The following is a 72,089-nucleotide window of genomic DNA, read 5'->3' on the forward strand; positions in this document are numbered from 1 at the left end:
CTAAATGAGTCACTAACTTTCACATAACAATAGGCTCATTCTGCCTTACAGATGTTTTTATTTTTGGCAAATTAGTATGTGCGAAGTATGTAAGTCTGTTCCTCTGTAATGCTTTCTGTGTTTGTCACATTAAAAAATAGTTTTCTTGAAGTTGAACATTATTATTCAGGAGAGTGCATGTGTTGGGCACTGATTATTGCGTCACTACAAGAATGTATTAAGAGGATAATCGAAGTAAGTTATGGTAAATGGACTGATTCTTATATGGTATAGATTCTTTTCTACTCTCAAAGCGCTCTATACAACATGCCTCATTCACCCTCAGTCTCACAAGCACTTCTAAACACAAGTGCAAACTAATCAACATTCACACTCCGATGAATGCTCCCCAAGTTAGAATATAATATGGAGTTTGTGGTTTGGAGTGCTGGGCCATTGCATTTTCCAATTCTCCATATTTTTGTCAGTTCGAAACACACCAGCATTTAGTTTGTGGTTATTTGACTTCTGCTGGCACACTCAATATCTTTTTTTGTTGAGGCCACCTGACACAACAGTGGTCTGTGCAGCAGTGCCTGTTAATGTCACTTGAACAGTGTTACAGAGTCTTGGACTCTTGGGACTTGAGCTAAGGCAATATTTAGCAAACCCACAGTTACTGTGTTACTAATATTGAAACTGCTTCTGTGTATCACATCTGTGCTATGGAAGGAGAGGAAACTGACCTTTTTCTAAATTGGGGAAGGACAAATTTAAATTTGCAAAGATCTTAAGATCTGCAAAGGCAAAGTCTGTTCGTTTTTGGAGCATTTTAGTCAAAGAATCAATGGGCATGGGAAATTAGTGGTGCACTGGGAATTATTATATCAAATTCTTAGCACAATAAAAGCATTGCTGTATGGATTACAGTGTGAGTGATTGTGTGATGGCGTCAGCCACACATAGATAAAACAAGTCCATTCAGTCACTTTATTAGTTTGATTTGCAGTTGCTTCACTAATATAATTCATTAATGTTTTTACTTAAACCTGACACTAATTTAATGAAGCGTGCACATAATAGCATTGTGTGGTTTTTCTAAAGATGTTTTTTGTTATATTAATTATGTTTTTCTTTCTTTGAGTTACCTGGTTTGTGGCGGTGGCTGTTTCCTGTCTGGGCAAAAGGCGTGGCCGAGGGCTGAGGACTTTGAATGCCGACCACTATAAAATCTACCCTCCTGTGTCTTTGCGATTAGGCCAGTTTGTGAGTTAAATTGTGTCAACTTTGTTTCAGTTTCTGGAAGTTGTGTTTTGATTAGAGTTATATTTAATTGACCTCTTTTATGGGCCCACTAATTATATTTTTGAATTCTGTCTTTTTGAACTTTTTTGAGGGTTAAAATAAAGAAAACCCATTTTAAAGACATTATTTCTGTGTCTTCTATAATATAAAACTTGCACAACCAAGATATGGAGTTGTCTTTTATTATAAGACAGTTACTTTAATACACAGAGAACACAGTGACTTCAGAGCCAACATTTAGTTTCACACCATGGTCTTTCCTTTACCTTAACCTAGGTGCTTTTATTGTCTAACCACAGGCTGGAGTCTGGATGTGAAACTTGGAGTGTGGTGTGGCAACACATGACATGGTTTTCTTGCTGGCAGTTTGGCATGTGACAACAGGAAACGCACAGGTGATACTGAAAATGTTAGAATACATGAGATCATTGCAGAATCCCTTATAATACAGACTGTCATGGTTTGGTGGGATGCAATCATGAATGTCTGCTGTATGGTTTGTAAGTTTATTAACAATCCCACCCACTCGCTGGTCCCCAGTGCAGTTCATAAATATGGTGATTACTACCACCACCATTTAGTAATATATATAGAAAAGGAAAAAATACAGAAAATAGTTTTGTGTATAAGATAGTTGTGAAATAATAGATAAAAGATGGTTACTGTATGATATCTGTTAATATTTTGGGTACGTAGAGAGATCTTCACCGTAAACCAGCTAACTATATAACATCTGTGTTGTTTCTAAATGGGAATTTCAAACATAGTCTTCCGCCAACACTGGATCTTGAGACTCAGATACCAGTCATATCCATGTCATATCCACATGTTAGAAATTTCCAGTCATTTCTGAATCACTTCTGTTCTGAATGTCTACTTGCCCCTTCCTGAAGGACTGGAAGGTATCTCGAAAGTTTTGCGAACCGAAGTAGTACAACAGTGGATCCAGGCAGCTGTTTACTCCCGCAAAAATCCAGGTTGCGTAATATGCTGTCTCAAACTGAAGGAGAAGATGGCATTGTTGCGGGTAGTATTTTTTTAATATGACTCCTACAGTCCGTACCACATTCAGAGGCAGGAAGCACAAAGCGAATATAACCAGACACACACCTATCATCCTCTGAGATTTCACCTTCACTTTCAGACCTTTAGCTGTGCTAATGTTTAAGCGAGTTAAGGTGTTTGCTAGACGGCTATAGCATGCAGCAGACACAAAGAAAGGGAGTAAAAACCCAAAGATAAACAGGATAAAGTTAATGACAAAGTAGGATTCTGTCAGTTTGGTCTGATGAATGGAGAGACATTGTTTGTTTTTCCCTTCTGTGGTGGTAGGAAGAGTAAAAGCAAAGATCAGAGCCTGGATCAGTAGCAGAGACCAAACTCCAGCGCAGAGCTTCCTGACAAACTCCTTCCGTTTTATACAAGAGCTCCTGTTGAAGTGAACAACAGCCACATACCGATGAATGCTGATGAGAGTGAGGAAAATGGTGCTGCCATAGAAATGTGAACTCAGCAGGGCAATCTTGAGTTGACACAGGAACTGACCGAATGGCCAGTTGTTACCCATAGCAAAGTAAACTGCCATCATGGGAGTGACTGGTGTGGCGATGGCATCGCTGAGGGCCAGGTGGAACTGCAGCGTGGTTCCAGACGTCCAGCAGGGCAACCGGCAGCAGAACACCCACAGGCTGAAGGTGTTCAGGAGGAAGCCAATAAAGAAGACCAGGCAGAGCAGGATGGTGATGGACACATGCTGACTCTCCGCCAGGCAAAGGTCAGAAGCATTGCTGTTATTCCCAAGCTGAGAGAGAACTTCACCAGGCATCTTTGAGTTCCTTACACCTGTGAGAAAACAAAGCAATCATCACAACACCGCTTGAGGCTGGCTCCAAAGAGAGTAATGGGCAGTTATGCTCACTGCGTTGCCTGTGTCGTGGGTGTCACACCATGTGTATCTTTTTGTAACCTGTTCAGCTGTGGCGACCAAGGCAAGACGCAAGTGTATGGTTGTGTCGGTTTAATGTTCCCGCACAGAGGCGCAGAGACATACAGACATACAGAGGGAGATGTTGGAACAGTGAAACAAACATATGACAAATTCTTGGCTTCGGGTTTTGACTTCTTCCTCTTTTACATCAGCGTTTGTGTGACAATATTGTCTGAGTGTCGACACCTGTTGTTCAGGATAATACTGCAGCGGCTCCTGTACCTCAATGGCGGTTTTAAATACAAGTGACTGTGACACAAGGTTGCAGCAGTGAATATAAATGGGCCCTTTGTACTCGCTGTTCTTGCCCCAAAATGACACACATACTGGTGCAAGTCACATTTTGGTATGGTTTTGGCCAGTTGTGCACATCTCAGTTTTTGTAACCTTGTGTGTTTGCTTGGGGTTTATTGGGGCTTACATAACCACCACAGTTCTCTAGGTGATTTTTGTTTGCTTGTTTTTTTAAAAGCTTATTAGTTGAGATTTTGTTGAGGATTTGGCTGATTTTGATTTGAATGTAAATGAACCGGTGCCTCTTTTCTACTCTAACCCAGCACTCAGAGCACTTTACACAACTTGCCTCATTCACCCTTTCACGCAAGAAACCCTAACCCTCCTTGGGATTGATCAAGAGATTGCTGAAAATAAATGAGGCCTTAAATTACACGGGGTAACATTTTACTGGCAATTTTTACCATCTGTTTAATAGAATGGGTTGAGATAAACTGGGTAATCAAATGCCATTGAAGTGTTGTGTGCTGTTAGGAATCCTTAACTGACCAATCAGCATGCAAATATATTAGTATTATTGTCCTGCTTCTGGATTATTATTTTAACCATTTAATGCCATCTGCTCCTGTTTATTGAGGACTGTGAGTGACAGTCACTTCAGGCTCCCAAAGCCTTTGTTTGAACTCTGAATTGGCAGTATGTTTAGCCAATTCCTCCCAAAAAGAGAAAGCTCGTGGAGAGAAATCCTTTCATTTTGTTGATGCTGTTCTGCAACTGAGAAGTGTGTGTTTGTTTTTCCTTTATAAACACACCTACACATCCGTGTCCATCATACTGCTTCCCCAAAACAAGGCTTCCTGACATTTTACTGTGGTAAAACTGCACAGCAGCATGGTTCACCTTGAAACCATTCAAACAATCCACTTCAGTAAAGTAAGAGTAAAGTACTCAACAGATTCAGTTTCAGTGCCTCATGTTAATCTCACTTTATTCATTCTTTTGTCCTTTGATCCGTTTATTCTTACTGAATCTTTTCTATATTATTGCCCTTGCACTCTTTTTCATTATTTATTCATAATGCTGAATGAATAATGAACAACTTTTAAGAAATCCGGCCACATTCTCTTCAATCTGCTTCAATCTCAGCACAGTTTGAGATTGAAGCAGTTTCCCTTGTTGCCCATGCTGATATGACTTCAGGCTCAGCTTTGAAACTGCCTGTCTGAGTACATCAGTCTGCGTTTTTTCTTATTTGTTATTCACGAATAAATAAATGTCTCCTGTATGCATCAGGCTTAAATAGGCTTATTAACTGCTTGGTACTTTCTTACTGTCAGCCTTTCTATGATCCTGTCTGAACATTTTGAATTGCACTATCCTATGTGCTGTAGTAATGAGTGAAGAGCTGCATGGATTCCAGATTCTGGTGACTCAGACATCATCCCAGCGCGATGTGGCAGCTTTCCTAACAGCGTCAGTGTTCAGTGGAGCTAAGGTCAGGTGACATGCAGTTATGTTTGCTGTTGGTCTTCTTCTGTCTTCAGACTTTAACCTCCCTGGTAGAGGTAATGTAAAAATCATGTCTGTTAGTAGAATTCATGATGCCTGTGATTTCAGAGATTTTAGAGATCTGGATCCAATAATTTTTGGAAGAATTCTATTAACCTACATGCAGTTTTGAATCTTGAGCTGCTGCTTCTTCTTGTAAAATGTTTGGATGTCTGCATGAGCCATTTGTCCTGCTTTATCTTTCTGAACAGTGTTTTGAAGACTTTCCTCATCCTCTAAGAACACCACCTGTTGATAGGACCTGTGCTTTTTTGTGGAATCAAATCCTGTATCTGTATCTTTTCTATCTCTCACTGAACTGATCTTCCAATAGTGAGCTCACCTTTGGTCTGCCTGTTCCTGCATTTGATGCAACTGATTCAGTTTCCACAAAGAGTTTTACAGCTTCACGTGCTTAACTCTTACCAACCTTGTGTCTAAGATCAAACTAACAGCTCTTCTGACACTTTTAGATGCCATACTGTCCACGATAACTGTTTACATTTAAGAGTGTTTTTTGGAACAATGAGTTGATAAAATCAGTTTCATCTCCTTAACTCAAGGAAATTTGACCTTTGGTTCGGAGGGGCACTAAAGTACATCGGTTTTCTTGCTCATTAGTCCACAGTCTGAAATATTAATGTTCTTTTACTTTTGCAGTTAGAATTGTACTTGTGTAATTTCTCACAGTTTCTTGTTATTTCTAAGCTTACATGAAAATGTGAAAGATTTCATTGGCTACAATCATACATATGTGACGCATATATATGAATGAACCACATGCTTTACAGCAAAAGCAAAGTAAAATATGTAAGTCTTGTACTTTCTTGTAATTGCAATTGTTTTAAAGATCTTACCAGAGCTGAAGTTATCCTCAGTAATTTGTATCCAGTAACACAATGACTGCTTCTCTTGAGGAGTGTCAGCATGTAGAGTTGTTAGGGGCGGAGCTCTACAGTGACAACTACTGACAGCAGCTTTTTTTTCTGCCAGCTATGTCAGGACTCAAAGTAACAATTTCCTTAAATGTGCCTCGTGTAGATGACGTGAAACGTGAAACAAAGTGATCAGCTGTTTTGTATCACAACACAGATTCTGGTTACTGCTCGAGGGCATAACCATCAATATCCTCGCATCTTTTCATGATTTCATGTTTTTCCGTCTGACCAGATGCAGCTTTCTGCACCATCTTCTCACCATCCTTATACTGATCACCACAATAGGTTTAAGTGCTAAAAGAGACATCATTTCCTTCCTTGTTAGTCATGAAACAACAACTCTAATCTCCACTTCTTTTTTTTTGTTTTTCACACTTTTTTTGTAACACAGTTTCAGTTTATTCTCAAAATGACCAATAAGAACTTTGTTTCTCTAATATGGCCGTCATACTTCACTGTGGTTAAAGGTAAACATTCTTTTTAACATTGCACCAGCGCTGTTAAGAGTCTCCTTCTGTGACTTCTCTTAGAGAAAGACTGATTGGCTACAGCTGCCTGTTGGGATGCCCGTCACTCAAAGCAGCCTTTTTTTTCTGTTTCAGTTCTCTTTAGATTTTTCAGTGAATGGATCTATACAACGATAAGACTGCTGCCATATAACTGATAATTAATCAAATCTTCCTTCTGTTTACGTTCTAATAGAGTTCTTCATTAAAATTGTGAACTCTTACTTTTTTGCAATCTGCAGTTTCATCAGACCACATGAGCCCGAGACCTCCGTTTCCACCCACAGAGGATGAATTTCTTATTGTTGATTTTATGAGGGGTGCTTCATATACAAAGTATATTTATTGTCTTGTGTTTCTGTCTGTTTTGTGACTCTTAAAAAAAGGATTTTGAGAATTTAACCAAGACAAACTGCCTCCGCTGTTCTCTACAAAAGCCTTGTGTTGATTGTGTAGATTGTCGTCTCGGATCTGTCTTGTGATACAACATAAATCCACTTTACTGCACGAGGATGTAACCATTTATATACTCCTACACTCATCACCACAATATGTTTACACGCTTTCTTGTTGCTAAAACTGATTCTGAAGAATGATTTCAACAGCTCAGAAAGTGTAGCAACCGTGAAGTGTCATGAAACAACAACTCTAATCTCCACTTCTTTTTTTTGTTTTTCACACTTTTTTTGTAACACAGTTTCAGTTTATTCTCAAAATGACCAATAAGAACTTTGTTTCTCTAATATGGCCGTCATACTTCACTGTGGTTAAAGGTAAACATTCTTTTTAACATTGCACCAGCGCTGTTAAGAGTCTCCTTCTGTGACTTCTCTTAGAGAAAGACTGATTGGCTACAGCTGCCTGTTGGGATGCCCGTCAGTCAAAGGAGTCTTTTTTTCTGTTTCAGTTCTCTTTAGATTTTTCAGTGAATGGATCTATACAACGATAAGACTGCTGCCATATAACTGATAAATAATTAATCAAATCTTCCTTCTGTTTACGTTCTAATAGAGTTCTTCATTAAAACACATTTAGAAACTCGACCAAAGAAAAAGTGTCAGGAGTGCACGCTAACGTTTGTGCCTCTGCAGTATGCAGCTTTTCACATGCAATGAAAAAGCAGTTGCAACAGAAACTAATGTGAATTGTGAACTCTTACTTTTTTGTAATCTGCAGTTTCATCAGACCACATGAGCCCGAGACCTCCGTTTCCACCCACAGAGGATGAATTTCTTATTGTTGATTTTATGAGGGGTGCTTCATATACAAAGTATATTTATTGTCTAGTGTTTCTGTCTGTTTTGTGACTCTTATGTGTAGATTGTCGTCTCGGATCTGTCTTGTGATACAACATAAATCCACTTTACTGCACGAGGATGTAACCATTTATATACTCCTACACTCATCACCACAATATGTTTACACGCTTTCTTGTTGCTAAAACTGATTCTGAAGAATGATTTCAACAGCTCAGAAAGTGTAGCAACCGTGAAGTGTCATGAAACAACAACTCTAATCTCCACTTTTTTTTACACATTTTTCATTTTTTACATTTTACTTTTTTTTTTCTCAAAATAGATTTTCAACTTTAATATCAAAATTTTGACTCTTTTTTTTCTCTTCTGGTAGAGAAAGTGAGGCCTAGTACACACTGATTTGCTGCCTGTTGGGATGCTGTCAGTCAAGCAGCCAGATGTGGACGTGGATGTGTGGATGAATGTTAAAATATACTTTCATCCACCATATAGTAGCAAGGAAGGGGAAAACTATCTCTAGGGTTTGGATCTATTTTCTGCACCAAGCTGTACACACACCATTTAATGCAGTAAAGTTACTATGTAAGATTCTATTGACATTAACATTATTTTGGAATTAGCTTCAAGTGTTCGTTAGAGGAACTGCAACTCCTGATGGCTTCATTTTTTAGCCTTACTACTTGCTTCTTCCATGTACATTTGACGCTGTTGCCAAGTGACTGAAGACTGCTAAATAAAATACAGGCATATGTCTTGTAAGCTCTGAAAAGCAACAGAATGCAGTGCCTTGTTGGTGCTTTTCAAAGCACAGCACATAACACAAAGCAACATAAAAAAGTTTTTGCAAGTGACCTAAACACACTTTCCTACATTTTTTTGGTGCAGATTCTACATGTGCCTTTATTATTTTCCAGTCATGTCGAGAAAGGCATGGAGCATGATTTTATTTTGTACAATATTAGATCTGGATTGTCACAGTAAAGCATTCAGCATAGTTTCATCCCAGAAACCCCGGTAGCAACCCTCTGTTAGCTGAATATCATGTTGGAAACGTTCTCCTTTGTTACTCACCATGCACAGACTTTTCAAATGTGAATGTAGGAAATGGGTTTTCAGTGACATGCAGCAGCCCATTTTCTGTTTACTTCCCAGTATGCAGGTGATTAAGTTTTCACAGAGCCACTTGAATGCTTTTCAAGCTTAAAGCTTGGTTGCTTACAGACATAGTCGAAGACCATCGTCCTTACATATCCATGCAAACAGCAGACCGCTTTTACCAATAAGTCTTCATTTCCTTTTGTGCTGTACGCTTTGACTTCTGGTCCAAAAATAGTGGTCAACAAACACAAAATGTATAAAAAAGTTCATCAGAAGAACTAGATGTCCTGGAGAAAAACTAAGTACAGGTTTGAAATCATTGTGAAAATAACTAACAGAGAAGTACCTGTGATGATTATTACCTGCTGACCTGTGTAATGGATGAATGCTGGAAAGTTGCATTGAGCATGGAGCTGAACATTTTTACTGCCACCACACTGATATGCAGAGAATGAAACCAAGAAATACTGCAGACACATATGGTGCTAAATTTTCAGCCATAACACAGGGCCACCCGACAGTATGTCATCTTAGCCCTCCTTCTGATTCTAAAAGGACCAGAATTTACTAAATTAATTTCATGGTGTTTTACGTAACATGCAACAACCTTAGATTTATCAGAAAAGTGCACTAAGGTCTCAGGCAACACTGTAACCAAAGAAGCCACCATGTTTGGCGTCACGTTTCAGACCTGAAAGCTAGATTTTTTTATATACATGCTATGTTTAGTGAGCAGGTGCTTCAATGGTGACTTAATGAAACCCGTGTGTCCCATGTGGCCTGAAAAACATTTGCTCTTTCACTATGAAAGGAGAGACATGTCCTTTTGCAGATGACAAACTACACAAAGAAGCAGATGCAGTGTGTGTGTATTAGCAGATATTACTTGTGAATTCAAAGAGTTCCTGTTTTGTCCTGTTATGCCACTATTTGGTCCAGTACTCAAGACATAATCCAGCATAGCTAGTAACATTTTAAAATGCTGTGAGGGGCCAAAATCATCTTTCTGTCCGATGGATTCATTTATATTAAAATAATGTTGGAGAGAAGTAGTCTACTACTGAACTGCGTCAGCTGTAAACACATGGAGAAACCTGTTCCAATTTCTAGTCTTAGTGTGAAAAAGTATGCTTTGCATCTTCTGTTGACAACGGACCTGCTTTTATTAGTAACACATGTCAGGGACACATGATAGTGTGTAGAGGATGTGAGAGTCAGTAGGGAATTGCCAGGTAACCTAATGGAAAAACAATGAGGGGAACAAAAACGGTGCATATTTCCAGCTGGGGAAATGTTGTCAACATCGTGGTAAAATGTAGAATCCTGGATAGTACAGACAGAATAACACTGTGTGCTCTGTCTGAGGGCAGACAGACATGAACACTGCTTTATACAGAATGTGTTCTGCAGTCTTTTCTTAAACTGATGCATTTATTTGCAGCTTTCAGACGTCTGAGATTTGTTTGGACTGCTTCATATTATTCTGTGTTATTTGTGTTATAATGTTATAATATAAGAATATGTAAAGCGCTTTGGGGTCCTTAGGGACTAAGTAAAGCGCTGTACAAATACAAGCCATTTACAATTTACCATGTTATACATTACAGTGACAAAAGGATTTGTCCCCTTTGTATACTTTTCACACTTAAATATTGTAGATAATGGAAAAAAGTAATATTACAGAAAGCTAACCCACATAAATGAAAATGCAGTTTTGAAATGATGATCTATTTTTTAAACATAAATTATTTTATTTTGGTCACACTGGAGCACGAACAAACAGTTTGAATGATGTCAATAGCAATTTAGTCTGGCCTTTTAGGACTAGGCTACTCTAAACCCTTCTTCTTCGTCCTTTCTGAGTGATTCAGGAGTGCACTTGCTGGTGTGTTTTGAATCACCGCCCTGCTGAATAACTCGAGTGCGCCCTGAGTTTAAGGACGTGAACTGATAGCTGGATATTTTCCTTCAGGATTTTCAGATTGAGAGTAAATTTCATGGTTCCATAAATGATGGCAAGTCATCCTGAAACAGTGAAGCAGCTCCAGACTATGACAGTGCCACCATGAACTGCTGCCTGTTCTTTTTATAACAGGGCTCAAATCCTCCAAAATGTTCAACTTTTGCCTCATCAGTCTACATGATATTTTCCCCAAATCTTGGAGATCAGCAAGATATTTTTGGCAAATGTAAGATGAGCCTTGTTGTTCTTTTTGGTGAGCAGTGGTTTTCCCTTGGAGCTCTCTGTGGCTCTATGGATGCCATTTTTGTCAAGTCTCTTTCTTCTTGTTGATTCATGAACACCTTCAATGCGACCCTTTCCAGAATGATAGAAGTCAGTTATTTTGTTTCAGATTTGTTTCTTTAGATCATGATGTGATTGCAATTGAAATCTTTTAGCCTACTTCACTTTGTCAGACAGATTATGTTATGTGATTTATTGGCTGGTGAAACTCAGCTTTACAAACAGTGCGCTTAATTACAGTTAACAAGGAAGGCAATTACTTTTTCACACCAGGTAGGTTTGGACAGCTTTTATAATTTAAAACCTGCATTTTGTCTGCATTTTACTTGTGTTGTCTTTATCTGATATTAAAATGTTCTCAATGATGACGATGATGAAGAAATATACAGAAAACTAAGAAAAATCGAAGGGAGTCTGTTTACTGTCCACATGGGTCACACTTATTGCTTATCTGGGTATTGCATAGGAGCTGAGAGATCAGAGTCACAGTATCTGTAAATACACATTATACTACAAGTGTTTCCAGGATTGTTTTTAAGGGCTTGTACATCACAAACATCAGACATGAGGGCACAGGAAATAAGAATATTTGTTTAAATACACTGAGGACAGTTTTGAGGCATGAAGAAGGTTCGGCCCTGTGCTCTCATATCGATGTATGTCATTAAAATAAGCTGCACAAGAGTTTAAACATTGTTTAGTATTGAATAACCATTTTGCAAAGAGAAAACATTTAAGCATCAAAATACACTTTAGGAGTGAAAGTACTCATCATTGATGGAGATTATTTTAATTATTTGTATGCTGCTTGGTACTTTTATCTACAAGTACAAAATGCAACATTTGCAAACAGCATGAAATAGCCAAATAAAGTATACTGCAAGTGCAGAGTACATTCAAATATCAAAGTATATGTACGAAGTTACATTGCTACCCATGCTGTCAGTGGCACTTGGCACTGTGAGATTACAGTACTGCAGTGCAGGGGCACTGGGAGAGACCGATCAATGCATTACAGTCAAAGCACAAAACAAATACCCTACAAAAGTCAGTGAAGTGTTTATTTTTTAAATACGCTGCAGTAGGATTACAATGCCTACTAAAGTATTTGGACGATCTTAAAATAGGATTGAGTCAGAAATAACATTACTTCTAAAGAAACAGCAAAAACTGTTTTACAAAATAAGTTCAGATTGATGAGGGAAAAAAAGTACTTGTACTCTTATTTTCTTTAGAATAAAGTTACTTTTTAAAATATGGTTTGGCACCATTTTGCTCACAGCACTAATTAGGACCTCAAGCAGTTTATGTAACAGCTGTGTTGAAACCTCTGGGTACAACACAAAAAAGCACAAAAGCTTAGTAAGGCTTCATTAAACTTGCAAGTAATGAGGCAAAACATTTGCCATTAATATTACCTTTGCTGAGTCAACATATCCATGTCAAAACGTGACAATCGGAGCGCAATGAGTCTTTTGTCTGACATTAAGTTACTTTTACATCTTTTGCGTGAAAAGTCATCTCATTTACGTTTTAACTATGTTAATGAGATTTACTGAAGCCCAGGCAACAATTCCCAAACTTCAGATGTTGTTCTTGTTGCGTGTACAACTGAAAAGAAATACTTCATCAAAACTGCCATTTGGATAAAAACAAATTCCTTTTTTTCAGCTGGTCTGTGTGCAGAGGGATACCTGAGAGCGAGAACATCACTGTGTATGCATGTGTGTGTGGTGAGGATAATTTATCATATTTGAGTAAAAAAGACCCACTGATGAAGAAAACAAGACTCGTGCAATAATGTCAGAGGCATCACTGATCATTTTTGTTTCACTGTGTGTGTGTGTGTGTGTCCCACTCACTCATGCAGCTTCCAGTGGTCTCGGAGCAGATCCGTACTTGGTAATTCTCACTGTAATCCCTGTTTTTCTGCTTTGTTTTCTCAAAGTGTAATAAACGCGCAGGGACATCTAACTGACATGTTCATGCTTGTGTGAGAGCTTACCAGAGTCAAACAAGTCTTCAGCATGTCGAACTCTATGTTTGGCTGTTGGTAAGTTAACCAATGGGGTTTACACACATCAGTCTCTTATTTCCTGTTGCAGTCGAGTGTGTCTCATCGAGTGATTGTGTTAGTATCCAGGTGGTGCATTTTGCCTGGCTCATAGTAAATCAAACTATATTTGCAAACAGTTCTTTATTTACAGGGTTCTTGCACTACTGACACACTTCATAAACACACACAGCCCAGATACACATGAAAATATTGTATATCTGAACAATAATGCAAAAAAACCAGGAGTACACTGTCAGAGCTGGAAGACACGTCTACAGAAACTAAACATTGATGAAAAAGAAAAAAAATCCCACAACTGTAAAATTTCCAGCCTTTCATGAATCAGCTGCAGCCTGCATGTAAAGTCTATCAGTGATTAAGATCTTCAGAGAGGTGTGGTTGGTGTGGAGGCCGTAGTGGGAACGGTCACTGGGTGCAGCCCCAAGTCCAGGGATGGAGTTTCATCTGTTGGAGGCGGGCTCTTTTTCTGCGCCTCCATTTTCTCTGTCAGCTGGGTGTAGAGCTCCTTCAGTGGCTCACTGCACTGTGAACACACAGCACACGTGTCAGCACATACAGCATACTGACATTCAACTCGCGTTCACACGTGTGTGTGTGTGTGTGCGCGTGTAAGACTACAATGATCACTGTCCGCATTTTAAAAATGAGTTAAAGTGTATCATCCTGTCCACGCTGTATGCCCTTAATTTCATTCTGAATATGACAGCAAAGAATCTTGAATCTCATCTGTCAGCCTCTCTGATCCCCTGATGCAGCTCTGCTCCTCAGGCCTGACATCTGATTAGACTGCTCTGCTCCAGACGCCAATCTTTATGTACTCAGATTAGTTCTCCAGACTCTGAACCTTCTTCTCAGTTTATCTGGCTGCTCTGCACAGACAGCACCGACTCGCCCAGTTCACCTCTGCCTGTAATCTGCTCAGTCAGGGCTCAATATCCCATCCATGATCCTTTCAGCCTGGAATGATTATTTATCTTCTATCCAACCACAGGCTGCTAGATGCTACATTAAAGACAGCAGATGCCAATGTGGTGGATAACTGCTAAGAGTTAAACATCTAATGTCAGTTTGTGTGCCGGCCAGGTTAACATTTATAACCTAATAACTGTTCAACACTACAGTGCTGTTGAAAATGAAACTTTTTTCGACCTCTGAAATCCCTCCAAGTGTTGTTTAGGGTTATGAATGTTAATTAATTCTGTTCTTAGTGAGTAGAGGAGCTGTGTGTCTGTGTGCAGCGGCACAGTGCGAAGTGCAAATTTCAAAAACAGAAAGACTATTACGAGAAATGACAGCGAGGGGGAGGAAGTACACGCCACTGTGGTCGAGGAAGTTCTACAATGTTCTAAATGCTTAATCACTGTCAGCTACCAGCAATTATTGATAAGTCACATTTTTGGATTAGATATAACTGTCATCTAAATATTCAAGTTCATCCTTACACACAGGTATTCGGGCCAGTTAAGATGCATATTTTGAAGGCGGAGTAAAAAATGAATGATGTGATCAACCATCATTGAACAGAGGGAGTGGCTCCAACACCAGCTGCCTGCCACCTGCAATGTAGCAAATGTACTCTTGAGAGTCCATCCCAGGCCCTTCAACCCCCACTCACACCTTTTGTCAGGTGACTTTAAGTGTTCGCATGACAGGGTGGGGTAATGTCTCACAATAGTTCTTCCCTGAAACCTCTGGTGATAATGACCAGTGTTGTGCAAGTTACTTTGAAAGGGTAATTAATTATAGTTACTAATTACTTATTCAAAAAAGTACCCGAGTTAGTGACGGAGTTAAAATTAATTACTAGGAAAAGTAACTATTGCATTACTTTAGAAAAATATTTAACCCTCTGGGGTCCAGAGGCTGTTTTTGACCACTTTTGATGTTTCCTCCACATTTCACCTTTAAAAACTGTTTATTTGCCTTGTTTGGTGTCATCCTCACACAACCTCACGTGTCTGAATTTACAGTTATGTTTTCATTTTGATATACTGTATTAACACAACTGATCTGAAATCAGACAAAAAACAAACTCTGAGTAGAAAAAAGTTTGATTTTTTACTGTAACAACCACAAACATGTTTAATGATCATATTTCAGAACTTTAAATGCAAATAAAATTGCAAATTTTAAAATCCTACGCACAAGTTTTGCAAACAACAAAGTTATTTGCAGCCATTTACCTTTTAAATAAACATTTCAACCTATTTACAGAACAATCAGCTGTTCTGCATTAAATAAGATGCCACACAAATTATTTGTGCCACTCCAAAAAATAATTTCTGTCCACTTTAAGAGAACATCACAGCCTGATACCTGCAGGTCTGACATAAGGTCATAAGCAGAGAGGTCTCGCTGCGCTGTCCTTAGACAGTAAACGTGACGAAACTATTCTGCGTATATCTTGTTTATCATGACTCTGGTTTTACGTGGACTATCAGCACAATTTAAAAACTGGTATATATCACCTTGTTGCTTTGTCATCGTGAAGTGGTCATGTGATTGTTTTGCCACGACTACTTTATTCTTCCAAACAGCAGCACTCATGCGATCGTTTTGCTCCCTTGTGCCAAAAAGTGGTTCAACACGAGGGTCTAAATGGAGCTCTCCACCTGAAACCTACCTGTTTTGGAGGGTCCAGCGTTTTCATTAAAGTTTCCATACATGATGGTAACACTTTGTGGTGTAGATGCAGTAACATCCTCAGGGTGTGTCTGTGGACATTTTCTTTACTGTAACGAATTCAGACAGTCGAGACAAACGACAGACATGTTTACTGTACACGATCACACCAAAGGTGTTTTTATCCTCATCTTTTAGAAAGAAGCTATTCTATCTCACAGTTAATAAAAAATGCAAAAGACACAAAGAAGTAAATAGATAAATACTTTGACGTCTTGGTTAAAACAACAACAACAACAAATCATGTGATGAGAGAAGGGTGTTTGCTCTTTGGGCAAAGACGTGTCAATCATGAGTCTTTAGCCAATGACAATCCTCTATTCTCTAACACTGAATGACCAACTGGAGAGCTGTTCACTGTGCTGTGACCTACGTAAAAGGGACTGTAGGGGGTGAGACCTATGCAGCACAGTTTATGCCACACTTGAAGGTGACTTGTGTGATTGCCTTGTTAGCTTCCTGTATTATGCTAACAGGAACCCACGTTTACATGCAGTCTTATGTTCCACAGTTAAATTATGTCCTGATACACACAGAATAAACGATCTTTCCATGTTTTCATGCTTAAGGACATGGACTGGCAGTTTTGGGATGGCCCCTTTCGGCACCTGCTTACATCTTTAAAATCACTTTCGAACTTCTGTAAAACGTGTTTATAAGATGCTACAGAAATTAAATCTTTATTGTTATTATTGTCACCCATTCACCTTCCTAACTGCTCAGCGAATTTAGGCTGGTGGCGTTGAAAGGGGACGGTCAGCAGTTGGGGATCTGAAACTACTGAACCACTAGGCTTTCTGCTATTGTCAGAAGCTGGGTGGTAATAAGAGCTTTGTGTATTTTTAGTCAACTTTGGTGGTGTGGGATGAGAATGGTGATGTAGTCTTATACTGTAACACTGAGTCAACCTACCTGGAGAAAGATGTAAGGAGGAATCCATCAAAGACAACTGAACAAAACTCTTCTGATCCAAACTCATCAGAGAGAAGTGTGAGGTGTCCAGTCAGCAGGTGAAGGAAGATATCACCAAAAGCCATATCATTGTAGGTCTCCACTACGGGGGGACAAAAAAGGAAACACTTGTAAGACTCAAACTGTTCCTATAAAGTGGGATGGTCAGTCATTAACACACTGAATGTGAAGTTATGTTCCTGGTGACATCGAAAGTGTCCTTACTCTACTGAAGACACATTTCTGTTCAGCGAAATTAACATAGGGGTGAAACACGTGATTTCAGTTCACTGGCAAAAAGTCCAGCAGCAGAAAAACTCTTCGACAACAGCAGATGTAGTGGGAACATAGACAGCGACTTGCAAGTTGATGTAGTCATGGGAAACGACTAATACATGGCTGACTTTGGGGTTGGGAACTATTTTATAATTGAAAATTATTCATTTCTTCCTCGTGTGTTTTAATTATGTTAGGAGGGTATTGTTCAGCAAACTCATGGTAAAAGTTCATCACAGATACGCGTGCTTCCCCACACAGACCAGTGGTGGCACTTTTGAGGGAGCACAGGGACCACGCCCTTAATTGTCATCTGACAGCTCTAAGGTAGGGACACACAGCATGTGCGTCCATCAGCTTTGTGACTGTCCTGTTTATATCAGAACCGTCAGTTTTCATCAAGTTTCATCATCAAAACAAGAAACTGCTTCCTACTCCAACATGATGTTGTTTGCCACTACCTTATTGCTTCTGTTGTCTGGATACGTAACGACCTCGTCTTCCAGTCCCAACTTGCTAACAGCACCTCGCAGATATGCTGCCAAGTTTTCCTCTAATCCACAAATTAAAAGCATTGCTAATTTCCTTCAGTAATAAAAGGACAGATTTTTGACACACGACTCATTTGTCGTGGAATTTGAACAGCCTGCTGTTGCATACTTAGCTTCATTTCCTCTCTCAGTTTTGGTTGTGCTACAGTCTGCCAGGCACCGTGTATTCAGGCTCATTATATTTAATGAACTTTTGAAAGCCTCTGCATTCAACAACACTGAGTGAAATCTTCTGCTGTGATGAGCTACGGACTGTAGCATTTTCAGGTAAACAATGTCATACTGGTGTGGCTAACGTTAGCAAAAGCTTTCTTTACATGAAAATGAACGTCCCCATGCCTGTGCTGAATATGTGTATTGCTCATGTTGAGTGTTGACAGCCAGTTTATTCTGACAAAGCCTAGATACAACTCTGTTTTCATTTTCTGGAGCAAACCACGTTAGGAGGGGGGAAGCTCCATCTGGGGGCAGAGGGCTACATAACAACTATGTACTGGCACTGGACAGCAATCAAAATATTAACGATCATATTACATGACTGGTGCGTCTGTTGCAGACTGCTGAAAATATTGAAGAGTAGTCGACTAATCGCGCACATCTTTGTTAATATTGTGATTTATTAACAAAACCAAAAAACAAGCAACGTAACAGAGAGATCAGGTATAAGACTCAGTCACGTGAAAAAAAGGCAGTGATACTGCATTTTGACTCAAGTTACAGGATAAAATTGTTGGTGTTATAGTTATAATTCAGACACTCACCAAGTGCAGGCAGCAACCGTTGTAAGGCATTCTTGTTCCTCAGTTTGGCGATGTGGAGGACATAGTAGAGACCCATTTCACAGGCCACTCTGTTCTCCTGCAGGTATCTGAGGGGGTAGGGAAACAATAACCTGCTACACCTCTGTGTGTGGTCCTGGAGAAAACCACTGTCACCATTTGTTCAGCTTAGTGAACCGACTTAATGAATTGCCTCCACAAACGGATCCACCCACTAATTCACTACATCCCATTTCAAATTCCACCCAGGACAGAATCAGAATCAGAAAGACGTTATTTATCCCCAAGGGGCAATTAACATACAACAGAGCAGCATAACGTTGAAGATAAGGACAATAAGAGTGAGATAATAAATACACAGAATATACAGTTTTAAAATCAAAGTGACTAAAAGTGAATAAAGTGTCGGTAGTATATTATTCTATGTGTGTCATCGATAGTCTGGATGCCCATGCATCATTAGGGCAAAGTGAACAGGCCAGCTACTGGTAGACAGAGCAGACCAGAATGACCAACCCGTGTACTTGTGTAGGAAAGCCTATGATTCAACCCAGGAATGCCTACAACTGCAAAGATTAACAAAACCCCAAGAGCCTTCAACAGTAATTCAGTGGACATATGGAAAATGAGACTAAAGGCCAACTTCAAGCCAAAGCCTCCATCAAGTGCAGGATTTGCCAAAGAGATGCTCTGTCCCCACTGCTGTGCTGCATAGCTCCTCACTCAGGTCCTTAAATATGACAGGCTACAGACAGGCCACCTCCTCTACAGATGGTTGACTCCAACGTTATGCCAGAAATAAGTAAGACATCAATTCACTGATCCACAACACTTGGATGCAATGAAATCGGTGTAGCTGGAAGATAGACGGAGCTGTAGGGACTGCTCTGATAGAAGGCAACGCTGCAGACACTGAGGATCGTTATAAATACCTTGAAATCTGACAGGCAAATTTTAACCACAAAGAGGCCACTGGGAAAGATGCAACTACCAAACAGCTGCAGAGGAAGCACGAGATCTGTGGAACCAACACGTATGCCCTGCCAATCATCGGATGCTACTGATGACTGGCCTGCTGGGATAATAAACTGACCCAAGGAGAAGTTGCTAGAAGCATAGAAAACATGCCCAAGGTTTCAAGTAATGAAGTCAATGCAACTGATCTCTTATACCTCATACGTGGTTACATACATCATGTTACATCAACATCTCTATAGTTTATCATTTAAAACTACTACCTCTGAGAAGAAAAATAAAGGAGCAGTACTAAAGACTTGTGGTTTATGATTTCTCACTCGTGTTTGGTGATTTTTTTTGTACAAACGTGAAGAATTGACATTTTATAGTTAAATTTAGAAGTGACCTACATTAGAGTCAGATGTGAGGGTTACCGTGGTAACAGTGCTTCTTACCTCCCGAGAAAGGAAGCTATGAGATGAAAGTACTGATGACAACCTGCGTTTGATGCAATATAACATCTGCCTCTCCTCTTTTGCTGCTGTGTTTTTACCTGTTGAAGGATTCAGGCAGGGTGGTGGGGTATGACAGCGAGCTCTTTTCTTCACTTGGGAGCTTCTGTTCCACAGTAAAGGTGTGATCATCCACAACCACTGACATCATTGCAGGCAAAAAGCGAGTAACCACTTCCAAATCCTGAGGGTGACATAAAAATACCAATAATGTCACGGTGACTTCTGCTGGACTGCTTTCCTGATACTTGCAGTGACATCTTTCAAAGTAATGTTTGAAATTATTACAATGGAGATTTATCATTTGTTGATTTGGATTACTGTAACCGGACAATATAAAAGACTTCAACAATGCGCATCATCACTTTTTAAAAGCAAAACGAGGAAGGAACGAGGCACGTGCAGAGGTAAAGAGGAGGTGGAGAAGCAGCTTTTCCTGTTGCTGTTACAGTACAAACAGGGTGCAGAAAATGCCAAATATAAACTCAGGTTGCATTAGAGTGCTCTTGGTGCTTCTAAAATGTTTTTATTACAGGGTAGGGCTCCCATCTCTGATGAATTGAGACACCTAAGTCAGCCAAAGTGGCTGCATTGGTCACTCTGACAAGAACAGCAGACCCAAGCTGATCCCAGAAATATTCAATGGGGTTGAACCTGCATGCAGGCCACTTCATTCTCTCCACTCCCAAATAGTGGATGTAGTCTTTGAGATTGCCTCCAGTGATGACAAGCTAAATTTCCAGTGACAGAGATGCTGCCCCGTGCCATCACAAGTGCCATAGGCAGAATCTGGACTCACTGCTGAACATAATGTTCCTCCACAAGTTTCCAGCATATATTACCATCACCAGTACAAATGGACCTGACAGTGAAAGGCAGTGAATGGCGATTGGATGTGTGCAGTCTGTTCTGGATAGTCTGTGTAGAGGGCTAATCTCAGCATATCTGTAGAAGACTGTCTATGGTTCCTAAGTGCTGAGAGGGTAAGGACACAGTCGTTGCGTTGTCTCCTCGGACACCCACTTTGCAGCCTATTTCTGACATCTCACGTTACACTGGAGCTTGGCCTTCAATTTGGAGATGGTACTAGGGTTCACTTCAAATAATGCTGCAAATTGGTTTTGGGGAACACCAGCTTGAAGTTGCCATATGGCACAGGGCATAACCAGATTGGCATGCAGGGTCCATGCTCACAGGTACAAACCAGGCATCTGACTATCAGCACCTGGGGTACCAGAAGCTCAAGACGAGAGTCAATAGAAGAATTAGCTGTATGGCACTGGTAGAGAAGATTTGGCAAATTTTAGGTGCAACCCACAGTCAACTTTGCTGCTCAACCTATTAATGGATTGCCCTTACAAATGTAGCACAATGTAATGGGACATAAATAGGCTTTCCAACAGCATAAGATTTAGGGCGAAGAAGCATTCTTACAAGAAAGAAATAACTGACTAAACACGAATGATCTTACTTTTTGTGGTAAGTGTATTTAGTTCTGTGTCAAGAAATCAAGGTTTATTGAGATATTCAAGTTAATGAGCTGTGTAGCTCTGCCTGTAACACAATGCAAGGACGGCATGAGGGAAGTAATTATTGAGTCACTAGGGCCATGACCTTCTAAAATTTTGGAATTGAAAATATGAGTTACAGGTGTAGTGACCACATCAGCACTGCGATGGAGACATGCGTCTAAACTGTCTTCGCCCCTACACTTCTATGGGATTGAGGCAGCTAGTTTATTGTAGACTAAAAGAGAATTTGTTGTCATAGCTTTCAGTACTTGTTGGGAAAACAAGTATTGAAATATATATTACATACGACTATTATTGTAAGATTATCAGTATTTTAAAAACCATTTCTTATTATCTGTCGACAGTTGACATTAAATACCATGAATTGGATAAATTACTCAATTTAATACATTTTCAATATTTCATTAGACAGCAAATCATTTTATAATTCTAATGATCATTTCTGAGTACTGCTGGCCAAATAAGACCGTGTTTGGGGTTCTTCTCATCCACTGTAAAAGCCAATGCGCAGAACCATGAGTTTATTTTAGATCAGTCCGTTTGGCCTGTCTTAAGCATCTATTAATTCCCTCCAATCTGTCCAAAAATGTTCTCAAAGGTTCTGCACTGGCTTCCTGTAACATTGAGATTTCTGTTTCACATCTTGGTTCTTACTGTTATACCCTTACAAGGCGAGGCTCCCTCCTACTGATCCACTCCACTCCTATTCTCATGTCTACAAATAAAATTCTTCTTGTTGTCCCGCACACCTGTCTGAAATCTATGGGGGACTGTGCATCCCAAACTACTGAATAGCTTACCGCCCTCTCTTTGTACCACAGCCTCTGTGTTAAAAAACAGTTTAAAACTCATCTGTTTGGCGTTTGGCTCATATTTCATGTTCTGTGTTGTTTTACAAGTTCATAGATGTTCATTTTGTCCTTAGACAAGCTGGTTATTGAAACCTCTGTAAAGCCCACTGTGACTGGTTTCTTGCCTTTCAAAGGCCTATATGGTATGAATACATTTTACTTTACTTTTTTTTTTTTTATTAACCGAAAGAAATTCAAATCAAATAGAAATCAAACTAAAGGAACTTGCTTCAGTTTGATTTATAGCTGGTTTAAATAAAAATACAGATTTTTCCAGAGACACTACAATACTGTGAGTAACAATATTTACGTACACAGCAGGTCCCCTGTTTTCTAATCAGTGAAAGCAAAAACTTGATGCACAGATTCAGATAAACCTGTGTTGTCGGCATTTACGCACCAAACGAGGCTCTTTGAAGACCTGACTGTCAATCATGTCCCAGGCTCCTTGACCCAGTGAGAGCATCCTCAGCAGCAGCATCAGGTCAGGACTATCCTGTGAGCAAAAACATACGACATGAGACTGTTATCAAAAATGCTGCCCCATCACAGTATATGTATGTGGGTACAGACAACTACTAATTAGCATTAGACAACATTTAAAATTAGAAATGCACTGCTGAACAGCATTGAAATATTATGTTTAAACTAAATTAGTGCATGAATTTTGTTTCTTATCTCGACTACTTTAAAACAAGCCCACACTCAACATAACATTAGCTCACTAACTGAAACATAACATGTACTGGGGCAGTATGGTGTTGTCGTGGTTAGCACAGTTTCCTCACAGTAAGAAGGTCCAGTGTTCAAATCCTGCTTTGGGCCTTTATGAGTTTGCATGTTCTCTCCTGGTATTCCAGCTTCCTGCCCCCAAGGATAACTGGTGAATCCAAATGTGAGTGTGAATGGTTGTCTGTTTCTGTCAGTGGCTGCATGAATTAAATGCACCGCTCTGACTGCTTGCTTAAAATCAACCATTTTTACACTGTTGTATTTTCTTCTTTTACTGAAATAACCTCACAACCTCAAACATAATATGACACTGCAGAATAACTGCAGGGAATTATTGTGTTTTGGGTTTATTTCAACTTTCTGTGTTGCACAACTAAAACTTGCACTTAGAGTGGCACTGTTTCATCGTCTAAACTTCTAAATGTGCCTCCCTTCCTTTTCTTTGCCACATTGCGTGTTTTTGCTGTATCACCACAAAGTTGTCAGTCAGTATAATACCACAAATTGTCAGCACAATTGTGTATCACTTCTTCTGTTTCTCATGCACAGTATACTCACTCGTGGTAAAGCATCCTGACTCAGCAGCTCTTGCAGGTTCCTCATGATACTCAAGACTAGGGTGTTGCAGGCAAACGGGTCACACAGGATCATAGACAGGTCCCTGGAACGCACAATGATCAAAACATTATTTTGTGCATCTACCAATGATCAGCAACTATTTTCATAAACCAGCTCCTCGTCTGTTACCCAAGGACTTGCTCTTGTCCTTTCTTCACTCCATCCAGGAAACCCTGTAACTCTCTGGCTCGCTTACCATCCACAAACTTCTCACGGATACAGGCATCTAAACACCAAGTGAACTGTCAAAGTGCACAAAACAAACGAGAAGAACCCATTCAACACACAAAGTAAAATACACTGGAGATGTGATTAGGGACTTTATTTACCACCAGTATCTGTGCCCTCACCTTATGGCAGGGATCCACCGAGCAGATCTCACTGATGTCCAGGTCATGAAGAGACATGAGCAGTTCTGCTCTCAGGGTGCAGTAGTGGACATTCCGGGTTCGCAGAAAGAGAGTTCGTAAAAACTGCAGCACCATGTCATACAGTTTCACATTCTTCCCGATCATCTGAGTCAGCTTTAGAACCACCTACAGTACATAGACAACAGGAATAGTCAGCAAAGGTAATTCCAAAACAGGAGCTGTATATAATTTACATGCTCCTGAGAACCCCAGACCTTTGACTAAGAATGCCAAGTTATTTTTACTCGCCCCTAAATACAGCACTTTCATCAACGATTTAGACCGGCTGTTTCGAACATTAATGATGGGATTTCCGGCTCTTTTTAGAGGACCGGCTCTTCGGTTGTTTTGTTGCTTTAATTTTACTATCAACAACAATATAAAATTATGCACAAAAGGAATTACTAATGTAAAAAAAATGCAGTTTTATTTATATATGTTTATATATAAATATATACGGTGGCCCCTAGAGAAAAAACACGTACAAACTCCAGAGCACATTGTTTTGGAAGTTCAGTTAACGCTAGCAGAGCTACCTAGATCACTTAAATTACACAATTGAAAGCATATGTGTATTGTTTGTGTATTTATACACAAACACTCATATATATTCAAATAATTAAAAAAAGAAGAAGAGTTAATTTACCTGTTACTACCACACACCAAATGCAGTCGTTGGTACTTGCTGGCTTGTGTAGCCACGAGGTAACAAAAGCTCAACACTGCCCCCTAGCATCCTGGAGCACTTCTGTTGTGTTTTGGAGTTTGTGCGCATTTTGGAGGTTTCACGTGCTTCAGAATTTGTATGTGTTCTGGAGTTTGTACGTGCTTTGTCTGTAGGGGCCACCGTAAATATACTTGTATTTATTCACACCACATGAAATGTAATAAATAAATCATATAATACAAAAACCAACTAGTTACATTTCAACTTTTAACTATTTAAATGCATGAATAAACTTACTGAATCCTTTATCATCTGCAACTGAAAATAGTTGTGGATGATTACTATACCTTTCTAACGTGACCTTGTTGTCCCTGGCTCTCTCTCTCTCTCTCCCTCCCGCTCTGTTCCTGTGCTACTGTGAGTGTAACTAACGCCCCTCCCCCCTCTGCCCAGCGCAAAGCACAAGGCTGATGTGCGGAGTGAAGCGGGGAAAAAGTGCGAGAGAGAGAGAGAGAAGAAAAAACCACAGCTCCCAATAAGGAGCCGGCTCACGTCGTTCACGTCAAAGATCCGGCTCCAAGAGCCATTTCGTTCGTGACTTGTTAACAAAATAATTTCAGAGTGACGATGCTAGCACCCAATAGTTACAACCAGGTACAGCACGATCCATAATCCTGACTTATTCTAACATATTGACTTTAGTCATCTGTAACTCATGTTACAATGGTACAATGCAAACATAACTAGCATTTGACTTCTACAGATTGATAACACCGTGGCAAGGTGCCAGCTAGCTGCATGTTGTGCAAGACACATTATGAAAAGCACATACAACATAACAGGACAGGCAAGTCCTCTGTATGTCTCTCAACTAATTTGGTCCATGACAGCTTGCACACAATATGTCAACATGAGCCATATGCAAAGCAAAGCGAAAGTAACAGAAGGTTGACTGGAGCTTGCTTATTGGATGACACCCGTGCAAGTAAAGAAGTTGCACCAAACTTCTTTTCTTTTAAATAAATGAATCTGATTCACAGCTGTGGGGACTGGGACACTAATCAGATCTAAGGACGGCCAAACAGACAATGCACATGGCCTGAGACGAGAGCTATAGAAGCCTGTCGACCTAAACAACACTCCAGTGGCTTTTACTGTCTGTGAATGGTGCAAAAGAAGCCCACCATTGGCTGGGACCACCACTATGTTTTCTCAGGACTGCATTCTCAGCCCCTACTGTACGCCCTGTACACCTATGACTGCACACCAACCCACCCAACCAACATCATCGTCAAGTATGCCGGTGGAGATCAGACAGCGTAGAGGGCGGAGATAGAAAACTTGTTTACGTCCTTAAAACAAAAGAACTCATAACTTCAGGAGGCACAGACAGGTCCACTACCCTCTTATTATAAATGGAGAACGGGTGGAATCTGTCCAAGAAATGTCCAGATTGTAATGGCTGCTAAAGGAGCTTAAGGAAATTAAAATTGTGTTACATTGTTTAGTCTGAAATAAATCTGAAGCCAGTGTTATTGTGTTCTGCAACTCACCTCGCCTTGGCGTCGTGTTTTTGGAGAAGGGCTGAAGAAATTGTGCAGGATGGAGAGGTCGCTGCTGAACAGAGCTGCTTCCTTCTCCACAATGTACTGTTTTAGGAGAGGTGAGACTTCATCCCCAAACAGAGCCTGGTTGTCCTGCCAGATCTGCCTTTTTACCTCTACTGCACACACCTTGTAGAGCTCTTTGTCAGCCATCACCATCTTTAGTTTCTTCTCTGGCACCTGCAGGAAGAAGCAAGCAATAAAGGTTAAAAAGAGGTCCGCCTAAAACGGATCCTTGGCTTCTTGTCAAAACTATATTTTCTCATGTACTGCTTACAACATTCCCCTCCCTTACTACGAGCATCAGCTAATGCTGGAGACTGAAGTTAGTTAACTTCTCCAGTTTGCACGATGGCTGATTATTTCTATGCTGTACCAGTGTCTGGCAATAGTAGACACTCACAGTGGTTGTTCTGTGGGAATTAAAGAGAGTTGGCCAAGAAACAAATGCAGCACGTCTTAGGTTATTCTCACACCTGTGGTATTTAATCCCTTTAAATCAAACTCCCCCCTCCCACCGAGGCTCTTTGGAGGATGTGGTCTGAGTATGGTTCCAAATGAACTCCAGAGTGCTTTGTTTATGGTGTGAAAGTGATCCGAGCCCAATCCAACTCCCAGGTGATAGTTTAAACTAAAATAAATCCCTTAGCCACATTTGCTTTGTATTTTCAATGCAGGATTAATTACGGATGAAATTATTAATCCTTTCAATTAAGGATCAATTCCTATAACGGATAATGGTTGAAATACTTGCCTTAGGTAGATGCTTCAGGACCTGCATCACCACCGGCTGAATAGATGGCATTTTAACAAGTGGGAAGCTCTTCTCGAGCAGCTCTTCAAGCTTCCTGTATCTATAGATAGAAGAAAAGAGCAAAAAAAAAAAAAGTCATAAAAACACTGGTTCCCTCAGCAAGCATACAAATAAATTAAAAAACCCAAAACACAACCAATCACAGACCTGTCCTCCTCCTTCCCCTCGGCTATGACGGCAACTCGCTCCATCAGCTTTTCTCTAAGCTCATCAAAGACAGACTGGTGGAACTCAAGCCGAGGCGTGCCATGGAGATCGAGAAAAGGAAGAGCAGACTGGAGCGTTGGCAGCAAGATTCCATTTTCCATCTGCAATAATATAACATGTCAAGGACTCGTCAGGAATTAGTTCTAGCCGTGCAGCTACTCTATTCAAAGTCAGCTTACCCATAAGGGCACACACCTGTAAAACATGGCCAACCACATTTTATACTCCATGATATGTTTCATATAATACGGGCTTTAAATGGTCCACAAAGTATTAAATGTAAGTTAAGTATGAAATGTAAATTGCATAAATGAATAAACTTAGTAGGTTTATTGACTCTTTGCCTAAAAATGTAAACAGAAAAAAGAATTAAGCACGTCAGGAGAAGAAATACACCATGTTTTCATTTTGAATATTTTGATTTGAAACCGAACTAAGAGCTGAATAACAAATCAACTTTAACTGTGCTATAATAGCTACACGACATGGGCATAGCCTATATGCATAATAGGAACATATGTCTGTAAAAAACGGCAACTTATTGTAGGTTGTCCAGAAAAAGAATTATTCTCATATTCCCCCATACATTTGTTAGTCATCTGAATTATAACGTTTAGGGGAATCCCTTATAAAAAAATTTCAATCAATATGTCATGTTTTTGTTAAACAAAATTTAATTGTTATCACTGACCAAAGTAAGTTTGATGATGGCCGTTTTGTTTTTCACATCGCCTTTGGAAATATCCTTTTTTCCCTGATGACCAGTCAAAAACCTAAATATTTTGAGCTTAGCATGAAAAAATGCAAACAAACAAACAAACGCCCGACAAGACACTGAACCACAAACACTCAGTATTACCAGTGAATGCTGAGGATTGGTGTTTGAAAAGCTCAAATAAACAGTTACTGAATTTGTTGCAAGTGAATCTGAATTTGATTAAATCATTGATTTTCTGTAGCTCTGTCATAATGGTTGGTATCTGGGAAAATAATAAAACTGCCTCAGCATGTTCCCAAGCTGAAAATGTTCAAGATTGTTAAAGCTCTGATAAGATAGACTACGTTTAATGCAAACATAGTCTCTCTTATGAGTTGGCAAATCTGATCAAACTGACAAAAACAGAAACACAGGATATTTCTATTTTAATTATGTTAGATTTTAATTTACATTGTAACACCTCTGAAAACCTACGGTATTACCTATGTTGTAACTTGACATGCTCCGCCCTAAAAATCACACTTACTTCAGTTACTGTGATTGGTTGATTCAGCACTTCAAATTTCTAGCTACTTTTTGGCTGCAGTGTTTTAATTTATCAGTGAAAGAATAACTATGATCATCTCAATATAGGAAATAATAAACAAAGCATCATTACAAGGACTTACAGATGTCAGCAAAGACTAGTGAAGCTATTGGAAGGAACATGAGGGGATGTACAAAGAAGTGGAAAAACTTGAGGGACAAATGTGTTTACTCCTAAAAAAAAAACTGAGGACAAAAAAAAAAAAGAGACCCAGGAGGGAAAAATGTTGGCGCATCTTATTTCAAAGATTCACCGCAGATGTGGACAAGATGATAAACTTTAACTTTTCTACTTTTACAATCATTTATTAAAATGTATTTCTTATTTTACTACAGCCAGTCTCTTCATGACCTGGACATCAGTGAGATCTGCAGCTTTAAACTGCAGGCAATCACTGGTTCAGTGAGTTTCAGTCACTAGATTTCTTTAAGTTTCTTGAAGATGTTTTGTTCATGTTTCTCTCATCCAAGAGGCCTCTTCAGTTTTCTGAAATAGTTCCCTGAACTGAAGAGGCCTCTTGGATGAGAGGTGATCTTCAAGAAACTTTTATTTCCAAGCTCCTAGATTACCATGACCTGGGTGACTGAGAACCTACACAGACTCTTCTATGAAACAAACTACACATGCAACGGGCCTTATAAGACAGTGATTATATACTCTCGTGGACACTGCATGGATAGTGCTCATCTTTTTGACTGCACAAGACTATTACATCTGTGCCATTTTAATGACAAGCGACATAGCTGGAATTTACAAATCAGCAGGGGCAGAAATGTGCAAAAGATAGAGTTAGCCACATCACCTGCTAGTTATCAATCCGACGTTCTGAACCACGCTGTTCAGTGCCATGGAGAGACACTGCATGCTCATATCTTATCAACTAGTCAGTCACATGTAAAAGATATCCTGCTTTATCCTCCATAGTTACTCTAATGGGACATGAATATCAGGCTGTATTAAATAAAACTGAAACTAGATACTGAGCCCATGAATCACCCAGTAAAGTGTCTATTGATGACACGAATCAAAGAAGTTTAATGGTTGCTTTCCCATAAATGTCTACAACCAAAGGTATTGCCCCAAGGTGTCTATGTAAAAGAATGCAGGTTTAGATATGGTAGAGCCATTACTCTTAATCCCACTATACAATGTTCCTTCCTGTTAAAAACAAGTTTTTCCTTCCTATTGTTGCCATAAAGAGTGTCTGTGACATCCCTAATACTTAGGGAAGATTGACTTGAGTACAAATCTTTTTAAATATCTTTTTTTTTTTTAAATGGGACTAAATCTTCTCAACCTCTTCTACGCAAAAAAATAAAATTAAATTAAAATTAAAAATGCACAAATCACGACAGGGGCAGGAATCTGTTTTTTGCTGCATCTCCATGGGGCCCAGTCTGGGTTATCTCCTGAGCACCGATATAAAACCGAAACGCCAAATAGCACGATTACTGGTATGCCCATTTTTCATATACAGTCTATGGTTTGTGCTCAAACTGTATTACCTATTTAAGACAATAAATAGCTGTTCAAACTCTCTACAGCTCTAAGTTGTCGTCGACTTATATCACCTACTCTCACCTCATGGAGGTAAAAAACACTCCAAACACACCACAAACAAACACAACAGAACGGCATACGTTCTGTGCATTGTGAGATTGTCTGCCATCTCCAATCCTCTCTCCTGCTTTCACAGATCTGGCGGGAGAGATCCGAATAAAGGGCGAGAAGGCGATGAAAATCCTGCATTTTGATTTTTTTTTTTTTTTAAATGCAGGATATTAGCTCAAAAATATGAACTTGAAGTGGAGAGCAATTTTCATTGACCATTTCTCCCACTTTCTCTTTTTGCAATCTGTGTTGTTTTGTTGTTGTTTATCGCTACAACAGTGATGAAAATAGCTTGGTAGGAAACAACGAAGAACGGTGACTAGCTTTGGATGGTTAAGAACATACGTTATCGTTTGTTTATCAATCCGGGAACGCTTATTTACCGTTAGTCGAAATGTACACTCTATCACTCGAGGCATTAAGCTGTTGGGTGTTACCTGAAACTGATCGATGGCTTTCAGCGGCTCTGTGCAGTTAGTCAGAGTTTCTTTAAGATCCTCTCCGTTGGATATACCAAGCTCAGGCAGCCCCGCGAACATCGTGCTTTCAGTTTAAGCATCAATTAAATTATCTGAGTCAAAATGATGTCTTCTGACGGGAGTTTAGTCAACAAAAGTAAATTCCTTCTGCAGAAAACAACACACTCGCCTTTTCAGTGAGAGCTTCCTGTGTTGCAACGTTGTAAACACTCCGCCAGAAACATCCGCGATGAAACGTTCCAGCGTGCTCTGCGGTAAAAGGGCGAGCATCAAGGGTTCGATTGCAAGCTGCGGAGAAGCGCGAACGTACAGAGAGCTGATGTAAAACCGAGTGTTAAAAGTGTCCGCTGCATTTACTGTCTGTGCCTTTCATGCTGTTTTTTTTCGCGGTGAACTCAGCTGAAGCTGTCTGCTCTATTTCAAACTCCCTTTGCTCCACCGTAAATTGGCCGTACTCACAAACATGGGAGGATTCAATTATGGTAAAGATCGTGGTAGAAGTATAATTACCTCGTGAAAATACGTTTAAAGTTTTATTTAAAGTCTCATATAAAGTCATTTTTAAATGCTTAACTAAAGAGATCAAAAAGCATATTTGCAGACTCATACAAAAAAGTTTGAGCATATTTGAAAAGTTTTACTCCATCAAAACAACTAACAACTTTTTTAAAATTTAAACATAACACATCAGTCTTCAAAATAGTGATGTGTCAGTCACGAACGAAACGGATCTTAGAGCCGGCTCTTTGAAGTGAACGACCCGAGCCGGCTCCTTGGATTCAGAAAGTTTATTCATGCAGGCCCATATGAGAGAGAATGTGCATCTTTTTGTTTTCATATTTTAATTTATATTTAATTGTGTTGTGGTTTGCAGTGTTTTGTGTTGTTTCACTTTAAATTTGTTTAAAAGGAAAAAGCTGAAAATTTAAATAGTTAAAAGTTGAAATGTAAATAGCCGTTTTTTGTATTATATGATTTATTTATTACATTTTATGTGGCGTGAATAAATAAAAGTATATTTACGGTGGCCCCTACAGACAAAGCACACACAAACTTCAAAACACGTACAAACTCCGATGCAGGTACAAAACACAACAGAGGTGCTCCAGGATGCTAGGGCGCAGTGTTGAGCTTTTGTTACCTAGTGGCTACACAAGCCAGCAAGTACCAACGACCGGATTTGGTGTGTGGTAGTAACAGGTAAATGAACATTTTTTTTTAAATTATTTGAATATATATGCGTGCCTGTGTATAAATACACAAACAATACAAATATGCTTTCAATTGTGTAATTTAAGTGATCTAGGTAGCTCTGTTTTGGAAATTCAGTTAACTCTAGGAATGTGTTTTTGAGTTTGTTCGTGCTTTGTCTCTAGGGGCCACCACATATATTTATATATAAACATATATAAATAAAACCACGTTTTTTTACATTAGTAATTCCTTTTGTGCATAATTTTATATTGTTGTTAATAATAAGTTAATTAAAGCAACAAAACAACCTGAAGAGCCGGTTCGGAGCCGAAAGAACCGGAAATCCCATCACTACTTCAAAAGCCTTCAGTTAGGCACATGTCTGTTTTGAACGACACATTAGCTGTTAGTGGTGTCTTAGAGTATGTATGCCACAGTTCTATATTGAACCTTAAGTTGTCCCTGATTTGTTCAGAGGTAGTATGAGTGTGTGATAGAAAATGCGTTCATAGACTGCCTGAATGTGTGTGTGAATGGGTTTATGTACTATAGCTTGTAGCAAAAGCTACTTTCAGTGCTCATTCAAACTAGAAAAGTGCTAAATAATGACAAGTTAATCACAAGTGGTATTGTATTGCACACTGAGTCTGGAATATTTAAAAAAGGATCCCATTTATTTTGGATTTTGTGCACACTGACATGAGTAAGCTGAACATTTACTGAAATTTGTGAATCTAAAGCAAAACTTGTATAGGGCAAGCTTTACTTTAAGAATGATTTTCGCTACATAATATAAAAAGGCAAAATTAAAAAGGTGTTTACTGAAGGCTTTTTGCCTGAGAGAAATTTACTTCAACTTGGCTACCCTTGCTCTCAAACCATTCCTTCATTAGCTTTTGCTTTTCTGTAGACAAAGAGAAGGTATCCCAGTGCAAAGAAGATGAGGATGATGGAGAGGAAGAGGATGCCTTTCCAGGGCCCTATGGGCAGGGCCTTCATCACTACAGGATTTTCGGCTGGAACTAGATTGGTCAGGTTTAGCATGTAACCCAAAGCCCAGCCTACAGATGCTCCTCCGGCCTACAGAAACACAAGGAGAGGTGCAGTGATATCACATCATATTGTGGATTCTATCAGTTTCTAAATTCCAGCAAATCATTTCGTTTCACCTCTCACCTTTTTTTCAAAAGAAATAGAAGGAAGGGAAACCTCGTTAAAATGGTAGCCCTGTGTTAAGAGCACCTGGACGAAATTGGAGACGGCGCAGACATTCTTCATGTATTTCTCATGCTGCTTTGTCCTATTCGTCATCTATAAGTGAAAATACAATGTGTGAGGTTTTGTATTATGTTATTTAAAGCTCGTCATAATCAGAGAGATTTTATCAATCCCAGAGAGAAATTGAGTTGTCAAAGCCGGAAATATACAACAAACATCAAGCACTCATAAAAAACGAGTGTAGAAACAGAGATATTGATAGATATATAATAGATAATATATGTAGATATATGTCGACAGTGACTTTAGAGCCTTCAAGTAACATGGTGAAGAATTGGTGGCTTGTTTGCTGGATTTACAAATCAACACGTCTCAAAGTCTTTATGGACAGTACCTCAGAGATGCTCATGCTGCAGACGCGCCGGACAGCCTTTGCGGTTTGATTAGGAGACGTCATATCCATGTTGGTGAGGGTAGAGATGTATTTGTGAGTGAAGTAGAAAGCAGAGAATGCCTGTGGAGAAGAAAGAATAGTGCAATGGATGAAGGTTAAGTATCCCCCTGCTGCTTTGACTGAATTTCTGTTTTTGAAGACAGAATTAAAAATGTGACCTGTAACCACAAAGGAAGCATCAGTACAATCCATTAGGTCCTGATACAAATGCCTGTAATGCATCCATCTTTATAGTTTAGGAGTATTTTCAATCATCAATCAATCGATGTATATGTGTGTGTGTGTGTGTGTGTGTGTGTGTGTGCGTGTGTGTGTGTGTGTGTGTGTAAAGAAGAAAGGATATCAGAAAGCAAAAATTAGTGCTCATTCAGTGAAGAGCATACTGCACTATTATTGACCTGGAACTGAGGAAATACTGACTAGATTAAAAACCTGGCCGTTCCCAAAGTCAAGATTGCTGCGGCCCACTTAAAAAACCCACAAAAATCTCATAGGCACACTAAATCTCAAGTCTTCACCCTAATCCAGGAGAAAGTGATGTATTTTCTTGAATAAAATGCATTAAAAAACATAAGGAATACAGGCTGTTGGCTATTAATTGTTAATGCTATCCAGTCATATGCATAAATCAGTATTAAGGCCAACGTGGGACCGAGCCAACCACCAGGGCACAAGCTTCAAAACAAGAGCCATATATTTAGGTCAGAGTAATAAGCCATATTGCAAACTAATCACCTCATATTACCAGTTTAATTAATTTCATATAGATAAATACGTTTATTTAAATATTTAATTGTATATGCTTGTGAGTAATTTCAGATTTATCTTCTGTTATCGCTGCAGTGCACCTGCAGTACCTTCATCGTCCACCAGTGGGCCCACATGTCACTGGTAAAAGAGGTGTTGTATCTGAACTTTTTTTATTGTCGTTGTACAGTTTCTTGCACATCGAAATTAGGTAGCAAGACCACAAAGTGCAAAAGTCTACTTTTAAAAAAGTAAAGAAAGCAATATACAAATAAGAATATATATCTATTTAACTAGTATATAATATTCTCACTCTATATATATACACGGTGTATGAGTCACAGAAACATTGTGGGTGTGTGTACAAGGGCAGTAATATAATATATAGATAAGGGTGGAATGGAGGTCACTGGTCATTTAGGATGGGGATGGTAATTGCACATCTGCCAGGATATTGCACAGAGAACAAAATATTGCACAGAAAAAGGGGAAGACCAAAATATTGCACATGGAATAGAGGCAACATAGTCAATAGCAGAGACAGAGTGACTGATATGTAATAAAGTGAATGCCGGATTCCTGTGATTTTATCCAAATGTTTTCTTGAAACTTTCCAGCTCTTTAAGTCTTGTATGCTTGTCTGTATAACTGTTTATGTGCGAGTAAGTGTCTTAGGCAAAAATTGCAGAAAGTGTGCATAAGGGATTCAAAATATCTACCAGAGAGCTCTCATACACGTGACGATTTCGGTGTAGAACATCTGGAAAACTGTTCAAACATCTGTCCAAACTGTGTCCACATAGGAAGCAATTCACTCGTTCCATATCTTTAAAGTTGGTGGCTGTTCGCTAATAACCATTCCAGGGTCTGGTTGCATAGCTGTTTGATGCAATTACTACCACACTACCACTGACTCTCTCCTTCTTTTCTGTGTGTGTCTGTCTGTGGGCATGTTTTCTGTGGACAGTGTGTTTGCCATTGGACAGCGTGTATTATCTCTGTCTCTTAACCTCCGATTCAAAGATAGCAATTTTACTTTAACAATCTGTAAATAAACCTGTTGAATGTTTTAACAGTGCTTTGTGAAGGTGTTTGGATGGAGGGTTCCAGGGGATCACTGAGATTATCCTAGATGAAAAAAGAAAAGAGGCAGGGTACATGCTGGATAGGTTGCCACTCCGTCAGAGAGCAGGGAGGAAGCTATTCAGCATCACATTCATACTAACAGCAGGTTAAGATATCTCGATTAACCTACCATGCATGGGTTTTAACTGATCACTCAGAAAACATGCACACAAAAACCCAGCTGACCTAGAGCTTCTTTTCTATGAATTACGAATGCTAATAATTGTGCGGGAAAAAACAGTAGAATTAGAACGTAAGAACTAAAAAAACTCACTGTAATCAATACAATGAGCAATCCAAGAACAAAGAATTAAAAATGATACCCAAAACTGAGTCTACGTTATGCTTCTATGCTTTTTTGCCTCAATATAGGATATTTTAGACAACATCTAAAAGCCTCTCACCATGAATCTTCCTCTCAAGCTGGGCTGAAAGACTCCATTAAAGGAGCACTTGGAGTATTTGCAATTCTCAAAGGAGAATATCTTCTTTACATTCTTTAAGCAGTTTTGGTAGTCCCCTGTGCCCACAACGTTTACATTCATTTCCAGGTCAATCTTGTCTGGTTTGGAGTCCACAGTACACGGAGAATCAAAGACGTCCTTCCCCAGGATGACAGATTCGCTGAACTGCTTTGGATAGCAGGGGTGGAACACTGTGCTGTTTGGATAGTTATCCTTAAAGTTAGAAGATTAAAATTTTATTAGAAAACATTTTTTTTATATTTTTCTTTACAAAGACCATTTCACCATATTGAAGCAATAAAAGCCATCCATAACACAGACACTGCATTGTTCTAAGGTTCCTTGTAGCAACAACTCTGATTTTCCTGGTAAAGACTGGTTATTTAATTTGGTTAACGAGCTAGCAGTTCTCCTGTCCAATCTGTATGGCAAGCTTTCATCTCTCTCTTAGCAAGAATGTAACAATATGATCCCAAAATGTGACAAATGTGAACTTAATCCATTTAGTAAGCTTAATGGAGATGTGTTTCAAACATCCTTATAGCTTAGCAGGACTGCAGCAAGACAATAAAATGTTTACACATGCTGTTTTATATGGTCTTGCTATCGGAACTTCTCAGTTGTTGAGAAGATACAGAATCATTATAACAAACAGGGATTTGGTCGCCATTAACAGTTAGAGTCTTTTAACTTGTTGAACAGTACCTTAATGAGATGAGCCAGCAGTTTCCTTAAATACTGGTCTTGGCCGTAACACAGGAAGCTCTGGGTGTATAGTCTGTAGGTTTTTCCAAAAAGCTTCAACTCCATTGTGTTACTTTTATTCTCCGCCTTTTCAGAGGTCTCAAAAGTAATCTGAGTAGATGCTCCTCCTAAATCCAAAGCTCCAATTGTGTCTCTGCCTGGATTCATCCAGTGACCTACAAAACCATACTGGGTAATAACAAAGGACACCACAGTGGAATTAGAATCGCTTAGAATCAACCAATAACATTCAATGAAAACGTTTAGGGAAAAATGACCAAAGCACTCGAATGCTCTAAAACTGTAAGAGAAATTTAGATCTAAAATAGCTGTTTGGCTTCACTTTTAAATGGAAAAGAGGCCACACCCCCACCTAAACATGCAACTCATGCATCATAAAATACCTCCATGTAATTTTCAACTGGGACGCCTCCAGCACTTGGCATCTTCATGTACACCAGTCAGTCCATCACATTTCTAACATGGTGCTTAATTAAAAATGTTAAGATCCTGAACTCAGTTTTCATTATGTTGTTAATAATACTCACTGTAAGTAAGTTAACAGCCACAAACAAGATACTCAGCTAAGTACAAGTAAAATTATTAGTTAATAAGTCAGTTTAACTAATAAATATCTAACTTGGAAAATAGGTGAAGCGATTTACTGAAACATATTCAGGTTAAAACAAACAGTTCTAACAGGCTTGATCATGAATACTCAGGATGGCTGTCTTTAATCATCAGCCTGAAGTCTCTTAGGAGAGCTTTTTTGTCATTTCTGTAAGTAGTCTTCAGGAATAGGACAATAGACAATAAAACAATAAAAGGACAAAAGGACAATATAAAAACTCTTCTTTAGGTGATCGCTGTTATTAGTCCCTTTCTAGAAATTTCAATTTTGATTGCTTACTCCATCAGACCTGTTGCCCCTATTTTTCATTGCAGATCTTGTGCAATGTGACACACCTCATCTTTTTTCCCTGTTACCCTTCTTTAAGAATGGCTTGTAATGGCTTTGTATTTCTTTTTTGCAACTTTAATTTTTATTAGCTTTAGTTATACAGTAAAGAAAATTACAAACAGTCTGGAGTTTACATTTCTTTTTCCACCTTCTATCACATGCAAATCTCTTTTTATGTCGTGTTTTTGGTGCCACTTAAAAATGTTTTCCACTTCCTCCATTGTCTGTCATACTTACACCCCCATCAGTCTAATACTGAAAGTAATTTCTGAGATACCTTCTACAATCCTAATCCAATCTTGTTGAGTGGGAGGGTCTGGGTGTAACCAGTTCTTTGTGATTGCTTTCTTTGTTGCGGCTAGGATTATTTTTACTAGATACATGTCCTGCTTTTATACCAGTTCCTTTATGTTTCCAAGGTACATCACTTGACTGGTGTTTGGGAGTGCATAACCCAAAATATTATCCATGGTCATTTTAAGGTCTTCCCAATACTTTTTTATTTTTATGCACTTCCAAAATATATGTGGGTAATCAGCTTCTGTTTCTCCACACAGTCTCCAACATTTATTTATTCATGCTATCTAATCAGCACCTTGACATGCCACACCTGTGAGGTGGGATGGAGAAGTTCTCACTAACACAGATTTAGACAGATTTGTGAACAATATTTGACAGTCATGGGTCATTTGTGTATGTAGAAAACGTTTCAGATCTTTAAGTTCAGCTCATGGAAAATGGGAGAAAAATCAAAAGTGTTGCATTTATATTTTTGTTCAGTATATGTACAGATATGGGCTATGTCCAAAACAAATAATAACAGTAACAATAAAAACATCTATGTGATTATAAATTAATATTTTAATCAGAAGCTACTATTTAAGTTTATGTTTAAAGACACTGACCCTTTCAGTTCTAGTCATATCCTAAAAAAACAAAACCTTTCATGTTTCATGAGGTTGGGAGGCAGTGCACTCTGCTATCCAGCTGCCTTGCATGTTAACAGAAAAAGCAGAAATTCATCAAAGAGACAGCACTTACCTTGACAAAGTTTTCCAGTAAGTAGTTAACAGTGACCCAGCCAAATACCCCTTCTGCCTGCCCGCTCAGAATTATTGACTCTTTGAATTTGAAAGGGTAGGACTGGAGTTTGTTTTCCACTTCCTTCATTACACGCTGCGACTTTGAGGCATTGGTGATGCTATCAATACATTGGTTAAATGAAGCAATTGTAAGACTTTCTGAATTCATTTCAATACAGATATTAATCACTGATGGAGTTTGTGGTGAATTATTAACCACTACTACTAACCTCAGCAGCCTCATGCCTGCAGTCGCTCCCAAACAGAGTGGAGTTTGATGGTGTCTGAATTTGGGGATATGCGTCAAAGCTTGTTCCAAGCACTTCTCGAGACTCTTTGCTGCACCACTAGGGTTGTCGGCATAGCTTGATATCCCACCACCTGGACAAGAAGAAAAAGTAACTCTAATTGTTTAAGAACCTGATCTAAGGCTGCACTTTCTTGTCTTGGAGTCATCCACTGGTGTTTCTAAGGAAACATTGATAACAAGGTCAATAAAAGGGGAACAGCTGGTACTTACTAAGTTAGCAAAGAATGTCTGGTGAGGAAGTGGACCACTTAAGTCTTACACAACACATACAATTTGAACATCCTTAATGGCACTGGATATTTTTCTATAGGGTGAAATTGTGGAAGTGAAAGTGAGAGTGTCCTCACCAGTGGAACCTTCTGGGGTTAAATGGTCAGTTCTGGAGGCTGGCAAACATTTTCCACTTAACACCAGCAACATTTCTATAAATAGTTTTGGTATTGCTTAGCAATAATTTGAGAAATATTTGTGATCCGTTACATATTCCATATGTAAGGGTATGACCCCCCCTATGTTGTGGCGACACTCTGGCTAACCCGGCCATGCCCCACAGCTTAAGTATAAAACAGGTGTGCAGATGTGAAACTGGTGATTGAGTTTTGAGTGCCCTCCCTTTGAGCCTCTGGAGAACACTGAGATAAAGTGGCTATCACTTAAAAACCTCCCTCCATAAAATCTGCTAAAAGAGTTAGTGAACTCCAGGCACTATCGGTCCACAGTGAGTGTTGCAGGTGATTCCTGGATGGGAAGGGGGTGGAAGCTCCCCTTCCCTCGGTTGTGTGGGCCCACTTGGCCCATGGGGTGGCCACCTCTTAGGTCATGTGCGGCAGCAGCATGGTCCTCAGCTACCACCTTTACGCAGTTTTATCGCTTGAACGTGGCAGCCAGCCTGTCTTTTGGGTGCTGGGTGCCCATCAGCAGTAGCCTAGGTCCTTGGTTAGCCTAGCAACTTGAGGGCTGACCATGAGTGGCTGCTCACTTGCGATCCTTGCGTCTTGCAGGACTCGCTCAGGTAAGTCTTGCATCTGGCAGACTGAAGCCTCTGGCCCCTGGCTCGGCCTTTGCGTCTGGCGTAGCCTTGACTGGGGTGGCATGTATATATGTACATTTGAAAATTGTTCTTTTGGTACACTTTGTGGGTTTTCGGCTGCGCTGTCTCCTTGCGGGGTGTCTTTAAGAGTTACCCCATACATATGGAATATGTAACGGAGTTACGGAGAGATAGTTTCTCACTCAGTGAACCAAGGTTACAATGTAACCGTACGTATGAGAGAGGCCTGATAGCTGAAGGCTCTGCTGACATTATACTTTTAGAAACTAAAAGTTAGATTTCATTCTGAGCAGTGGCGGTCCTAGCCTGTTTGGCGCCCTGGGCGAACACTCCCTCTAGTGCTAGCATGTGCTCTATTTGGAAGCACTGAGGGCTCTCGCGCTCACTTTTCACGTATAGATTTGAGAAAAACGTCGGTGCAAATTATAAGTCTGTATCATGATGTCTGGTGTTTTTGTGTTTTTTGGTTTGTTTTTATTTTGTTTTATTTTGCGAGTTGGTTATTAGATGCTGCCCCCGCCGCCCCGCCCTCTCCTCCCTGTGCAGCAAGCAGCAGGCGCACCTCGCAAACGGAGGGCGCCCTTACTCCCAGCGAATGGGCGATAGAAAACCGATCGGTGCCTGTACCATTCCCAGTATGCGCTGGCATGACGCCGGGGCAGCATGAGTACGAGCAACTATTTTTATTTTTTGCCGATGCCCGTGATGCCGCCCCCCACCACGATGCTGCCCCGGGCAACCGCCTGTATCAAAAACTGCTACTGATTCTGAGTATATGCTGTTGCCCACATTTACCACTCAAACCACGAGTTAAAGTAATGATTGAGTTCTCTTTTGATCAACTTTGTCTTGAACAATGCAAATGAACTCACCTTCTACATTACACTCATCGTGCTGGGTAACGATGCCGGTATTGTTTTGCTTATCAGCCGGCCATTTGTAGATATACATGGAGGTGTGGGATGAGCCTGCATCCAGAACGATTCCATACTAAAAGAGACAGATATACAGTATAGTAGGTGACCACAGGCAGAGGTAAGCCTCCTAACTTCATCAGGTATTTGTAAGCTATCTCTGTGACCCTCTAATGACTTAACAATCATCCATCTGCTCTTCCAATATACACATGAACCACAGATATATCACAATTATACATATATCATAAATATATGTATAATGCTCTAAAGTTTTAGACCATGACGTTTGTCAATAACAGCTTCTGATGGGATAGAACATATTGCACAGAAAACTGCATAATGCATCCGTCCTAAATCTTAATGTGTGTTAAGCGAGGCTGAGATCTGGTGACTGTGAAGGTAACAGCATAATTCACATTATTTATATCCTCATGAAATCACTCAGTAAGCCCTTGTGTCCTGGGAATGGAGGATTTAGCATCTAAAATAGACGAATCTCATTAGGATAAAATATTTGATCAAACAATAAACGTGATCACGCAGAATAAATTTGTATTGAACTACAGACACTCTTCCCTGAGGACAAGTGTCTCCTCTCATATCGCCCAACTTTGGTTTGTTATTGGTCAATAACCGTGGTGCAGTGATTGGATTACACAGTCAAGAAATGTTTTTTTCAGAAATAATCAATTAAGGGAAAAAACGGAAATACAAGGAAAAATATAAACAGAAAAGGAAAAAAGGAACAAAACAATTACAGTACAAGTACAAAACAATGTAACATTTTAATGTTACACTCCATTAGTACAATTAAATATATTTTTAATTATTATTTAAAAACGTAGCGTTTTCAATGTCACTGGGATGAGTAACAAAACGTTTCTCCCATTGAAGATGCTTCACCTAGATGAACAGAATCAACCTTTGGCATTTACTTACCTGGATGATTGATCGAGCATCAAGACAGTTTATTTCTATCTTTGTTTCTTTTACAAGCATTTTGTTGTTGTTGTTTTTTGTTTTGTTTATAGAGTTGGGTTAATTGGAAACACTAAATTGCCCGTCGGATGGATGGATGGATTTTTTGTTGACCTTTTCTTAAATATTTCTTTATCTTTAGTGTGTAATTTTTTATTAGCATTATTTGTAGATATATAACAGCATAAATATGACTTATTACATGTCATTTAAAATTGTGTTCATTTCTAATTGAAACGATACATTGTTGTCTCATGAAGAGCAATTCTCCTTGAGGTATCTAATTTTTCAGTTGTGCAGTAGCTTAAGAATTAGTGGCCTAATGCGTGTATGGTCTGTATTCTCAATGTCTGCAAGCATAGCCATTTCACACTTTGGAGAGGCAAAGCATGAATTGTGGTAGCTCATGAGGTGGAGCAGGTGCTTGTGTGAATGGGTAAATGAGGCAAGTTGTGTTAAGTGTTTTGAAAGCTCAGAGTAGAAAAGCACTGTAAGACCCAGTCCATTTCTCATTTACACAGTGGACTGGTGTGTCTATTATCATGCTTTGCATGATATTGAGTTGATACTGCTGCAAATTGCAACTTTTTTGTACACTAACCTACTCATTTTGATAGTTGCAACCACTCCAATGTGCGAAGGTGGTATTATTTTCCACTTACTGAACTTTAAGTGAGGTCTTGACAGGATGTGGTTAAAACCTATAACATAGCAAGTTTGCAACAGTCGCTATTTTTGTGCAGATTTACTGCTTCTTTTTTAACATACATCTTAGGTTTCTTCTCATGTATGTGTACTCTTTGAAGTGACCAAATCAAAGCAGACTTGTTTCATGAGACTTATTTCTAAATACCTATTTTGTGGTGCCCTTTAAAAGATTTCAAATTGTCTGTGAGATGAACAAAATGAAAAGCCCACAGGCAATTAGCACAGAATAACTATCAAATAAAACAAACTACTTCTTTTATGTCACACTCTTTGTCTTGACTCGTTCAGGGTATTCTGTATCACTTCCTCTTGCAAACCATTGTCAGGAAATGCATTCAGAGCTGGATTTTAAATTACGAGCATTTAGCTCAGATGTAGACAAGCACTGAGCAGTTTTAAATGAGCTCATTTTTCACTGTGCAAAGACTCGCTCCCTGTCAGTATACCAACACACATCCCACAAACATCTAGCAGTTTCAATACCTTTTGGCCTAGTTTGGCCTATCATACAAAGCTGTTGCTCTAAGAACTACAGTTGACAACACATACAAGCTAAAGTAAATTTTTGAAAGGTATCAAAAGCAGAGACAGGCTTTTAGGATCCTAATTTTTTTCTACACATAGTGTAAACTCCGTGGTATAATTTACATAAAGTATTAAAATAAAGATCTTCTGTATTTCCTTACTTGGACTGATACATGATGATGGCAGAAAACGTAGTATGGGATGAACTGTGCATGTTTAGATTTCTTGTACTTTCAGTCACACCTTTGCGCAGAGCCTTCTAAAATGAAAATCTGACATTTTTCAAACTAATATTAAAATCTGGCTTAGCTGTGTACCCAAATTTAACTTCTAATGTGCATTTCTGATGCACACATGACCAAAATCCTGACCTAGATTTGGAACGGTGTTCTGCGCCTCTATGAATATATGCGTCTACAATAATATTTACCATGTTTTCTGGAGGCAGCGCCATCTCTTTAGCTGGAAGGACCAGCAACAGAATCCCCACAACTGCCACGACGATTAGCGCAACCGCCGGTACGGTTTGGGAGCACCGGAGACCCATGCTGAACTCTGCTGCTTATGTTTGCCGCCAATAGTTCCGCGTAAAGGCGCATTAAATAACCATGGCTTTCGTGTGAGCTCCTGGCGTGTTACGCGCATGTTACGGAGTCCCACTTCCTCTAACTTGTGCCCACACGGGCACTCAGACGTGGTTGAAACACTGTGTATAGAATATGAGCTTCATTCATGGGAAGCACAAGACAAATGCTTCATAGGGGAGTTTACAGCCTTATCCCGGGCGCTCGAGCACCCCCAAATTTTACATATAGCGCATTTTAGTATTATTTTCTGAATTTGTCTTCAAATTTAATATTTCTGTAACTTTTCTGTTGATAGAATGAAAACAGGTGTTATGTCCAGTGTTGTTGATGTCCTCAGGTTACGGTCTCACACACACAGGCTGGTTTCTCATTAATAATTAGACTTTGTTGCTGCAGCAGAGAACAGATGCAGAGATGTGATGCAGTTTCAAACACACTTTAACTTGAATAAAGCACATGTTCAAACTATTCTGATAATGTTGCTGTGACTTATACTGTGTGCTTATTTTATTTGTTCTCTAAATATCGTCAGAAACATTAGGCAGCGTAGCTTAAATCACCAGAGATTATTAGCTAACGTTAACCTACTGATCCATACTCTGCTCGGATATCGAGAGTTTCCAGCCATGGAACTGATGTACTTAATTATTTTAGTTTGTTAAGTATATTCAGTGTTTGTTTACAGTACAGCTCCAGATCCAGGTGACAGCAGGTCAACTTATGTCACCTGCCCATGTGCAGCTGCAGCCTGTTTTCAGTTTACATCACAGAAATTTGTCTCCTTCAGAAATTCTCTGATGACACAGCCATTATTGGAAGTGTGGATTGGTTGCTTTGTGAGGTGGTTTGAGGTGAACCACCTGCAGCTAAATGTGGCCAAAACAAAGGAGCTGGTGGAAATCTGTCAGCACGAGTCTTCAGGCTTAAACTATAATAAATAAATGTGAAAAACACAGAACAGAGAGCAGCAATCCAAGACACTTATGAGTGCATTAACTGGGATGTGAAATTCCTGCCCCTTGGAGAAACTTCAGAGAGCCAGCAACTACAAAAGAGTAGCTAGTTTCAAGGATAATTTCAGTGACTGAGCTATTGCCGGTCACTCGTATACATTTACTGTATAATATAAAAAATATAAAAGAAATCTCTTTGAAACTTAAAGAATCTAATCTTTTGGTTTCTTTTTTTACATCACACTTTATCAAACTGTTGTCTGCTACAGAGGTACAAGTATTATACTAGTAGTAATATGGCATCCACCATGTCCTGCTTGCATAATTCTGAAAACATCTTAGTGGTGTGGCAGCCGTCGATTGAGCCAACCCTGCAAACCCTGTGGATGGACGATGCAGTGGACAGTGGGAGGAAGCATCCTAAAGCTCTCTTTGCAGAAAAGGCAAACCGCAGGTCTCAGTTGCAGCACTCCATCCATGCCTGATCTTGCTTCGGCAGATTCAGCAACAATGCCAGAGACTTCCTGTAATCTATTACAGTTGTTAAAGAAACGATCCAGGAACTGGTCACTTGGGATAATCCTGTGTAAACAACTTTAAAGATTTGTTTTTTCCCTTCCTCATTGCTTTTGTTTTAGTCACTCACTGCTGCATTTGGCCCTGGAGTGTCCTCAGGGAGAGAGGAAATTAAGGCAGGAGGCCTAATGGAAGGCCTTTGTCCCATCACCTCATCCATGAGGGCAAACCAGGGCCACGTAGCATTATATTTTATAACAAACAAGTTTTTATTTCATGAATATTGAACTCTTTTTTTTTTTTTTTTTTTTTAATGGTGGCATTACATTTGCTATTGTTGTGACAAATGACCTCGTCTGTGCATTAGGCAGAAAACAGTACGGTGCTGTTTTAAAAAATCCAAACCGGGTCTGTAACGCTGTAAAAATGTCTTTGAATTTCAGGTGCTCCTGTTAGAAACATACGTACCTACGAGAACTGAAAAGATCCAAATCACAGCCAGTTTTTCCAGAGGAGACGTGATGTTCGCTGGGACTTAGCTGTGAGGGGTCTGATGCTCACAGCTGGACTCAGGAGGCTCACGTCACACTAACTTCACTCCTAAGGCTCTTCATCAGAGCTGTGTGTTATGACTCTAGTTTGTATCCTAACAAAGGTGTGTAGCTCCCTCTGGTGGATGTTGTGGAGTATTGTGTTGTCTTTGCTCCAAAGGTTTTTATACAGTTCTGGTGTTCCCTGTCACTGTGGGCTTGACAGCACAGCAGTACACAGCAGAGTCATTAAATCCAGAGCTCTCCAGATCTACACTTTTCTTAGTTTGGTCAATGTGAGCCGAGAAACCCGACACAGTTTGATGAACTGATCCTCCCTCCATGATGTAGAGCAGGAACTCTGGTCTGGATCTCTGGTATTGTCGGTACCACTGGATGTTGTTGATAAGACCATCATATATACAGGTCAGGTTGATGGTTCCTCCTTCTGCAACAGCTTCATGAAATAGAAAAGCAATAGCCAAATGGGGAAAGAATGACATAAACAGAGGAATTGACACAAAAGCATGAGAAAAGTTAAACTGAGGGAAAAACTAAGCTCAAACAGTCTTGATGCATGCTCAGTTATGCAGGTAAGGAAATCCCAAAAGGTTCATTCTGTGGAAAAGCAGTCCAAAAACGTTTGATCAAAGACCCAAGATCATGATGGGCTTAAATGTCAGGTAATGTAAAAGTGTAACTGATTTGATCAGGCCCATTGGAAGATAAATAGGGAGAACTTAACTCTTGACATCCACCAGAGGGAGGCACAGTCTAATACCTGAAAGGCACCTTTGATGAGACTTCTTATAGCATTTAGTGTGATTCGACTTATGTGCAGGAATTTCTTTAGATACAGATTGTAGAATATTACAACTCTTCCGTTAGTTAATCAGTTTCAAGGGCTCATGGTAATATGAGAAAAACCATACATGTATACTTAAGTACGAGTTGTAGTTGCATGATATGCAATAGTGCGTTTATTGATAGTTGGTGACCTTTTCATGAGTCACCTGACAACATTTAGTTTCACTGACAGTAACAACAACAATAAACATTTAAAATACCATCACACAACATACAATACACTTGATAATATGTCAACATTCCCGGGAAAATATCTTGGCAACACCTTGGCATCATTTATAATTGTAAAATGTTTTTCAGAATTAATTTAAGATCTCTTTAAGGAGCCTTTCCTCAGCAGCTCAAGACGTAGAGTTAAGCAAATTAAAGCTGGACTGTCACATCTACCAAATGTGTCTGTACTGAACTGTAGATGACACGGCAGTTTGTTTTGTCTCTGTGGTTGGTAGGGGTGTGTGTGGTAGTGGTGGGGATGATTACATGAACAGAACTTCAAGGGGTGACACAAATGGCCATGAGGTGAAGAGGTCAGCAACATAATTCTGAAATGCACAGATAAATCAGAAGTGTCCAGGCACGGCGTCCAACCAGCCACCTGATGTTTCCTTTCCAAACACCCACTCCTCCCCCAACAGAGCTGCTACACTGTAAAAAACGTACTGCTTCAAGGCTGCACATATTACTGCCACATGCAAGAGCAGCAGAAGAAGAAATCCTTCTAGTATTCAGGAATACCCCCCCCCCCCCCCCCCCCCCACACACACAAAAACAAGCCTTAATTTTGCTGCAAGCTTCTTCCTCTGTTATCTTTTGTTGTTATTGGTGGTTTAATTGTACATTTCCTGACCTGTGCTAATCACATGGTTTTTGTTTCAGTAGTGCTCACCTGCAGCTCTTACTTGTAACTACAGCTGCAGCTGTTGCGCTACTGCTGCAGGTGAGAGGTGGTGATTGCAAACATCCATCAAACTTCTCAAGAATGAAGTCGCCGGTTCTTACGAGGGACATTTTAGCTGTCTCAGAGAAAATTTAATTACAGCTTTTGTGTCATTTAAACTGTGTTAAACCATTTAGTGACATAAATGAAAAGACTATTTTTGTTCACTATAGTAACTAAAAGTATATTTAAGCATACATAAACAAATATGTACCCTATGTCCTCTGCAATGGGCGAGTCAACCAGATCAGATCTTTGCACAGACATCACGACACATACAGCAATTATTAACATCTATATGTAATTTAAAAACATTTATTACAAAGAGCAATTCTTCTGTTTTTCTTATCAGAACTGTGATGTTACATTATGTTCAGTTTGCATCATCTGTGTGTAAATTAAAAATCATCAAAGTTTGTATACGTTCTGTTGCTTTGGTCCTGAGGCAAACAGGACACATGAAATAGGCTGACAAGTTTCACATGAGCAGTTTGGTTCATCCACACTGTGAACAGTAACTTAAATAAATGACTAAATAAACAGAAGTGAAGCTAGACAAACAGATGATGACCTTTGACTTCTTTGTTTCTCTGATACAGAGACTACTCTTGTTGTCTACAGTGCCAATAAGAAGTATTTTTCCCCTTCCCGATTTATGTTTTTTTGCATATTTGTCATACTTACTTATACCTCCGTCCTCCGATGTGGAAAAGTAATTGCCTCCTTTGTGGGTTTTCTTTTTTTTTTGGTCCGCAGCGGTTGTCACCTTGGAACTCTCCCATGGATGCTACTTTTGCCCACTCTTTTTCTTACTGTTGAACACTGACCTTAACTGAGGTAAGTGAGGCCTGCAGTTCTTTAAATTTTGTTCTTTTGTGGCCTCCTGGAGGAGTTATTGACACACATTTGAAGTAGGTTTTCTCCATTTGTGGATAATGTCTTTCATCATGGTTCACTGGAGTCTTAGAAACAGCATCATGACCCTGTCCGGACTGCCAGATGTCACTGACTTAGTTTCTCATCTAGTCGTGAATTTCTTCAGATCGTAGCATGATGTGTTGCTTATCCATCATTTAGCGTACTTCACTCAGACAAGTTTTCTTTAAATGCTTTCTTGATTCATCAGGTCTGGTAAAATCTGCATTTTGTATTTACTCCTGTTATTGTGAAATATGTTTTCACAGCACTGTAACTATGACAACACTGACAGTATCTATCAATGAAGAGTTGCTTTTAATAGCTTTAATCAACCTCCTTTCATTATCTTCATTAGCAGCTTTCCCAAATCCCTCCTGTAACCCAGCAGAACACTTCAGAATATATTTAACTAGTGTTTAATTCCTGTGAATTGATCATTTAATGCAAGCCACTGACAGTTCCTGATAACTGATCATTTCCAAGCTTAAATTGAATACATTTCAGAAGCTCGGCTCGATGGAAGTGACTCTAAAGATGAAAATGGACTGCATCTATGGTATTACTATGTTAGATAGGCAAACACGCTTTCTGTGCATCTTGTCAAAAGTAATTCAGCTGAGCTCTAAAGACTACATAGCTTCAGACTCAACATCTTTTGCAGTGTATCAAAGGTCCTGAGAACTATCGTAGGCTGTCCTGCATACTGCAGGGCCAGGGCACACAAAGGGCATTCACACCTTGTTAAGTTTTACAACTTGTGCATTTGTTGGTCCCAGGATCTATTGCCCCTATGACTTGGTGTCTGCCTGAAGTGACCTTCTATGTCAACCTAGGTGATGGAGAAATTTAGGGTCTTCTCTAATCAGTGTGAACACACCTTTGGGTTTATATGGCTTGTTGGAAAACACTCTACAAACTAGGCTTAGTGAGACTGTCCTTCGAGACAAGCCAGTCTATCATGAGTTCAAAACATTCTTGTACATTGAAATGCATAACCTCGATTGGCAAAATGTCAGAAGTAAAAATGAAAATAAAAATAGGATACAATTATCTTCATTTAACTGATAAAAAAAAATTAAAAATCAGCTCATATCAAATAATATGATAAATGGTTGTGATTTCCAGGACCTCAAGGCACACAGTATGGACAAAAAAAACCACTCACCAAGATAAAGCCAAGTTACCTGCAGCACATATTCCACCAGTATTGCTGCTTATCACCTGAAAGACATCAGATGAGATGAGAAGACGCAGATGTCTCAGACCCTTTTCGATATAAATGTAAACATAGTGCTTGCTTTCTGTTTCTTTAAATCCGTTACTTTCTTACATTTGTTTGTTTTTACAGTGTCACAACATTTTGTGAAAAAGCAATGAATACAATCTTAACATTGCACATTAAATGACCAAACCCCACAGAAATCCTGGTCTACCCGCTAAAGTGTGTGCTGTGATAGAAGCAAAATAATGCTCTCTTAGATATTCCTACTGCGATCTGTTCTCAACTACAGTAACTGCTGCTAAAATTACAGAACAATCCTCTAATCCCAGTTCAACTAACTGGTTATTATTATTAAACATTGGGCACAAATTGTATGAACCCTGAATTTGTGTTTGTGTGTGTAGGAATTCTTTGCCACATTTAGATATTCGTGGTTTTTACAGGCGTGTTCCTCGTGTGTTTTCTTCTTGTGCAGCGCTCCAAGGACTTTGTTGTCGTTGTAGCTTGCATGGATTGCTTCACTCTTGCTTTGAGAATTTTTTCGCTTCTTACCTGTGCATGACAGACTGCTGTAAACTGCATGAAGGAATGCCTATTGAGGTGATTAAAGAGCAGAAAGCAGGTGATATTTAAGAGTGGGGGTTTGGGAGGGGATGTGGTATGTGAGGATGGACTTCTCGAAACGGAGGGAAAAGAGGGGTGGAGGGGTGAAATCTCAGCCATGTTAGGAGGTGAAAGTATGAGGCTCAAACCAGTGTAATTCTATAGCTTAGTTCCATCCTTTCACATGCACGGCCTACTGTTATTTGTGTTAGTCATCACTCACAAATACTACAGTCAGGAAGAGTATCCTGGACAATCTGGCCTCTGTGAAAAAGCGAGTGCATTGAGAAGAGCTGCAGTGAGGATTCAGAGGCGAGTCTGTTGAGGATCAGGATCTCTACCTTGTTCACCTGAAGAAGAAAAAAGTCAAAGATGAAAAAACCTACCATAATACTGATTTTTTTCATGTTCTCAGACTTTTGAGGGTGGGTAGGGATAAGAGGTAGACTGGAGGCACCTGAAACAGTGTTGTACCCACCTTTTCAATATGAATGACTTCTCTTGTCAGGACTGAATGTGGGATTAAATCTTTTGAGCATACCCACTTTGCAGAAGCTGGATGTGAAATAAAGGCAGCTATTGTGTGACACTGGCTCTCCCCCAGGGCTCTCACAGCTCCCCATCCTTCCCAGCCTCACCTCACATACTGAACCGGCAATTAGACGGTCAAATCAAAACCCTGGCACTCAGGGCTAATTGTTTCTAACATGCCTTTGTAAAGTGTCATGTTGTTTCCCATTCAAGACAGCTTCCCTGCCTCCTTGTGTGTCAGATAGGGGAGGGCAATGCTCCAGCCGGGAGATAAGCCGCAGGCTTTTTTTAATGCCCCAAAATAGACTTAATTTTTACCCTCCTTTCACGGTTCAGGTGCACTTGAGCATTGAGATGGTCAGAATTTGCAGTGGGTGGGTTAGTCTGATGGATACAGTACCCTGCAGGACATCAATTATTGGTAGCTTCTGGAATGTCTTTAAAAGAGAGCATGTGTGAGGGTCCAGCATTTTTCTTCTATTCTGCAATTTTTTTGAGAGTGAGGGCTAAAACGACTATCAGGACATGAAATGCATTACTTTTGAAAGTGTAGCTGTTAGATCTAATCGTAGAGCAGCTTCATTCACTTTGGGTTTGTTCTTACAGGTGTTGGGGTTTTCTACACTCAAAAGCCGCTGCTATGGCATGTAATGTTAAGCACCATAAAAGGTATTTATTGGAACTGGAAATACATTCAGATTTCTAATGAGAATTTTAGCCACTTGGGGGCAGCAGCCAACACACGCATGTAATACTGTCGCTTTGTGTTAGGATAAAAATGCTTGCAAATATTTGTCTGCTAGTGTCTAGCAGCAGTCAGCAGGCTGAAAACTGAAGCCAACACAGTGATCCAGGAGGTAGAGATGGACCAGTTAGAAGGTCGGTGGTCGACTCAGCCACCTGAGATGACCAATAGGTAGCTCAGGTGGTAGAGCAGGTCACCTACTATCTGGAAGTTTGGTGGTTTGGTCCCAGCCTGCAATGAATGCATTTAAAACAGCATAAGAAAAAGGTGCTTGTTTGAATGAGGCAAGTTTAAAGTGCTTTGAGTGCTCAGAGTCATAAAGTGCAATGCAAGAACCAGTCCAACTACCACTCCCCAGTGATTTTAGTCTTGGGCAAGATACCGAACCCCAACTTGTACCCACACACAAAGTATTACTGTGTGCATTGAACAAAAGCAGAGGACTTTACTTTGACATTACTTGAAAAAACTAATCGGATTACAGTAACGCGTTACTTCCGTCTCTGCTGTCTACAAAGCTGGGTTAAAGACAGGAATGTACAATCGTGTTGGTTTTTATTCAGATCAGAGATTCCCAGATTATACAGATCACACTGCCACTGCTGTAGTTCAAAGTTTGTCGAACCTCCCAGCCCCCCACTGCGGCCCTAAGCAGCTGTCTGCTTTACCTGGTAGCAAGCAGCGCTCGACATGGATGAATGGTTGACAAGTGGGCTAGCACAGAGAAGGGAGGGACAGTGGAGTTCACAAGGAAGAGGAGAAGCATAAAAGAAACATCAAAGGTAAAGAAATAAAGATGAAAAGTGCAGATAGCAGCTTCATTGTTTTTCACACTCATTTTTATTTCCACTCTTTGTGTGTTATAACGTTGCTCTTCTCGACAGTTGGCCGAGAAGACCAACAAAAGAACAAGCAAGAGTAGCTCATAGTCATAGTAGACGGACTGTCTGTAGTTCCCGATGGTCTGTCCTCACACTGCAAATGGAGAATGATGCTCAGGCCTTCAGGATGCTGGGCGACTTCCCATGATGCACCAGGAACTTCTCCTTCACTCCCCTCTTTCCCCTGTGTGTGTAAATGTTACTATTACATGTGTGTATTCACTGACACAGATGTGAAAATGTGCTACAAAAATGAAATTAAACTAAATTACACAACGAAACTTCTTTTGACAGCCAGAGAATCGGCTGGCCATTAGACCTCAAGCATTTGCACAATGTTTTCACTTTTAAAGAAGCACCGCAAGAGAAAAATCTTTTTGATATCATCAGTTGATAAACACGCAAATATTTCACAAAGTAGGAGTGGTGAGCCACAGCTGCCAATATAAAAAATACACAAAACGAAACAATAGATTTACAGAAACAGGCAAATAAGTGGCTCAATGAGTGTGGCCCGTGTGCTGCTTCTCATCTTTGTTCAAATAATAAAAGGCAATAAACCTCTTGAACATTTTACTGCTATGCTTTCAGGTAGAATGAAAGCTTACACTCTCTTTCCCAACAGCCATGAGAGATTAGAAGTCGTGCTTGCACATCTTCTTCTTTGGTGTAAAAGAAAAACATTGTGAGGAGTGGGTGTCTAACTCTTTTTGTCTTTGACTGACCTTCTGTCTGCACCTAACCAGCCCTGAGAGCAGGGAGCTGCTTCTGTTTTAATTGGAGTGTGACTGGAAATATACAGGGAGCTGTGGGGGAGGGAGGCTGTAGGAGGGTGATGCTTGTCCATCAATGCCCCCCATACATACACACACAGACACACACTCCCTGCTGTGGACCCCTGTGTCTGCTGCCCAGCCTGTCAACCTGAGAGACGGGAAGGAGGGAGAGGGGACTGGAGTGCTGAAGTAAGGTATAGGCAGACATTTTCTCAGGAATGCTGGGAGCTATCAGAAGTGACATGTAACCATATCCCCTGTCAGATCTCAGACTTTATCTTTGCTCTGCTGTTGACTGCTCCTTCAGTATGCTGATGTATCCTGTCTGAACCTGAGAGCCTTGCATGGGAGCTGACCTTCCTCCTTCCATCTCTCCAGGAACGTTTTGATCAGGACTAGATGAATAAAAACTTGTAAGTATCCCTGTAGCTTCATTATTTTGTCTCTGGAGATATTTAGAGGTATTTACTGGAAGTCTCATTAAAGCGTGATTTAGACTTCTATGTCGTAATTTGTGATTTAACTGGAAGCCCCTTTTAATCCTGTGCCATTACCTTCTGCGCCAGTCAGTCTTTGCTGCATTGACCTGACATGTAGTTACATTTCTGGAGAGGTGCACCCCAGCTTACTCAGATAGTTATGGTGCAAGGGTTAAAAGTCAGAATCAGGCCAAAGAGTGAAATGTTTCCTAATAAGCTAATTGTTGATTTAAAATATCAGAAATGTTAAAATATATTTGACAAATGACAAAAACAAAGAATGCTTGCAATACAAAACCCAAAGACAAATTTCCCATATATAAAAGGAGAAATACCTAACCCAGCCACGAGGGGTTAGTGCAGTTGGAGCACACTAGGAGTAAACCAGTGTACTCTTAGTGCTGGTCCCAAGCTAAGATAAATAGGGAAGTTTGCATCAGGAAGAGTATCAGGCATAAAAACTCTGTCAGAGCAAATGTGCAGGTCGTAAAGAACGATGTTTCCGTGCCGCTTTGGTTGGGGCACAGGTTAACAACCATATTAACCTGTTTGCCAACCACCTATGGTGCTGTTGGGCAACAGGTTGCCGTTGGAAACTGTGCTACTGTTGGCTGAAAATAAAGGAAGAGCAAAGGGGGAAGGCACGTTTGGAGACACTGAGGGAGAAGGAAATACAGGGGTGAGGTGGTGAACATGGCGGCTTTAAATGTTTAAAATTTAAAGCATTAGAAAAAAAAATTATCTCACAGACGTAACATTATGTAGCATTGTGTGCTAGGTAACACAGACCTTCATCTCCAACCTTCCTTTCTTATCAAAAAGTCTTGAAAGAGTAGTCGTACAACAGCTAACTGATCATTTGAAGAGTTTCAGTAAATGGAGAGTCACCTTCAAACACTAAGGTTATTTATGGAGTTCCACAGGGTTCTGTGCTTGGACCAATTCTGTTGTCATGCTTTCTGTATCATTACAAGGCATAGCATACAGGTTCACTCATATTTAAGAGAACACACACCAATTAGTTAAACTGTCTTCTTATCTTATCTTAATGACTTTATAGTACCATATCACCCCATTAGAGCTCTCTGCTCTCAGACTGTGGACTTGAGGTTCCTATAGCATTGAGGTTCCTGCCTCCCTTAGTAGAATGAGAGGCAGAGCCTTCAGCTTTCACACCCCTGTTCTGTGGAACCAGCTTCCAGTTTGGATTTGGGCGACTTATAAGATTAGGCTTAAAACTTTACTTTATGATAAAGCATATAGTTGGCGCTGGATCAGGTGAATCCTCCCCTAGTCGCGCTGCAATAGGTGCAGGCTGCTGGGCGATTCCCATGATGCCTTGACTGTTTCTCCTTCAGTCACCTTTCTCACTCACTATGTGTTTATACACCTCCCTCTATTTCATTTTTAGTTATTAATAATCTCTGGCTCTATTCTACAACATGTCTTAGTCCTGTTTTCCACCCCTTACCCACAGCCAGTTGTGGCAGATGGTCGCCCCTCCCTGAGCCTGGTTCTGCTGGAGGTTTCTTCCTGTTTTTTTGTATTAATGTAGGGTCTTTACTTTACAATGTGAAGCACCTTGGGGTAACTGTTGTTTTGATTTGGCTCTGTATAAATAAAATTGAATTGAACTAAAAAATGCTGGGACACTGACTGGTAAAGGATGCTAAGGATAGGGTGAAATGGAGAAGAAAAACTCAATCAATTGAACATTTTTGTCACTGCGAGCAGCATGGTTACCTTGTGGTTTGACACTACAATCCAAACTCAAAAATCTTGACACCTTTTGAAATTAGCTAAGGACATTCATGTTCTAATCATCATGATCTGGGTTTTTATCTGCCACCACCATCAGGTTAACATTTACATTTGTTTTGGTTTGATCTATGACCAGGTGGCAGTGTTGAGTGCTAATTAGCTAACTAAAACATGTTAGCATGGTAACTAAGACATAAAGGCGTTAAAGATTCTTGCTGGATCGTTTCTTTATCCATGTATTACCTGTGTGCTTTACCTACAGTAGATATTTGGTATACCCTCATTTTGGAGAAACTATAGGAGTAACTGGAAAGTAAGCAATGTATTGCTTCAAGTGAAGTCAGAAAAACTTCTACTGAAGCAAAACAAAATAAAAGAAACAACCAAACCAGTTTGCTTAAAAGGGGAGAAAGTATTTGCAGTATTTGAAGCATTTTCATTCCTGTACCTTTCAATTGGAGAGATTTTTGTCAATGGAAAATTGAACTATTACACAACTCTTTCTCTTCCAAGCCATCAGACTCCACTGATGTAAAAAGCAAAACTGTAACTTTTGGCATTGTAGAACACTAAAAGTGCTGGTTTACCATTTCACAGTTTTGCTGTTTAACATTTCTGTTTGGGTGCAAAACACCCTTTAAAACAGTGAAGTCACATAAACTTAGGTCCATGTTCTGTACATTGACTATGGAGAAGTTGTTTTATGCTTAGGTGTGAATTACTGTGTGGTTGGGGACAGATGTGTCGGTGCCAGTGATAGAAATAAATCAAATGTTGGGCCTTTTCCCTGCTTTTGTTGTGGTGAGTTGTTTTAGATTTTTTTCAGAGGCAAACATATTTGTCCCTCGGTTTTTTCCACTACTTCCCTTATGTCCATTTCAAAAATTTCAGCAATCTCCCTCCAGGAATCTCCTGATATTCATGAGTCTTTATGTTAAGGCAATAATTATTATTCTTTATGCTGGGATGATGATTAATATTATCTTACTGTTAAATTTTAAAAACTCCAACAAAAAAAGTAGCCAGAAATACACAAGAAGAAGGCATAGCAATAATTGTGGGCTATGTTGACCTGATGTGAAATACATTCCTCAGGAGGTGCACACCAGCTTACATCGTATGGTACGAAGCAGGGTTCAGAGGGGTTTGCAGTTACCCTGCAGGTTACATATGGATTTCCAACTGAAGCGTAAATCAGGCATTAGAAAGCACCACTGTTCCTAAGTACAAAAAGAAAAAAAAAAGAATTCGATTGAAAAATAGTAGATTTAGTTTGTGCTAATGGTCTTTAAGTACTTAATAAATCTGGGTAATATAATATTTCTTCCTGAACATTTCAATTTTTTTAATTGTTTAAGTGGAAACATTTAATGTTTACCTAAAAAAAGAGCTCTAGTACAGAGTGATTAGAAAGCTGTTGTTTATTTCATAATACTATGCTAATACCCGTTTGAGGGTTCACAACCATCATCCAATTAGGTCATGCACCCATGACCCAACTGAATGTGCTAATGGAATTACTGCAAACGTCTTTGACCCCCACAGTCGTTTACCTTCCACTCAACCAAACAAGATCAAACGTTGTTATCAGAGCACCCTTTGAATAAGACCACTTGGCCATCAGCAAGTGAGATCCAGCTTCTGATTGCAGTAATGCCACTAAGTTAGGGCTTAATGGAGACAATTAATAGCTGATATGGGAGGTTAACACTCACAATTGCAGCCACACTGATAGATCCTGTAGGGACTTGCTTAGGGCTTGATCCAGGAGAAGAAAAAAGAGACATACTTGTGTGGGTTTTTTTTGAAGTGTTTAAGTGCTGTTCTCTTAGAGAGATCCCTCCAAGACCACCTGACCGTATCCCCTCCTGCATAATGACATGCTTATTGATACTCACTGGTGTTACTAAGCTAGTTTTCTGAGCATTTTAGACATTTCACTGAGCATAGTTTAGATGGGGTTACCCTGACGTTAAATATTATGATCTCTCTCCTTTTTAATTCTGTCAGACCTGCAGAAAAGCAATGTAATTCCTAAATGTGTGAAAAAGATGTGAAAAATAACTTAAGACTCATTTTCTTCAGCGTAAATATGTCTTAATGTACAAGCTATAAACAAATGCGTCAATAATGTGTTGCACAGTTTAATTCTCTGCACCACACTAAACTTTAAATCAAACAATAAATATATGATTGGAGTGCAGACTTTCAGCTTTAACTCAAGGGGCTTATTAAACTTTTGCATTAACAGCTGTTTTTTAGTGCCTTAGATGTACAAAATTAACTGGAGAAATTAACATAATTTTAATGATAACGATGGTATTTAATACTTGGATGAAAATCCTTTGCAGTCAATGACTACTTGAAGTCTAGAACCTATGGACACCATCATATGTTCCCTTGAGATACTCTACCAGATACTAAACTCTATTTAGCTTTGCATTCATTAGCTGACAAGCATGCTTTTCGAGTTGACAGGTGACTGAATTGACCTTAGAAAAATAACCCATCTCTTTGCAGTTAGAAACAAACTCATTTTTTTTGTTTTGCACTCATTTGGTCATTTGCACTGTGAAGCATTGCTCGATCAGTGTCAGCGAGTATAAGCCTTTATGCTTTAGTGTTAACTCTGCTACCTCAGTCGGCAATTACATCATCAAAAAACACCAGTGTTCCTGCTATGGTATGTGCCTAACCTAACCCAACTTGGTGAAGTTGTCTTCTTAACTGTGCAAACAGTTTTATCGTCATTCACACATGTTGTTCAGCTATGGCATGAAACTGTTTGCCAGTTAATTGATTAACTTCTTGAAATTGGGCGACCATGTATAAAAGCTGCTGCAATTCCTAAACAGTTATTGTAAAACTAAAAAAATGTATAATAATAACTATTTTATAATAATTGAAAAAGGCCGTTTCAAATCATAATATGTGGCACAATTAATTGAAGTTTAAATCAGTATTAATTACTGATTAATACTGATTCTTAACAGGAGAGGAGGCTGATAGCTGTAGCCTCTGGTCCTCGGTCTGTGGCCCAGCATGCTAGTTACTTCCTGTTTTATTTTGAAAGCCCCTTGTGTTGTGTGTGTTATGTTTAGTTTTGCTTCCTCTGTTTTTAGTCTGACCTAGTTCACCTGTGTCTTGTTTTCCCCAGCTATGTACCATCTCCCTAATTACCTCATGTCTGTTAAGTCCTCCGTTTCCTTTGTTTTTGTTACGTCTCACTGTCTTTTCCTTCACGCTGTGTGCTCTTTTTTCCCTTGTCCCTCATTCCCAGCTTGTCCTTTATTTTGTATCTTGCTCTAAGTCTGTCAAGTTCAGCATTAAAGCTATTTTCGCTAAGTTCATGTCAGTGTCCTGCATTTGGCTCCTCTCTCAGCCTGCCACACTGTGAACCTTGACAAAGGCTGTTGGGACTGAGAGTTTTAGGGCAATCAAGTCATAAAGAATTACAGCTTAAGGAAAATGCATAGATATTTCTATTGTTGACAATATAGACAGAAAGATAATAAAAATGTAAACAAAGAAAGTCCTAGACATTTGTTTCATGAGGCTGGAAGTACCAATACTTTGTTACTGTATCGAAGTAAAGTTTTCAGGTAGCTGTTTTTTAATTGAGTTTTGATTTTTCTGAATTCTTTTTACTTTTTCTCTTTTACGTTTCACTCAAATATTCATACTTTCAACATTTTTAAAGCTGTTGTGGTCCTGGGTTGGTGACCCAGTGTTTTGTGTTTTTATTCATCTTGGTTTATGGTTCTGCATTTCTGGCTCTCTGGTTCTTCTTTGTTTCTAGTTCTTGGGTTTTGTTCCTTTGCCCCTCATGTTTAGTGTAGGTTTAGTTCTGTCTTCATGTTTGTAGGTTTCCTTCGAATGGAGCCTTAGCTTGACGCTCCGCTTAGTCCCTCTTTCCATATCCAAAAAACCAAAAAACAAAACAACAGTCCTTGATAGTTTCTCAATATTTACTTCAAAAGTCCAAACAGGTACACAGCAACAGAATTCCAAATTACGAAAACTTATAAAGCTCAATTCAAAATGGATGAAGAGAGATTGCGAGGTCAAAAAACCATGTGGCTCCACTCTCCTCTCGCCCAACTTCCTGTTTTTTCTGCACTATCAAAATAAAAGCATACATTTCAAATTAAACTGCATGTAGGATTCTACATTACCGGCCCCTAATTGTTATCAATGTCTTTGAAACAATTACTCCAAAATCCTTAACTTAAATGAAAAGGTCTATGGCTACATTACTTAACTGAACTTCAACTATCTTAAAGAAATCTTCTTTCACTTTCCTCCCCTCAGAGGAAACTAGTTCTTGACTTTCGAAGAGTGCATCATTTATCTTCAGCTTCTTGCAAAAGGCACAGCTTTGTAACTGGTCGACAAAGCTCATTGGTCTTGGTCTTTACTTTCACCTGACGCACCAGACCTTTCTGGTCTGGAAAGGTCTCTACGATTCTTCCTAGTGGCCATGAATTTCTGGGTGCTGTGTCATCTACGATCAGCACAACATCACCAACATGGAAATTTCTCTTAGGTGTAGTCCATCGTTGACGCTCTTGGAGCTGCATGAGGTATTCCTTGCACCAGCGTTTCCAAAAAATGTCTGCAAGATATTGGATTTGTCTCCACCTGCAATTTACATACTGGGCATCCTTGTTGAAGATTCCTGGGGGTAATTCTGGCTTAACCTTCAGCAACAGGAGATGGTTGGGTGTTAAAGCTTCCAGGTCATTGGGATCTGAAGATTCCTTTGTAATAGGCCTGTTGTTTATAATAGCCTCAGCTTCACACAGCAAGGTGTGGAGACCTTCTTCATCCAACAGTTGTTCTTTTACTGTGACGTTCAAAATTTTTCTCACGGAGCGGATGAGTCTCTCCCAGCTTCCTCCATGGTGAGATCCTGCTGGTGGATTAAAATGCCATTGGATCCCCCTTTGCTGCAATGATTTTATGATCATACTGGAGTTCCATTCTTTAATTGCTTTCTTTAACTCACTGTTAGCTGATCGGAAGTTGGTTCCATTATCCGAGTACATCTCTTTAACTTGTCCTCTTCTGGCAAGGAATCTTCTGATGGCGTTGAGACACGCATCAGTGTCAAGTGAAGATGCAACCTCCAGATGTACAGCTCGTGTGGTAAGACATGTGAAAATGACACCATATCTCTTTACTTGACTTCTTCCCCTTTTTACCAGGAATGGAACAAAGTAGTCAACACCTACTTTGGTGAACGGAGGGTCATCAGGCAGGATCCTGCATTTTGGTAAATCTGCCATTATTTGTTTGCCAGCACTTCCGTGTAGCCTTTTACAGGTGACACATTTCGACAAGAACCTTCTAATGGCTCCATTTGCTCCAGGGATCCAAAATTTTTGACGCAGATGAGCCAACATGTGATTCCGTCCGGCGTGAGCTGTAACATCATGGGTATGTCTTAACACAAGCTGTGTGATATGTGACTCCTTTGGCAAGATGACTTGCTGCTTAGCATCATCTGGCATTGCTGCTCGACTCAACCTTCCTCCAACTCTTATGACTCCATCTTGCAGTACTGGAGTCAACTTGTAGAGAGAGCCTTTTTTCTTCACCCTTTGATGTTCTTTCAGCATTGCCAAGTCCTGTTCAAAACTTTGCTTCTGACAGTACTTCACAATTTCCATTTCTGCTTCAGACAAATCGTCACAGGTTAGATTTTTTCCCTTGAAAGCTTTCTTGAATTGGCTCATCCTGATTTCCTCACTCATTGTGCTTGCTTCCTTTCTCTTTGCTATTAATTCCTTAAGCAAACTCTTCAGTTTCATGAACCAGGCTACAGCACGCTTTAGCTTTGTCCAAGATGAGTAGTGATTCAGCAGCTGGTCTACTGAGTCTTTGAGCCCTTGCATCTGAATGACATGTGTCTGAGCTTCTCTTTTGACCTCTAAGTCATCAAAATCCAGCATTCTGGGATCTGGATTCTTCGGCCACTGATCTTCTGAGCAGAATAGGAAACTTGGACCCGAAAGCCAATCGCCACATTTTAAGAATGCTGCAACAGTCTGTCCTCTAGAGACATGATCTGCTGGATTCAAAGTGGTATTGACATATCTCCACTGCCGAATGTGAGAATGGCTCAAGATCACTGAGATCCTATTAGAAACAAAGGTCTTGAATCTTGTGCCTTCACTATTCAAGTACTTTAGCACAGCCGTGCTATCTGTCCAAAAAACAGATTCATGCAGCTCTACTTCTAGTTCCTTCTTTAGAAGTTTATCCATCTTCACTGCAACCGTTGCGGCAATCAGTTCCATTCGTGGGATGGTTGGACACTTCAAAGGTGCAACCCTTGCCTTTGCCATTACCAAGGTGGACTGAGTCTCGCCACTTGCATTGCGCAGCAACAGGTAGCTTGCTGTTCCATAAGCGTCTTCGCTTGCGTCAGCAAAATGATGCAGCTGCGCAAAGACTGGTGCACCAAAATGCTTTGACTTGATGCTCCTGTCAACTCCAAAGTCGTCAAGCCTTTGCAAATCTGCAACCCACTTATTCCAGCTCTTAATGACATCCTCTGGTAGGGATTCATCCCAGCCGTATTTCCTCCGACATAAATTGTGCAAGATTTTTTTTGCACACAGAATCACCGGAGCAACAAATCCCAGTGGATCAAAGATGGAGCTGAGAAGGGAAAGCAGTCCTCTTCTAGTGTTCGGTCTGTTTTTAAGGTTGATCTTGAACTTGAACTGATCTGATTCAGCACACCACTGAATTCCCAATGCTCTTTCCATCGGCAAATTACTCTCGTCCAGATTCAGAACTTTAAATCCTTGTGCTTTTTCTTCATCAGGAATTGAGTTGAGCAACTTTCTGCTGTTGCTTGACCATTTTGTTAGTCGAAATCCGCCTTTTGCCAACATGTTCCTCAAGTCAGAACACAGGGTGATTGCTGCGTCTTCCTCTGCAATTGACTTAAGACAGTCGTCCACATAAAAATTTTTCTTTACTGTCCTTGCAGCTTCTTGACCAAATTCCCTTTCGAAATCAGTAGCGCATTTCTGAAGTGCAAAAGATGCAACACTTGGCGACGAGGTGGCACCAAAGATGTGGACCAACATTTTGTGTTCTGCAAGCTTCTCCTTGTAATTCCCATCAGACCACCAAAGAAACCTGAGGAGATCTGTATCTTCCTTGCTGACTCTGACCTGGTGGAACATGGCCTCCACGTCAGCCATTACTGCCACAGTCTCCTGTCGAAACCTCAGGAGGACTCCCACCAGTGAGCTTGTCAAATCCGGTCCCTGCAAGAGATGCTGGTTCAGCGATGTTCCTTGAAAGCTTGCCCCACAGTCGAAGACAACACGTAACTTTTGCTTGACTGGATGTCTCACTCCATGATGAGGCAAATACCATGTTCGACCCTCCAGTGACTTACATTCAGCATCGTTCAGTTTGATCGCGTAACCCTTTTTTAGGATATCATCCATATATGCAACATACTCCTCGTAAAACTTGACATCTCTGGTGAATCGTTTCTGTAAGTTCAGCGCACGTTGCACTGCGACTTCTCTGTTGCTTGGCAAGCACAGCACCTTGCTTCTCACTGGAAGACAAATACTATAATGGCCATCCTCTAGTTTTGCAGACTGAGACACCATGTTCAGAAACTGACGATCTTCCTTGGACATTTCAAGATTTTCATCTTGTCCCGCATCAGGAAAGTCCTGCTTAAACTGTAGCTGCCAGAGCTCTTCCAACCTGGCTACTGATATCCTATTCACAGTCACTTGTGCCAATCTGTTTCTCCCACTCATGTCGCCTCCACTCCTAAGTGGTCCATTTACTGTCCAACCTAATATTGTTCTCACTGCGTAGGGTCCATTGTCCACGCTGTTTACCACCTTAAGCGGTTCCATGGCTTTGGGAACATTCACTCCTATGAGTAATCCAACATCCGCTTGGATAGTGGGAAGTTTTACTTCCGTCAGGTGTGACCATCTGTCAACATCCTCCTGGCATGGGATATTGTTTTTACTTACAGGAATGTGGTCTTGTGCATACACCTCTGAAAGTTTAATAAACTGGCTACCATCCAGACTACTGACTTCCAGTCCAGTCACAATGCAGGTGTTCACAACAGATTCATTTCCCATCGTTCGGAGTGAGATTTTCGTAATTCGTCCGTTCAGGTTCAGTTGTTTTATCAGTGACTCTGTCACAAAGGTGGCTGAGCTGCCTTGATCCAAGAATGCATATGTTGCTACTGTCTTGGTTCCTTTCTGGGCCTTGACACGTACTGGAACGATTGGAAGAATACAATCTTCCTTACCGGCCCCAGTCATGCTGAAAGTTGCTGTTGTTTGTACAAGAGCACTTGATATGAACTGTTGAGCAGCCCCCCTTGCTGTTTCTTCTTGTGAGTCCCTATTGGTGATGTGCAGCAGGGTAGGATGCAGTCGAGAGCATTCTTGACAATGGAGCTTGTCTTTGCAACTGCTACTCATGTGACCATGTTTCAAACAGGCAAAACACAGTCCTAAGCTCCTTAAAAACTCAATCTTGTCCTTATGAGGCTTGTCCTTGAGCTTTCTGCAGATTTGGAGGTTGTGTTGCTCTCCCTTGCAATAAACACAAGGTTTGCTGCTTGAATCCACTGGGACAGTCCGTGTTTTTGATGCCACTTGTTTGGCACTTTCTGTCTTGTTTTCCATTTGAGGGTCAGTGATTGTTGTTGTAAACACTTTCTTTGGTTTGAATGCCTCTTCATATTGTGGCTTTGCTCTTTGCCTGAATGAGTCCTTCACACCTGTTGTAGTTTCCCTTATATTTCCATAAAGTGGGTGTAGCACGTACCTAACTTGCTGATTGATAAAGTTGACAAAATCCTTAAACTTGACTCTTTTCTTCGTTTTGTCTTGCAGGTCACAAGCATATTTTCGCCACGATTCTTTAAGTTTGTAAGGAAGCTTGTTAGCTAATGCCCTTAGGTTAGACATATTATCCAAGTCTTCCATGTAGTTAACATCTGTCATTGCATTGTAGCAGCCGGTAAGAAACAATGCAAAGGACTGTAGTGCAGTGCCGTCTTCTGGCTTAATTGTCTGCCAATCCAAGGCCTCCTTTATGTAGGCTTCAGCTATCTTAAAGTCATCTCCAAAAAACTCTTTGAGCATTTGTTTCGCCTTTGTATAACCCACTGAAGGTTCCATGTGAATGCAACTTTTAACCAACTCATGGGGTTGTCCACTCGTGTACTGCAGCAAATACTGTAGACGATCACGATTATTATCAGTGCGGTTTTCAATTCCATGTTCAATGGAACCGATAAAAGAGTTGTATTCAAGTGGATCTCCGTTGAAAGTTGGAATGGAGATGTCAGGTAATAGAGAAGCTTTGTGATTCTTTACCAGGTACTCAGTGACATTAACTTGCTGAGAAATGGCTTGACACAAACTATCGAGCACAGGTTCACCAGCCCTTTCAGTGCTTGGCGCAGGCACTGTCCTTTCTTGCATTGGTGTCTGCACATCGTCGTCATCGTAGGGTGCAGATGAGACGTATTGCAATGTTGGGTGGAATGTGGTTTTAATCTCAGTTTTGCCATTCTGATCATCATCTGCAAAAATGCTCATGTCTGGCTGTGTATCTTCATATTTTTGCAAAACTTCCAGTTTTGCATCTGACTCAGCAAGGGCAGTCTGCATAGCATGCATTTCCTTTTTAGCCTTTATTGCAGCCTCTCTTTGTTTTTCTTCCGCCTGCAATTGAGCTTCTTTTCCTTTCATTTCTGCATACCAATCCGCTTCTTCCTTTTCTATTGCCAAACTCTTCTCCAGAGCTGCAGCCTTTGCCTTTAATGCAGCACGCTCCATTTCTACCTTTAATCTAATAGAGGAAGATGTAGAGGAAATGCTTCCACGTTGTGATCCAGATCTACTGGAGCGTTTGCTTGCCGACTTTGATGATATGGACCTATTATCTGCCTGCTTTCCTATGTCGTCCTCTCTGTTCTGTTCAGAGCGTTTCATGACTTCATTCATCCACCCTTCACATTTCCAAAAGAAATCATTCAGGGACTTGTTCTTTGGATCAAACCAACTATTTTGATCTTCCAAAAATTCATCTTCACTCATAAGTTGTTGCAGTTCAGAATTTAGGCTAGCAAAGTCTTGCTGCAAAGAGCTAAAGTCAACTCGTAATTTATTTTTAACGAGGTCAACATTTGCATCATCTTCCATTAATTGCTCAATTTCTTTTTTCATGCCTGTTAATTGAGAGAGCTTATGTCTACGTGTGTTGACATTTCTAGTCTTGCAGTCTTCCATAGCCTTCTCAGTCATTTTTACAATCCTTTTTCCACTGTTTTGTTCGTCCATGGGCAGCAAAATTCCAAACTCAATCAACACACATGCACCTCAGCAAATTGAAAACGGGCAAGGCAATTTAAAACTTACGGTTTTCCATCTTCAGTTTTTCCTCGGTTCGGTATTTCCTTCTTACTTTATAGTCAGGCGTTTTCAAACTCCATTAATCTGTGAATAGCTGGTTATTTGACTAATGTAGGTTTCCTTCGAATGGAGCCTTAGCTTGACGCTCCGCTTAGTCCCTCTTTCCATATCCAAAAAACCAAAAAACAAAACAACAGTCCTTGATAGTTTCTCAATATTTACTTCAAAAGTCCAAACAGGTACACAGCAACAGAATTCCAAATTACGAAAACTTATAAAGCTCAATTCAAAATGGATGAAGAGAGATTGCGAGGTCAAAAAACCATGTGGCTCCACTCTCCTCTCGCCCAACTTCCTGTTTTTTCTGCACTATCAAAATAAAAGCATACATTTCAAATTAAACTGCATGTAGGATTCTACAATGTTTATTTTCTTGTTCCCCAGTCAGTCGTGTCTCCTATCTCTGTGCTCCAAGTTCCCTCTGTTCAGTGTCAAGTCCAAGCCTCTGTGCCTGTCGTGTTTCCTGTTTTATTTTGATAGTCTCTGTCCTGTGTGCAGTGTGTCTGATTTTGCTTCTCTTGTCTTGTTAGGTCTGATTTGTCCCAGCCGTGTTACTGTTCCCATCCTCTCGTTGTCCTGCTTGTGTATTTAAGTCCTGTGTTTCTCTTCAGTAGTTTTTGCATCGTACCCTCTCCGTGCTGTGTGTTTCTTCCATGCTCTTTGTATTTTCTAGTTCTCTGTCCGAGTTTAGTTCCCTAGTTTTCATGTTTCTGGTTTAGTTCTCATGTTTTCATTGTGGAGTTTTTTCCAGCAAATAAAGCTGCCGTTTTAAGTTTACTTCCTCTAGTGTGTTGAGCCCTGCATTTAAGTATACAGCACACATGACAAAACAGGCTTATTACATTTAGGTTCATCCATAGCTTACACTCTGGGGCCAACTCTGAAGTGGCCCAGAACAAGTACAGATGTCCTTAAGTTGTGGTTATGGTACTTGAGCCTCATATCACTGCTACTACCCTGCATTAGCAGTTCTCTCACCTCTTGACTGAAGTAACACAAGACCTTGTTTGCTGAAGTCATATATGTATAGAACTCGTGACTGATGGCATTCTGAGAGAGCCTATGCATTTTGTCTGCAAGAGCAAAGATAACAGGGCTGCAGAGTCTGCATAGGCTCTCGTTGGCTCTGAAGTTGTCATGGAGGGTAAAATACAGCCTGTAGAAGCCAGATGTGAGGAGAGATTAACACAGGTTGATGACAGACCTCATGGAGGCTACAGTCAGGGAAAAGTGTGTCATTCTGTTACAGTATAGAGGACCCAACTGCAGACACGGAGATGAACTAAAGAAACAAAAAACAAACCTTTATTTGAGCTAAAAATAGGCTCAAAAAAGTAGGCTCTATGATGCCTTGGATAGGAGGGTAGAAGAGGTATAATGAGGTATTTCCTCACGCTTGGACTATTGTAACTCACTGTTTATGTGTCTAAGCAAAGGTTCTCTGGATCGTCTGCAGGTTGTGCAAAACGCTGCAGCTAGGCTTTTGACAAAATCCTCCAAGTATTCACATGTGACACCATTGCTATCTCAGCTACAATGGCTTCCTGTTGAATTTAGAGTCAATTTTAAGATCCTGGTCTTGAGGTTTAGAGCCTTGCATGGACTGGCACCAGCCTACATCTCCGATCTGCTACAGCCTTATGTCCCTAGCAGGTCCCTGAGGTCATCTGATCAGGGCTTACTTGCTATAAAACAGACTAAGACGAGAACTAAGGGTGATAGAGCCTTTGCCACTGTGGCCCCGAGACTGTGGAACTCTCTTCCCCAAACCTTAAGAACTGTGGACTCAGTAGTTGTTTGTAAAAAAAAACAACAACTCAAAACTCACCTTTTAAAAACTGCTTTTGATTAATTTTTGCCTGTTTTATATTGTCTGTTTTACCTTTTATTATTTGTTATTATGTGCAGCACTTTGTGACTCTGTCTAGAAAGGTGCTGTATAAATAAAACTTTATTTATTTATTTATTTATTTAATGAGGTCTTTCCAGAGGCTTGTCTAGCAACCACTGTCAGTGGAGGAGAAAACGGGAACCCTCAGGAGGCTGGCAGCAGTGGAGACAGAGCCCATCAGGAGGCCAGATAGAATGCCAGCAGTGAAGCAGCAGGACAGACAGAGATCGATGGCAGTCTACATGGAGGTCATAGCCACTTAAAAGGGAATTGTGTCATGGTATTGCAGGATATAGGACCAAGGAGGTTAGACGGGGGACCAGCAACAGAGGTACAGCTTCTATGGAGTCCGGCTTCGAAGGAGGCCAAGAAAGGGCCAAAGATGGTGAGGCAGCCAGTGGCATGAATGGAAAAACCTGTGGGGGTGCTTAGGACCCACAAGCTTGTTTTCAGGCAGCTTGGGACATTCACACACAAGTTCAGGTAACTTGGGACCCTCATTCTGGCTGCTCATTTTCAGGTGGCTCGAGACCCTCGAGTTTAGGTTATGTTGCCATAGGACCCTCTGAAGGCCCTGATGACCAGGACTGCACAGGACCCATTGACGAACTCTTGTGGCCAGGACTGTGCAGTTCCCACTGAAGACTCTTGTTGGGCTGAGCGTGGTACACGCTGTCATTCTGAGTAACCCTCGGTTAACTCAGTTCTTTACAGACACTAAGCTGGGCACACACTCTTCACCTCCTTCTGTTCAGCTCTCCCCTGACTTGATGCTGCTGATCTGCGCGCTGGCGTTCTCGCTGTACAGCCCGCCAGAGAATTTTCAGCCCGGCTCACCGGAGGATTTTCAGCCTGGCCTGTTCGAGCATTCGGACCCCAGACCCTCTGACACCTCACTCACTGTGAGTAACTCTGTTAGCAGGTCAGCCTCTCTAGTTTCCCAGCCAGCTGAGGCCCGAGTGTATTGATTTTTCCAGTGACTATTCTCCTAGGGACTCATGTGTTTACATGTCAAACAGAATTTCGACATCTGTTTCACTCCACAGCCTGTCAGTTTTGTTGCTTCACCCCTGGACACAGTTGTTCCCTTCCCAGTTTATTCAGACACAACCTGTGTTAATACTCCTGCACCTGTGACTGCTCCTGGACTTCTCTCTCCTCCTCCCTTTCCTGCTCCCAGGGCTGTTCCTCAGGTGAGGGTGGCTGTGGCCCAGCTGGTCCCTGCTTCAGTCCCCAGGCTGGGGGAGGCTCCTTTTGTCTCTGCACCCACATCTACTTCTCTGGTGGGGATGGCGGACGCCCAGTCATTGCCTGTGCCTGTGCCTGTTCTCCGGGTGAGGGCAACTGTGACCCTGCCAACTCCTGCACCCTTTTCAGTTCCTTAGGTGGGAGAAGCAGAGGTCTAGCTAGCTCCTGCACCTATGCCGGTCCCACGGTAAGGGTAGCCAGAACCCAGTTCGTCCCTGCACCTGAATATGTTCCTTGGGTGGGGATGGCTGATGTTCAGCCAGGCCCAGCACCCGTTCCTGTTCACTGTAGGAGAGCAGTTAAGAGTCAGTCACCTGGTGTACAGTCACCGGCTGTTCCTTCTGGAGGCTTGGGAGAACCCTTCCAACACCTTCTCATGTTTGCTGGTGGCTCTGGTAGGTCCGTTCAGCCACCACCTGCTCCACCGCCTGTGGCTTCCATGCCACTGCTGGCAGCGCCGTTGCCTCAGGCTTCCACACTCTCATCTGGTCCTGCCTCGTCTCTTCCTGCCTTGGCTCGTCCTGCCTAGGTTCATCCTGCGCCTACCAAGCCACGTCCAGTGGCCCAGCACCCGAGGGATGTCGGTGACAGCCACGTCTGCTCCTCAGCCACCGTCTTCAACATGGTCGGCCTCTGGACCAGCTCCATTTTTGGACTATGGTGCTTTCGATCCCCGGGTTGACCCCCAGAACTGCTTTGGACTTTCTGTTTTGTCTCATGGTTGACCCAGCTCCTCTGGTTTGTTCTGGACTCCTGCTGCTGGGCTTTTGATTTTTCTGGACTCATCACTGGCAACCTGAGTTCTTTTGACTCAGTTTTGGTTTTGTTACATTGCCTTTCCTGTGCTCTTGTGTCTCGTTGCCTCAGTTATGATTTCATGTCTGTTATTTTCCGGTGTCGTCTGTGTCGGGTCTGTCTGGGTTTGGTCTGAGTGTTTCCGTTACTTCCTGTTTTACGTTGGTAGTCTCCTGTCTCCTGCACCATGTTCTGTTTTGGTTCACTTACTTTCAAGGTTCCTCATCTGATGTGTTATGTTCAGCTTTGCATTCTCTGTCTCGTTGTGTGTTGTTAGCCCCAGCTGTGTTCCCCATGTGTTTCCTGTTTCGTCCTCATTCCACGTGTATTTAAGTCCTTTGTTTTCTTCTGGGGGAAACAGCCACTGACAGGGGACCAGCAACCAAGCCAGAGGTAAAAGAAAACAAGTACGTGCCCCTGCAGTAGTGAGCAGGGAGTAAAGTAAGGGATTACTATTGCAAAAACGGTAATTAGATTACCGTTACTTTCCCGTAGGAACGCTGCATTACTGCGTTACTAAAACCGTGATTTTTTTTGCGAGAATGTCTCATGACAGTGACGTAAGCGAGTGCGACGTTCGTGACAACAGCTGTGTGCAGATCAACAATGGATCATATATCGAGTGTGGGAGAGAGTATGAGCGTGCAGCGTTTAAAGCGTGGAAGTACTGACCTTACTTTGAGTTTGATTCCATAAAAAGTGACAAAAACATTAGTGTCCGTTGTGCGTGGGAAGAAAACTTCTTTTTACAGCGACAAAACCCCTAAACTTCCAAGCAAGCACCGAGTAGCTACGACGTAATGGGAAACTCACAGAGAAACTCGCGGATTCTTCCACTGACCGCCGCGGCACACCTGCACCAGGGTAAACCTCCGCCTACCCCACTCCTGCTTTACAGGTGAAAATAGAGCAACAGGACCGCTGAGTCTTTGACTTTATTTATTTTCTGCTGTGTTTTACTTGCATCTATTTGAAAGACTGAGTGTAAACACAAAAAATATTTTATTTTATGTGCTGGAATGTGCAGAAAATAAGTTTAAATGTTAAACAAATTTCTTCCAGTCAGAGAATGTTGCATATAATTAAATGTTTGCTTGATGCATAAAGTTAAAAGGTTAAAACTAATAAAACAAGTTTTTAAAAGAGACTTTTCCATTTGATTACATTTCGTATGATGGATTATGTAGAAAAAGTAGAATTGGGCTGAAAGATCTATCGCTTTATCACCTACTCAGGTTGTAAATCATGTTTTTAAAAAGTAACTAAGTAATTAATTACTTTTGAAAATAAGTAATGAGTAAAGTAACGGGATTGCTTTTTGGGGGAAGTAATCAGTAATTAGTTACTGATTACTTTTTTCAAGTAACTTGACCAACACCGGTAGTGAGACTGTCTACAGTCATGATTTGCTACATAAGCTGTAGCCGGAGACTGATGGATTCCACAATCCACGTGGAGACAACCCGCGGGTAAAACATGCAAACTCTTTTTTTTTTTTATTGCCTGTCCCGTTTGGTTCTTTTGCATCAGAATTATTGTCTAAAGGCAAAGAAAGATGCCCAACGGAATTACTTTACCAAATGGACCATCCCAGCCTTGCCATATTGGTCTATTTGATTCACCTTTTATTGTTTATTTTATTTTCATTTGCTGAACATGGGACAGACTTGACTGGGGAAAAGAAAGAGGGAAAGAAAAAGAGCGGGGAAGAGGGACAGTGATAAAGGGCAAAAACCAACAAAACAAACAGACAAAAAATACATCTATCAATCACCTGGATCACCTGTTGAGAAAGAAAAAAGAGAAAACAAGCAAATAAAAGAGAGCAATATAATAAACAACATCATTGCGATGATCTATGTGAATATAACAGTAAATACTAAATATCAAACATTATTGTGCAGCACGTAGGATCAACAGCGCACAGTGTGCTTTGAGGTAGCAGCCAAAAAGGGTGTAGTTGGTATCTGTGAGCACCCGTGTGTACACCTGTGAGCATGAACGCGCTTGTATTTAAAAGGTTCCTTCATGTAATGATCTGCTAGAGGGTGTGGGGGGGCCACAGCCCCGTCCTCCAGGGCATGAAGCAGGCATGGAGGAGATCCAGGCTCCAGACATCCAGAGGCAAACTCTGCAAACTCAACACAGATGGTGGAGTCGAACTCAGT

General features: G+C 40.4%; 3 protein-coding genes and 1 pseudogene across 3 annotated transcripts; all 4 read right to left on the reverse strand.

The window, feature by feature from the left end:
• Positions 1-423: 423 nt before the first annotated feature.
• On the reverse strand, positions 424-13,150 carry LOC120731476 (P2Y purinoceptor 2). Its single transcript, XM_040028485.1, has 2 exons — positions 12,959-13,150; positions 424-3,126 (listed from the first exon to the last, which is right to left on the reverse strand). The coding sequence occupies exons 1-2, from the start codon at positions 12,960-12,962 to the stop codon at positions 2,114-2,116; spliced, it is 1,017 nt and encodes a 338-aa protein (XP_039884419.1). The 5' UTR covers positions 12,963-13,150; the 3' UTR covers positions 424-2,113.
• A 128-nt stretch (positions 13,151-13,278) lies between these two features.
• nelfb (negative elongation factor complex member B) lies at positions 13,279-30,934 on the reverse strand. Its single transcript, XM_040028483.1, has 13 exons — positions 30,669-30,934; positions 27,257-27,417; positions 27,050-27,149; positions 26,245-26,475; positions 23,965-24,150; positions 23,744-23,856; positions 23,555-23,657; positions 22,665-22,760; positions 19,923-20,065; positions 18,395-18,501; positions 16,768-16,909; positions 15,797-15,905; positions 13,279-13,696 (listed from the first exon to the last, which is right to left on the reverse strand). The coding sequence occupies exons 1-13, from the start codon at positions 30,768-30,770 to the stop codon at positions 13,538-13,540; spliced, it is 1,752 nt and encodes a 583-aa protein (XP_039884417.1). The 5' UTR covers positions 30,771-30,934; the 3' UTR covers positions 13,279-13,537.
• A 1,623-nt stretch (positions 30,935-32,557) lies between these two features.
• LOC120731475 (ectonucleoside triphosphate diphosphohydrolase 2-like) lies at positions 32,558-43,826 on the reverse strand. The gene is made up of 9 exons (XM_040028484.1): positions 43,619-43,826; positions 40,933-41,050; positions 38,930-39,080; positions 38,659-38,818; positions 36,618-36,845; positions 35,853-36,125; positions 33,517-33,636; positions 33,081-33,215; positions 32,558-32,984 (listed from the first exon to the last, which is right to left on the reverse strand). The coding sequence occupies exons 1-9, from the start codon at positions 43,733-43,735 to the stop codon at positions 32,778-32,780; spliced, it is 1,509 nt and encodes a 502-aa protein (XP_039884418.1). The 5' UTR covers positions 43,736-43,826; the 3' UTR covers positions 32,558-32,777.
• A 2,133-nt stretch (positions 43,827-45,959) lies between these two features.
• Positions 45,960-47,893, reverse strand: LOC120731487 (annotated as a pseudogene).
• Between the last annotated feature and the right edge of the window lie 24,196 nt (positions 47,894-72,089).

Source organism: Simochromis diagramma, unplaced genomic scaffold (genome assembly GCF_900408965.1).
Source record: "Simochromis diagramma unplaced genomic scaffold, fSimDia1.1 OVJJ01000781.1, whole genome shotgun sequence".
Lineage (NCBI taxonomy): Eukaryota > Metazoa > Chordata > Actinopteri > Cichliformes > Cichlidae > Simochromis > Simochromis diagramma.

Coding starts and splice junctions, on each gene's coding strand:
- nelfb (XM_040028483.1), bottom strand. CDS start 30,770: ATGTTCGCGGGGCTGCCTGAGCTTGGTATATCCAACGGAGAGGATCTT. Junction 27,150..27,256: donor GAGGGGAAGGAGGAGGACAG/GTCTGTGATTGG, acceptor TTCTATCTATAG/ATACAGGAAGCTTGAAGAGC. Junction 16,910..18,394: donor ACGGTTGCTGCCTGCACTTG/GTGAGTGTCTGA, acceptor GTCCCCCCGTAG/TGGAGACCTACAATGATATG.
- LOC120731475 (XM_040028484.1), bottom strand. CDS start 43,735: ATGGGTCTCCGGTGCTCCCAAACCGTACCGGCGGTTGCGCTAATCGTC. Junction 39,081..40,932: donor CGATGAGTGTAATGTAGAAG/GTGAGTTCATTT, acceptor CTTCTTGTCCAG/GTGGTGGGATATCAAGCTAT. Junction 33,216..33,516: donor GCAGCATGAGCATCTCTGAG/GTACTGTCCATA, acceptor TTTCACTTATAG/ATGACGAATAGGACAAAGCA.